At 38.8% G+C, this 72,089-nt stretch overlaps 1 protein-coding gene across 2 annotated transcripts; it reads left to right on the top strand.

Moving 5' to 3' along the window:
* The first annotated feature begins 11,804 nt into the window (after positions 1–11,804).
* On the top strand, positions 11,805–42,708 carry GYPC (glycophorin C (Gerbich blood group)). Of its 2 annotated transcripts, none has more exons than XM_042827331.1 (3): positions 11,805–11,981; positions 35,052–35,102; positions 37,506–42,708. In XM_042827331.1, the coding sequence occupies exons 1-3, from the start codon at positions 11,948–11,950 to the stop codon at positions 37,700–37,702; spliced, it is 282 nt and encodes a 93-aa protein (XP_042683265.1). In that variant the 5' UTR covers positions 11,805–11,947; the 3' UTR covers positions 37,703–42,708. The 2 variants fall into 2 exon arrangements, with proteins under 2 accessions (XP_042683265.1, XP_042683263.1); XM_042827329.1 differs by having other exon boundaries at positions 35,052–35,150.
* Positions 42,709–72,089: the final 29,381 nt, after the last annotated feature.

Raw genomic sequence — 72,089 nt, 5'->3', positions numbered from 1 at the left:
ATCTTACTATTGTATCAGCAGACCTCACAGACACATGAATTTTTGCCATATTTAAAAACAGCGTTACACCAAATATTTTTGGTGATTGAGGTATTGTTACTTGTTTGCTTTTGTCTACAGATATATCTGCACATACAAGAATGACATTTTCTAATTGCTTGGCATAGAACTAATACTCAACAGTTTTAAAACCATGAAAAATATTTATCATAGGAAAAGGAGGAATCCATAACATTTAAGAAGGCAAATTATGATGCAAGAATTTGCCAAGACACTTTTTATTAGTACACTTAAATAAGGAAGGCCATAACTGTAGATCAAGAACAATTACAGGATCCTCTACATGAAGGAAGAATAAAATATCTGCGCTGACCTTGACAAAGCAATATTTCTCTTGTGATGGCATCCACCACCAGCTGCCTTGTGAGGTAATACGAAGATTCATCATTGATGAATCATTCATTGGTTTGGAAGTCACCTCTCTACCAAAGCATTGACAATAGGAGTTCATCCATATTCATCTCCATCTTTCTCATTGTCTCCCAAGAAGTTATTTCCCTGCTAGCAAGATGCATAAATACACCTGAGACATTTGAAGTCTAATGGCAAATCTGTACTGGCACAGCATTAGAAAGAAAAATTTTCCAAGAGAGCATCAATTGATCCTAGAGCCTGCAACCCCATTCTAGGACACACAGTGCTACTTTGCCACAAGCTCCTTTCAGAACCTTCAGTAGATTTGTAGATTATATAATCTGAACTGAGTTAACATAGTAACAGGCTCTCTCAGCTTTCAAAGCAGATGCCTCATAAGCATCACCCAGACATTAGAAAACCTGATCCTGAAAGACTGATAGGAACTTCACATAAGATAAAAGGAGATAAAATGTATCTATTGAGATAAACGTTTCTGGGAATGTTAGCTTGAACTGACAACAATTACCAAGATAGACCAGAGAGTATCAGCTACAAAAGGAAGGAGCAAAAACTTATGTTTTACACTGCTTGACAGAGCGGAGAGACTGTATTTCTCACTGTGAAAAGCTATTTGAGACAAGGAGTTGGCCCAGCCCATGAGCATCCATAATATTTGGCTCCCAGGAATCTAGAAAAGCTGGCTTGATTACATTATTAAACATTGCCTTTGTAATTCAGGTACTCAAACTTTGCTCAAAAGAAGCCTCATGTGTGATCTCTTGCATGTGGTTTAGAAAATGCCTACTCTGTGTGTGACATGCAAAGATAGTTTACTTAGTAGATATACATCCAGAAGCAACATGGCTATGTAAGAACAGAACTTTGCCAGGGATGCTTTTCTTTCTAGCAGAGAACAGCACACCCACCCTGCTTCCTGACACTGTGAACAGCAGAGTACATTCAGAGGTAGCTTGGTTTACTTTACTGCATCCCCACTGTGGACAGAATAGTCATCATCTTCATTTTTCCTTTGTTTGATTCTAAAACAATGGAGAATACACCCCCCACGCTCCTTTTGCTTCCTTACTTCATTGTGCAACATTATCTAATTTCCTATTGTTATTAGAACTACTACTATCACCTTTTATCTTTTACTTAACCACATGATTAACTCCTACTTCTCACTGTCACACACCTAACCATCCTAGACTTGTTTATCATATATTTTGTTAGCTTTTACCATTAATGCCACATCCTTTCCAAAGCATTTGAAGAAAGTAACACCAAGGCAGTTTCTGTTCATAGAATATATTTGTCACATCAAGGAAAAAGAGGCTACATCACAAGGAACATGTCATGTTGTACAGAGGACACAAAACTCTTTAGAAACTGTAAGTGCAGGTGTGAGAGAGCTGTGGCATCACACTAATGTTTGCAGCAGGTTATCAGAGAAAGTCTGTAGTGAATGACTCTACAGCAAAAAACTTTGATGACTTGGGTTCATGCTGAGAAAAGTAGTTGTATTGAAGTCATGGAATAAAGTAGAAAACAATTTATCTTCCCACTTAGTTACTCTCTCTGAGCAAAGAGCTCTGGGTCAGGATCTCTTATTTCCAGCTGAGCCCTATCATTTTACATCAGCAAAGAATCTGGCCTTCTCTTTTAAGAGAGTGAAACATGAATCATGTTGCATACACTTAATGAGAAATCTGGAGTTACCATGCTCTTTTAAGTTCACAGGACCAAGCACAAATGCAACAGACTTATTCTTTTATGGTGGGATAACAGAAAATTGGCTGCATCTTAGTAATGTAGGCCCAGAAGTAACAAAGTAAAAGGACTAATCATCCAAACTAACAATGAGTATTGTACAAATACAGGAAATAAAAATCTCTATAGGCAAAGAGAAAAGAGTTAATACTCTGCTTGATATTATAATCTATCTTTCTCTTCTGGTAGAAGGTTTACCAGACCTGATATATCAGCTGCTGTCTCTGATACACATCCACTGCCTCCCTATGTGCTTCATGTGTATGCTTGCATATCACTCTGCAGTCAGCCAGCAGCTTTTAAAATATCACACTGATAGCTCACATGATGACATGCCTCATCCTGTGCTCATGAAACTTAATTTCTAGGTCTCAAGTCTACATACATACACGCAACAGCAGAATCAAAGAGGCAGTTTACAGTGACTACTGGACTAGCAACTGTTTCTTGGGCCATTTTATAACAGCAAACTCTGGAGTGAGCTAATACAGATGGTTTCATCAGCATGTAGCCTCTAGGAACAGAAGAGATATCACAATCATGTAATCAGATACTGTGTGCTTTACAGGCCACAAATTTTCATCAGCTGATTCAGAGATTAATATGTTCGAGGCCACTCAAATCACAGGATGATACCAGCTAATAACTTGCTTTTTTTTTTTTCCCCAGCAAGGTATCTGGAATATTTAAATGGAAAAAAGTACTTATTCTCAATCCTTTGTTCCAAACCTTACTTTAAAACTGTGGGGTTTTTTTCCCCTCATTTGCATTGTTATGAAGTAGATCCTCAACTGTTAGCTCTCAAAAAACTTTATTCCACTAGATTCAAAGCCCACTATATTACACTCACAGAGATATACTTGCAAGCAATAATATTACCTCTTGACTTTCTTTTTGCTAAGCCAAGCAGATGCATTTCTGCAGCAAGGTCTTAGTCACATATGAATCATAAACCTACTGCACTTCAATATATACCTATTCCTTGCTATCAAAAAGGAAAGGAAGAGCTCTGCCACTGAACTTCTTGAATCTGCAGTTGGAATTCACCCAGTTCACAAAACCCTTTGAGGCCATCCTTCAAGTCAAACAAGACTCACAGCTACAAGTAGGAACTGTGGAAAGTAGAGGCCCATGCTCATTACATACAGTAACACATGTAACATACAGTTTGTTTCACTCTGTGTGAAGCTTTGCTGCTGCACTAGGGAGAACCAACACCACAAATGCTAAATTTTTGTTGTTTTGTACTGTGAGGTATGTTACAGTACTGTGAGCAGACTGTTACCTTTGAAGTTATCATGTTATATATGATCGTCCCATTCAGTTTCCCATCAAGAACTAAACAGTGTCAGAGGATCAAGCTTCTCATACTCTTCATTGCAGCAAAAAACAAACAAACAAACAAACAAAAAAAAAAAACAAAAAAAAAAACTGTTTCATGGGGCATAAAGGAAACTGAGCATATAGTGCTCAGGAGGCTTTCAGAAAACATTCAAAAAAATAACAAGCTGGAAAGAGGTCAATGAAGCTTGTTTTACAAAATATTAGCAAGACAGCAGGAGTTAGTTTAGGACACTACAATTCCCAGAAGATGTGAGGTCAGCCATTGATGTCTTTTTACAAAGATCTGTAAATGATGAGATTCTCATAGTACTTTTTGAAGTTTAGTTTCAAGAAGACACCTGCTCTTCCCAGGTGCTTCAGACAATAGAAAGATTAATGCACACTTCCATGTCAGACACCATTTTGTCAGACTGCCCCACTCCTGCCATCTGTCACACAGAAACAAAACATAATGGAATATTGTCAGGAAGCTCAATTTCTGCCATATCACAGAAATCTGCCTCTGATATTGCATGATAACTTAATAGAAGGCATTACTTTTGGAAAAACCCTCATACCTACATTTCTCTAATTAATATTTGAACTGTAGGATTCTTTTCCCCCCTCCCCCCTCCCAATGATAAAAAAAAAAAAAAAAAAAAAAATCAATATTTTCAACCTTTTCTACCAGCACATTAAAACCGTACTTCTATTCTTTTAAGGAATCCAAGTAACTGTAAGCTCTCTGCCAGCAAACTATGAAATTCTGCCATATCAGCTCAGCAGCAGTATGGAGAATTGCTAGAAACAGTCCTTCCTCTACTATTAGAGCAAGCTCATGAATACTATTTATGAGTCACCCTTCCAAAACTTATAAGATACCAACTTAGTGCTGTTAAAAAGCAGACTGTAAACACACGCATATACACACAGAAATATGTGTGTTATCAATGCATACATATTGTCCATAGTTATTCAATTTGCCACTAAATTCACTAGTAAGTCAATGGCAACTCTAGGGTTATGTTGTTCTTACACATGAACAGCTAATTTATTACCAGGTGCAGCTAACTGGATACAATTGTTAACACATTCTGCATCAAGGCAGGAATAACACTAGGGTAGTTGTACCACACGACCAGTTATTTAGATGGAGATTGATGGGAAAAGATTAGCTCATCCTACACCTGGGCTAGCAGCAAAAGTAGTACCTGATAACAAATGAAATAGGAAGCTGCCTTTTTTTTTTTTTTTTTTCCAGACAAATTTTGAATTTCCCTAATTGAAATTTCTCATTTTGAATTTCTCTGGAGGACAAAACTTGTCAAACCACATTGACTTCATATACAGAAAACATCAAGTACCTATCATCACCTATTCAGTGAGATCAGATACAAGGAAAGTGCTACAATTGCCCACGCCAGCTAACCACTGCTCTCAGGGTCACATCTCCATGGCTCTTGAACACCTCCAAGGACACTGACTCCACCACCTCCCTGTGCAGCCTGCGCAGCCTGCAACCATTCTTTTGGAGAAGATATGAGCCTTTTACATCTCATTGCCCTTCTCATGACCTCAGGGCCTCAATGTCTTTCTCGTACAGAGGAGTCCAACATTCAACATAGTACTTAAAGCGTGGCCTATCCAGGGTCGAACACAGAGACAATCAAACTTTCATAGATTGCACAGAAAAATATGTGATGAGATGTAAGGAGAAATTGCACTTAATTAAGGTTCCCATTTATTTTAATTCAGTTCTAGTGTTCTTTAAAAAAAAAAGAGTTAGCTCTTCAAAGCTTCACAGCAGATTAACACTAAGATCACGTGCATATGCATGTGAAAGAAAACAAAACCGCATCGTTGCTTAAAGAAACATTAAAGTATTCAGCAGCAGCCATTGTTGAAACAGACTTTGCTTCACATCATTGTGCAGAACAACACTAACGTTCTCATTTACAGTTTACAGAAATTTTAAAAGGAACGTAACTAAGGCAATATTTTGATCTCAAGTTTCTCACGATCCAAAGACACCAAAGCAATGATTCTCACACGCACTAAGCAAATTCATTCCAATATTAATAGGGAGCCAAAGACACAATTCAAAGCGTCAATAAGATCTCTGTAGCGTGTTTCAAGCTCAAAGCACTCAACAAGTACTAGAAAAAAAACCCAGGCTCTATCTAGCCTAACACACCAGGGCGTCAAGAACTTGCCTGAACTCCGTGCAGCTCCATCCACGCTGGCTCTCAGACGAAAAAACATTCACTGCTCCTTGCTCAATAACTTGTACTTTGCTGCAAGAAGCAGGTGCAGTACATCAACGGTTTCTGGGGCAAACAGAAGGAAGGGAGGCTCCCTCTCTTCTTATTGGACACAGCTGATTGCCTCACTGGGCCAGCTGTGATTGAACGTTATGTTACCTTAATCTGGTGGTAAGTAACACATGTGCATATAGGCTTCAAAAACAGGTTTTTTTCCTTAGCATACATCACCTGGAAAATGAGGAAGAAGTGTTTCTCCATTCTAACCATAAGCTTATTCCAGGATTTTAGTCAGGATTCCAAAAAAAAAAATAGTATCTGTTGATTTGTGAATTGTTTAGAATAAAATTAAAAGTAAAACACAACAGTATCCATAGAGAAGTGAGCTGGGAGCTTGTAAACTCGTTTGTGATCATGAGGTATACCCTGCCTGTGGTAATCACTTGCAACTTTGGAAATGATTTGTGAGAGCCTATGGATTCATAAACACTGCAACTAGTGATTAGTGGGGAACACTGCCTAGAGGTGCTTGAGAGGAGCTGGATCTGCACTTTGTTCCTGAGCTACTGGTGTGATCCTACTAAACTCAATTAGAATTGTCAACTACATCTCCTAGTTATTTAATTAATCACTTAACAATGGAAGCAACTTGACTTAGTAAACATAAACATATTTATATTTCCTTAAGCAAGTTGCAGAATGAAAGAAAAAGATTATATGAGCTTGAGGTTGTGCAAAAATAAATAAAAATGAAATCATGAACTGTGAGAAAAATGAAGTTCCCCTGGGCTAAAGAACTTTGTGGAGTTATTTTTAGCAAAGTGATAGGAGCAGTGCTAAGCAACAGGGTCTCAGGGTCTTTGCATACATCCTCATGGTGCTGCAGTTTCACTTAGCGTAACTATGTTTTTATCACATGCCAGCTTTGTGCTCAGATAATGCATTGGAACGCTAAAGTCTGCGCTGCAATATCTCTGCTTTTATAATTAATCCAAGTCTGTGGAAAGCAGTCTGATAATAAAACTAAGTCAGACTTTTACAACACCAATAAGATGTTAAAGATATCTAGCAAAGCTATTAAGAAAGTGTACTTATAAAAATTCTAAGACAGCATTATTTTGTAGGATAAGTACCTTTGAATAGCTGGCAATCTTGCACAGAGACTCTGAGCTGCAGATTCACCAGTAGCAGTGAAGAGAAGAAAGAGTTTTTTGATCTTGCATTTGTAGAAGAAAAAAATCTTAATTTGGTGTCCTTTCCTCCACAGAGGACAGTACAGGCAAGCTAAAAATGAGAGCAAATACTTCAGTTATTATATTTCAGGAAGTGTCATCTGCCAATCTGACTGTGCCTGTGTTGCAATAACACAGAAAGTGGACTTAAAGCACATACACTCATCCAACACCCTTGTTAGATGTACCCCATCAGCAGTGTTGATCAAAACAATTAGAAAAATCTCAGCATTTGATGTGTCCTGCCCATGTCTGATCCATCCAGAATAGAAAGATTAAAGAAGGTGAAACCCTTGCTAAAGTTCAAGAGATTTTCGCCCATAGCTCATATTACACAAAGACAGCAAAGATGATGGACAACCAACTTCGGAGAGGATCTTGATGTACGCTTAACTAGCAGTGAGAGCATAACTTAGCACTTGGGTAATAAAACACATCAGCCTCCAGAGGTATCAAGACTCTTTAACTTTCCATTTTCCAGACATTTTGGAGATCTGCAATTTTAGAGTCCCAGAAAGAAAATATCTTATTGAAATTGTGCTACAGATAATATAGTTCCAATTACGTAAACAGGAAAGGCAGTTTGCAAACTGAAGATTTAATTAAACTCCTAGCAATAATGATTTCCACTCATTAATTCTGTGTTGTTTGAGAAAGCTTTCCATCTTGTTTGTTTTAAAATTGAGCATAATTAGCTTTATAATATTTATCTTTAGTTCTTTTGTTATGAGAAATTCAAGCACCAAAGCCTGCTTTCAGATTTCCTGAGCTCAGCAAGAGCTGATATTAGGAAGTACCTCTACCACATCCACCTAGCTTGTGTTTCTGCTGTTTGGAACGTGCACTATCAAACAGCATGTCAGCATCCTGTTGTCTGGTCTAGAGTACAAGTACAGTGATATGTGTTTCAGTGATATCAGGTATTAGATTTGAGAGGTGCAGAAATCAGTTGCTTTAAGGCAATCTGTTTGATCTTTGGATATGAAAATATTCTACACAATGACAGAGTGTTTGTGGTTCTTTGTCCATTGAGCTCTTGGCCTTACCCATTTTACCTTCATTATAAAATTAAACTAACTACTGTTAAAGGAAAGCCAAGCATCGTGCAAAAGAGAAGGCACAGAGTCTTCTTATATATCTGTTTCACTGACTGTCCTACAAAGAATGATGGCTTGTTTTGAGGATTTGTATTGTATGGATATTGGAGGTTCTCCTGAGAAAATATTTATTTACATACAAAAAAAATAAAAGGTGCAACAGCATGCGGTAACAAATAAATAGAATACTTTTCCTTCCGGAAATGAGAGGAAGATAATTTGTAGAAAATGGTGTTTCAGAGGGTTCAGAGACAAATTATTTCCTGGAGCACTTTTTGTATGAAGTGTCCCTTTGTCAGGACACGGCCTAGCACCTGCTGTGCTGTAGCTTTATCCCTCCTTAACCTGCAATAAGTCTTCATACTTTGGGATCCATCCCAACCATACACAGCCAAGTATGTTTATGACAGACTGAAGTTTGTAGCCAGCAGAGGCGAAGAGAAAGCCAACACCATCATGGCATTGTAGACAGGTGGTCACGGCACACTGCCTGCTGGTACACACTGCCATGTAATTGCAGTCATCAATACAAGCATGGGACACTTCCAGAACTCACAACAGAATAGAACTTCAGCTGCCTCTATAATCACTCCTCAAAGGTCCTGGCGGGGAATCCAAACACCTCCTCTGAGGCTTGAAGGCTGCACTGAGTGGGCAGCAAAGGATACTACTGAGAGCTTTTGAATCAGCTTCTTTGAGTCTTACCATGATTTTTGCAGTCTGAGACTACAAGCTTTGCATTATGTTTTGTCACAAAAATCCAAAAAATACAGGGATTTTTAATTTGATTTCCTAGTCAGGCATAGCTTCCTGGAAAGATACATTTTCCTTTAGCTTATTTATTCATTTTCCTTTCAGTGCAACCTAAACCTTTCCTTCCTGTTGGGAGCAACAGCTGCAGCCCATGACATGGACTTGCCAAGCCTGAACGACTGTAAAATATCATTTACCTTGGAGCAAGATAGTATCAAAGAGAACAACCACATGGGCCTGATTATGAATTCATTACATGGCTCTGCTTAAGAGAAGGAGAAGTTGCAGTTACCACCAGGTCTCTCTTCTGAGCTGCCACCTGAAAGGGCTGTTATATTTGAAAGCATTATTGAGACAAAAAGGGAATTTTTGTTTCTTTGCTTAGAAAAACGTTCTCAGCTTTCAAAGGTTGGAGATACAAAAGTGTTCACCAGAGCAGGAAACAAATACTTCCATAGGTTAATGAGGTTGTGATGGCCACAGAAGAACAGGTAATTGGCTAATTAAGGCCACACAGCTGACACACTTCTCAGCATCCCCACATTGTCCTACAAATCTGGTAGACCCTGTGTGAGTGCCATTGCCTTTGGATTAAAAAATGCTTTCAGGTATCTCTGTGCTACCTCCATGTTTTTGACTTTTAGGTGGGCTTTTCTGATAGAAGCAACCTTTAAAGTTTAGGAGGCTGTTCAGATGAGCTGAAAAGCAATGATTTATCACATATTTTTTTCCACTGCAGTCTTTCTCTCTAGGTCCATTTGATTTCTCCTGTCCCCCAAGGGCAGATGGCAGGCTGGGGGAGGCAGAGACTACTGGGTTGCTCTTTGTTTCCTGCCCTGGTCTCAAGCTCCTCCGGAAGTGTGCTGGACTGTCGTGCTCACTTCCTTTTTCAGCCTCACGTATTTCCCATTAATGATGAGTGGGAAAGGTCAAGGAGGGTCTCTTCAATGGTTTACTTGAGGGCAAGAAACAGCCTAGGGAAATGGGTCCCAGGCTTCCTGATTTCCTGAGATTTCGAGTCTATTCAATAAGCAAAAAATACTTCTTAAGAAAAGTGAAAAAATAAAGGGATTAAAGGGGATGTTACCATGTGGGCTTGGTTCTACCAGAATTTCATTATGTAAGCTTCAGCAATTCTTTCCCAGTGATTTTAGTGATAAAAGAGTAGCCTGAAAAAGAACCAAGACAGATAAAGGAAACATTGCATCGATGTGTGGGGTTAAGCAGTAGAAGATAATGACGCTCAGTTTAAGGTAGCTCAGGTGTAGTGTGTTTGAAATTTTAAGTGACCCTTCACAAAATGTCTAAGAAGTGCTTCAACCACTGTTAATAACATAATGAAGGCAGGAGTGCTTTCAGCTCAGTTACAATGGCTGAGAACTCTTTCCATCAGGAGTTCAGAAAATATTAAGGGATCTGGATGACTATGGACTTAAACATAGCCAATTTGCACAACATTTCTCATGCCCCAGGACAGAAAGGCGTAATTTTACCTGTGCACACTGTGCTTCACATACAGAAGTAACATGCCTTTCATTATTTCCATGCAGAAGCTATTCGGTGTAAATCAGTTTTGCCAGTTGAAGCCAAGGTAATAATGTCAGGAGTTTTTTCGCTGTTATCTTTCCCTCTTTGTTTTTTGCCTCGCTTTGTTGCGTCTATCACTGAATGTTCCAGAGCTCTCTACAGTGAGCTTGGAAAGTGCTGACCCAAGTCATTTACTGTATCTGCGCTCACAAACAAGCTGTTATTTGGCTTTGGCATGTAAATAAGTCACTGGTCTTTCCACCTTATAGCTGTTAAGTAAATGCTATGAACCAAGTCCACAGCAATGATTTCTTGCAGGAGGTTACTGAGATGATTTCACAGAAATATCCTACAACAATTTTACAAAACAGGATGAGTCTCAGCCTGAATTTCATGAGTCTGTTTTTTTTCCATTTCCATTCCAATGGGCACTGTGTTTTTGCTGTCACAGACAGGCAGCTAACTCATCCTGACTCACAGAGGCTAGGAAAACGAAAACTTCACCCACTCTTCATACTGTCTAGGACAGATGTGTTATAAAGGAATTGTATTTTGGTAGGACCTAGAAGTCCCAGCTCATGTTGCTCACTGTATATGCACACTTATAGTAACTGCAGTGTGCAGTAATAGAAAATGTGCATATACAGTGGATGCACCATAGCACAGAAATAGCTAGTGGTACCAATATAAACAGGGGAGCTGGTAGCCTAGTTCAAGCTGAAAACCTTGCTGCAGAGTAGGAATAATCAACCCATGCAGACCAATGAAAATATTCTATTTATAAAGAGCGCTTATAAATCCATACCTGTGGATTAAAATACAAATACCGAGACTAGAAGGAAAAAAACATCATCTTTTTTCTGCAGATGACAAGCTGAGGCAGAGATGAAGTGCTTTGTCCAAGATGCCACAAGAATCCTGTGTTAGAGCCAGAACTGGAGACACCCATGTGTCTCAGTCACATGTTATTCCTTACTCTGAATGCAGTTCAGATTCACACTCTATGCAGATGCAACCCCTCTGACCCAGTAAACTCCATTCTCAACTTTCACCCATTAAAAGGACAGGATCAGACTGTGAGTGTAAGGATGCTGCTGGGCAATAAAAATTGGAAGCTCTGATCTTGATCTCACCTACTAATGACGGGCATTTTTTGAGGGGACTCACAAGGCAGTGAGTTTTGCACTTAAGTAAGGGCTTGGGAGGTGAAACTAATAGGTGCGTCTGTATTTGCCTGAGAATGTAAAGAGCATTTTCTTTCCACTGGTTGCTGGCTTGTAAAAGCAAAAGGATGGAATACATCCAACTTGCAAAACTTGAATACAGTTACTGCTATCTGCAAATGTGTGCCCCTCCCCGCTCATGTGAGCTACACAGGCAAAAGAGAATGACACATGTGCTGTTTCCTTTTCCAGTTGTAAAGGGGTCAGGAGCCAGGAAAGGAGAGCCTGAACAAGAGCCGCATTTTCCTGGGCTCTTCCAGCTGTTCTGTTCAATCCCGCCGTCGGTTCTGAGCAGGGAAGAGAGGCTGTCAACACAAATAAGGCATTTTTCAAAGGCGTAAATTATGAGTTACCAAAACAATACGACATCTCAACCACGTGAGTACCCTTATCCCCCCTCCTTGCAGTAAGAGTGGGTTTACCAATCTGACGCTTAAGGAAAGGATTGTCAAATGTGTTTCATGTGAAAGGGAAAAAGAAAAAAAAAAAGAATGCCTGAGACTCATCCTGAAGGAGAGAAGTTGCAATGAAACTGGTTTCCTTTTTAATTCTTTGTGTGTGTGTGCGTGTGTGAAGAACTGAAACGGCTCTGCAGACTCCAGCTCCTGAATAGAACCAAGCAAACTCAGTAATGTTTCCGTCTAAATCCTGGTTTAAGAAAATTTAAATGTTTTTCCCTCCCTACTCCACCTCCAGGAATGAAAATATAGAGCATTTCGAAAGCTTCCTGATGCTTTTCTAAACTATTAATGGTGCTGCCCAACTTCTGTTTAGAGTCCCAGGCTGTCTGCGTGTAACATGAGACGCAAAGCCACAAACGGACCGTCTATATTTAAAGTCACAATGTGTTTCTGCTCTGGAAATGTAGAAACGTGGGCTTAAGGACAAGCAAGTTCGCTTCTCAGCAAGGGAGGGTACAGGAGGGCAAGTTCTCTGCTGGCATAACTCTGCATATTTTAGTGAACTTGGAAAGAGAGTTTGGCCTGAACAGTCAAGTGAACACAGATGCTTAACGGCAGCATGCCTGCATTCCTTTTGGGTTAGCATAAAAAAAGAAAGTGGAAGAGAAGGGGATGGATTCTGGTCTGATAAACTAAGGAAAGTTTTCACCGCTGAAACAGCAGGACGCAACACTGTCCTTCATGATTTTGGTATAATCTTTCCTGTTTTAATTTGAGGCAGTAATTTTGTAATATTTTTGATAAACAAACTGCCAATAGCAGAATTGTTTATCGTTCCATGGTATCAGTAATGAAGACAAAATGTACAGACAGGATTGCTGAGAGCTGCTGGAAATTCAGGCTATGCTGTCAGAGTATTTGGTCTGCATGGAGGCTAATGGCAGCGGTGCTTCCTGAGCTTTGAATGGGACAGGCTGATCCAGCAGAAACAGCACAGCGAGCAGTAGCTCTGGAATCCCAGGCAGCAATTTCTGTTTACCCTTTATTCCTTTTTGCAAGTTCCAACAAACTCTAAAGATTAGATGATAGGTTTATCTTATACGTTATTCTACATTATTCAGCAGTTTAGGAGATAATGACTTGTTTACTATTGTTTCTGTTACCGTTCGTTTTCTATTATAGACAGGAAAGCAACAGGCAGGCTAATTCAGGATTCTGAGAGATTGAGTTTACAAAAGCTTGAATAAATGAGTTCCATTGGTGCTCTCAATACATGTGCAGGAGGGTGGTAGTGACTCAGTGAGGTTCATTTTGCTCCTTGTGCAGTATCTCCAAGGGTCCAGACCCAAATTACCATGTCTAGTTACAGACTTGGCCAGCTGACAAGCCAAGGGCCAGTTCAAAACACCAAATAAGTGATTTCCAATCTAGCTAGAATAAGAATTCAGCCTGAAAAATAAAAAAAAGACTCTATTCTTTACTTCCGTCATATTTTCTGTCACTGATTCAGACAGAATGTATCTTATTTCACTTTGTGTCCCTCAGATTATTGTTTTTGGTGTTTTTTGTTTTGTTTATCTGTTTATTTTTTAATTACCTGGATCAAATGACACAGAAAGAATAAAATTAAAGATAATTCTGTAACATACTCTGGTACTGTACATACTCTGATAAAACCAGGGCATTATTTGTATAGTGGTTGAAGTTTTGGGAGTCAAGTCTGGAGACGAAGGTCTTATTTGTTAGTAAAATTCCAGTAATTTTTGTAAGTTACAAGACATCAAAAGGCTGGTGTACTACCAGGAGCAGTACAGTACGGATGGCAGATGTTTACCAGAAAGGCAGAGTATTTGGGAAAGCACATTTTCTTCAGAACTATAGTGAAAATCTTTGAAATGGGCGTGAAAATGTATAAAGAATCACCAAACCCTTTGATTAGACTGAATGAATGAATTATTACTGACTATATTAATTATTCCTAGGTACCTGCAGATGAGACTGCAGAGCAGCTACCTACTGATGTAAATTAAGCAGGGTTAAGTTACCTAATTGCTTGTGTTCTTTGCTTATCTCCTTGTGTTCACTTGCAGCTGATAAGGGATTTTTATTAATTCTATAAGTACAGTATGGTCCTACCAATCCAGGTGGGAGCAGACTTCTGTTTCAGATTTAAACCGTTCACCTCTGCAAAGACAGCAAACGTATTCTTCTTCTGAATGGAAGTGCCATACCATACAATGTCAGGGAGCCATGCCTGGCTCCAATATCCCATCGCTCACAGGGGGGGTCTCTGTATGCTCAATGGAGAGTTGGGTGAGCCAGTAGTTCAGCCTGCTGATATTAGGCAGTGTGTAAAATATTTACTCCATCATTCTTCTGTAACGGACATTTGCATGTAGCTAGAATCCAGGAATACCTAAGGAAAGAAGTCTGATAACAAAGCCAAAAATGGAGCTGGGACCTCAAATCCATTGGCTTGGATTCAGTACAATATTGTGCTCTGAATGTATGTCCATTTTCTTTCTTCTTTTTTTTTCATACCATTATTGTCATTTTTATTGACTAGCCTCACTAAAGAGATGTAAACTTCCCGACTTTGAAACACATAATTTCTAAGTATATCACCATCTAGTGACATCTTTGCTTCTTCCAAACTATGTTCAGATGCACAGGAAGTAACTGCCCGACTTATTACAAAATTGGAAGAATTCCACAAGTTGGGCAATCTCTACTCTAACTGCAGCTTTTGCCTTCTTCCTGTTGGACTGCAGTGACTCAGTTCTGAGTCAGTGAGCAACATGAGGTGAAGTATTCACATAAGCCAGCATCGCTGGGTAGAAAGTGCAGTCTGGAGAGTCAGTGAGCTATGCAAAGCCATTGCTGGGGTTCAAAGATGTCTATCCCAACAGAGAAGGTGATCAGAAAAGGCAAGACTGAATCTCAAGGGCTGTAAAGTGGTCCTTTGAATGTTCCTGGAGCAATACTTTCACATGTGGCATGTGGAAAGCTCAAATAGTCTTTTAGCCTTTAAACAGCACTGTTCACTGCTTTGGAGGCAGATCTAATTTCATCATCCTCAATCACTTGCCTGCGACAGTAACTAACAAACAAAAAATAGGGGTTACTGATTACAAAAACACTGGTCTTCATTGGTAAATCTGTGAGTACTTATAAGTGAGGAAACCTGTAGATTATAATAACCTGCCATTTTTAGCACAGAAGGCTCAAAATGTGTGCCACAAAGCATTTATGTAAATTGAATGCCTCTGTTGGTATATTTGTCATCCACTACTGTGCATATGAATTGGAAAATTTTGCTTTATACTCCAGGGTTTCTCCTCAACATCTCAATGCCTGAGATGGGGATGTGAAAGTCTGCAAATTGGAAGGCATAGAACACACCTGAAATTTCAGTAATTAATAGCAGAAGTGCTGGTGAATTGCTAAACTGGGTCAGAGGACAGATGTCCGTTGAGATAGATGCTTGCTTTTATAAAATATGGACTTTCCAGCAATTCTGAGATCTGCTTCTCGCAAAATAAAAATTAAAAATGGAGAAATTTTCCTACCAACAGTTCACACAATAGGTGTTAAAGATTCTGCTTTGGCTTTTTGTGTTTAAGCCTATTACTAACACAGAATTGTGCCGTGTCTGCATCTCATTGCTGATACTGCTGCACCTTTCTTTCGAGGTTCTTGTGGAACATACGCTGTAACCATCACTGTTCAAATGACTGAGTCCAATCAGCAGAGCCTTTTGTAAAACAGGCTTTGGGGACTGCATTCTCTAATGAAAGTCTGTTTGTGTGTCTGCTCTGCAGAGTGCCTGTCTCTATTGTTGAGGAGGGATTAGTATTCCTATAGCATAGAGAAATTCAAGCCAACAGAGAGGTCTGATTGTGCGAGGTGCTGTGCAGTCACTCTTTCCCCAAAAAGCTGGTAGACTACATAGAGATTTTACAGGTAGTAGAAAAATGACTGCTTTCCCTGGCTAGTCTTGGGTATGGAAAGTCACTGATAACAAGTAGGAGAAAGAAAAAAGAACAGATCCCAACAGATCCAGTGTGCAACAGCTCTGTGCTTCCTACTCTATAATTTTCTAGTACACTCTTGGAAAAAAGATGCAGCTTAGAAGTCATTTAGCAACTGGCAAAATTATTTTGTGGCAACCTTATCCATGACAGAGGGGTTAGAACTGGATGATCTAAAAGGTCCCTTCAAACCTAAACTATTTTAGGAATCCATAGTTCTACAAAATACAGTGCTTGCAACACGGGGGATCTTTGTTGTTTTGTTGTGATGGGTTTTTCAGTTTGATTTGTTTTATGGGGGAGGAATTTGTTGTTTTTTGTTTTTTGGTTTGGTTTTTTGTTTTTTTTTTTTGGTTTTTTTTTTTTTTTGCTTCACATTTGAGTTGTAATAAGAAATGCACGAAAAATTGGGGTCAACACAATACTGCAGTGACAAAGGTACCTGAACACCGTAGCCAAGCAGGTACTTGGGCAGCACACAGACCATGCTTTAAACTTATTTCTGAAAGACTTCAGTTCCTAAGTCAAATGAATTTGACAGTTACCCCAGTAATGAGTTCCTGAGAAATCCACCTGCTGCAGAGCATTCTGTAAAACTGCTCTGTGAAAGAATAGGAGTGGCATTCATTCTGGGTCTGCCAGCAAGTTATAAGCAAATAGAGAAAAGGACTGTTTTCTCTGCATAATTTATTTCTAACGCATAACTCAACTATATCAAGCAATGATCATGCAGCATGATAACAGGCATGTACCTCGTAATTTGTGGCTGAAATCAGATCCATGCTCCTCAATTTCTCCAAGGGTCAGCATGATCTAATTCACACTAGTCTCCTCTCTAATGTTAGCAAAGAAGTCAAATGCACTGTCTTTGCTCTGCTGATCTCTCATTGCAGATGTACCTTGCACGTATAGTTTCACCAATGAGACATCTGGCTAAGCGATTTCTCTCTTAATTAATCTTCTCATCTGCAAAGAAGACCACTTTCTCATATCTGCTTCTCTTCTGACATATGTTTCACTGCAGGATTCTTCCTGATGAAGCAGAAAACTTTACTGAAAATCTCAGTGGGTTAAAATTGTTCTGCTGCATTTGTTCTTCTGCACCCTCCCTTTCTTTCTCTTTTTCCATCCTTGAAAAAAATTCAGTTATTTCATGAGGGTCTACCTCTTTCTTCTTCAGATAAGCCCTGAAACGGAGTTAAGCTTTTTATCAGTAAGTTGCAGGGGTGCTTTCGAACACACCCTGTGACAGTTTCATGTTATCGTGAGTGATAAATTCCTATTTTCCTGGGGACTGCATGTTTAAAATATTTACTTTGAGGAGGCAGTCCACATTACAAAGAGCATGTGTAAAAAGCTTATAGCTCAGCATAATCAAACATCAAGCCTTTATGTATGTGCAGGTGTTTAGATTTGGAAAGACACACTGTTTCAGCAACAGCAAACCTGCAAAATGGATTTGAATTCTTTTTATACAGACACATACATCATACACACAGCGTATGCATATAAGAAGTCTACATCTGTGTGCAGACTTACACTTACTTACGTACAGACACCCCTCTTCAGTATTTATGCACTTTTTCACTAATCAGACTTATGGGTATGGAGAGGTTTATTTCCCTAACTGCATCTCCATTCACAGACCAACACCCACAAGCTTATCTTTTCCTTTTTATATGAAAGACACCTCCAAAAGCAGCAGAAAAATGACTAGATTTCTGAAGTCTTGGCAGAGGCATAAACTCAACAATGAGGAAGAAAAGCAAGAAAGAGGTTTAGGCTATATATAAAAAGTTGGAAAATATTTTTAAAAATCCTTTTTGTATGATACAGTAAAGCATCAGTGAAGCAGCCTTATTCAAACTCTTTCTTGTAGACACCAGATTCAACTCTCTCTCTGCTGACTATTTATACAGCCTGTCAGCTCACAAAGGTGTCGACACTGAATCACTCCATATTTTGAATTTAGGCATCACAACATTTGCTTTATCTTGTACACCAGTGCAAGACTCATGTCTCCATAAGCAAAAATCTAGAGGAAATCAATTAAATTGCATTCTGTATTTCTGCGTCTATCTCAAAATATTATGAGACAAATGAATTTATACTGGAACAGACATCACAAATTTTGTTTCAGATTGACTTCATGCCTCTGTGTAATAAACAATTATTCTCTCTATAAAACAACAAAAAACCCCACCTTGCTTTTTTTGAAAAAACATCTGTTAACCTGAAAACAAGGTGCTTCTCATCTCTTAATTGGATATTTCAATCACTTAATAAAGGATGAAAAAAACAGGTGCTGATGGCCAGCTTTAATTAAACCAGATAACTGATAGGTTAAGCAAATAATTCAGAAATCACTTAACACCAGTTATTAAAGAGCTTCACGTTTGAAAAGCAGAGAGAAAATTATTTCTAGTGGATTAAGAAGAATTAGTGTGAAAATGTCATCCTTGAATTCAGAATATTTGGGGAACTTCTCAAAAATTCTCAATTAACTTCAAAATTATACTATTTTTATATTTCATTTCTATATTCTGAGATCTATGTGTATATATATTGCTGAATTCAATTTTAAAGGTTTACTTAATGCATATTAGAGCTAGAAATTTGCTAGTTTATTACAAAATCACATTTTCAGTTGAGACTATTATTTCCTGAAACTTTAAAGAAGTCCTTATATAACCAGAATTTGTAATCCAGCAGAGATTGTCCTTCTAACTGTACAACAGTTCATTCCAGTGTCATAAGCACAGTCCTTCTGATGAACAGTACAGGGAGCAGAAAATTAAGATTCTTGGTGTATCTTTATGCAAGGATGCTCACAGAGAGCAGACCAGTCTCTGCTTGTTATCTTTCTCTCACAGCTGCCTTCTCAGGTTGTCTAGTTCAGATATCCTCTTCCCCTCTTACCCCCCTCTTCCCCACCTTCATGCTGGTCTCTTTCTCAGCCTACGGGTAAGGGCTCGTATCTCAGCAAAGGAGAGACAGTCCAGTTACTAAACATAATTTCCTTGCTTCTTTCAAGGATGTTCCACAGTCCCAGCAGTGGGAAGGAAGAAAGCACAGGCAAGGAAGACATAAATCTTCATTTGTCAAGCAATGCACTGAGGCCGTGTTTCCTTCGGGAGTTGTCCCCTCTTCCACCACCATCCCTTTTCTCCATTGGTTTCTCTTTGCTCTCCCATCTCCACAACTTGCTGCGAAACTATCTTCCCGCCTCCAGATCTTTCCTGTCATAGGAATTTTCATTTAGAACCTGGGACTTATTTTTTACATTCTGGATCCCACAATTGGGAGAGTTTATTATTGTCTGTCTCCCTTCAATGTCCATAATAACATCAGCAGACTTCAATTTTGGGAGTCTCTGTTCTACAAAGATCCAGTTTTCCCTCACTGAACACAGTGGGATTTATTTCTATTTTAAGCCAGGCTGTACTATCAGTAACTAATAGCAATTAAGCCCTTGGTGGAAACAGGGGGATGTGCACAGGATTAGTCTGCAGAAAAACCTGCATAAAGCATTGAGCAGAACAGACCAGAAAACAAAACTGCCGTTCAGTGCCATGATTCTGTTCCTGCTTCCTCTTTGCTTTACAAAAAGAACTCATAGCTTTCTTGTTCTTTTTCAAAATCTCTTGAAAACTTTCAATTTTTTTTTCAAAATGAAGGATGCTTTGCATTCCTGGCCGTGTTTCCTGTCATTCATACCACTCCTGCAGTAGTCATGGAGAAGAGTGGAGTGAATGTCTTCTGCTAACATCAGCATGCCAACACCAGCAAGTCCAGATACAACAGCACAAAGTCAGGGAGAAAAAGGATGATCTGTAGGTTGCTCCTTTGCAGATTTTGATCTCCTAATGGAAAGGGATCAATTCAAATGAAACCTTGTTGATTATCTTTGATGTTTTTCCCATTCCCAGTGAAAGGTGACTTCTCCTCCATGGCTAGAACTCAAGCAGTGGTTAGCTTTAGGGCTGTAGATTATAGATTATAGATCTTAAACAAATCCAATTCCAAATGGCAGTCGTGCATGGTGGCTTCATGTGGTGAGATGGGAAAGATGAGCTTGCAAAGACTTCATAAAGTTGCTGGTTTGATCATAGCCTGACATAGCCAAATTTTTCCTCTATTTCCAGCTCTCTAGTCAATGTCTCCTTCCTAATCGTATCACTAGCAGTTCTTACCATCTTTTCCCTCACATTCTTCCCATTCTTTCTTGATAAAATACAACCTTTTTATTTTGCGTTGTTTAGCTGTAAATAATAATTCATCTCTTATTCTATCTACTTTGTAAACAAAAATCACCAAAGAATTGCTTGCCACATCAGTGCCCAACAAGGGATGCTGAACACATCCATCTTCCATGGGAAGATATGATTAATCTTCATGGACGGGTCTTCCCTCATTATGTTGCTCATTCTGGAAGAGATGGAGGCCTCCTGAAACATGAAGATAAAACGCAAAAAAAAACCCTTAGAAATGACATCAACTAGTGAAGCTTATCAAGTTGGAAGGACTTTAGGGTTTTCTCCTTGAAAATAAATTTCCCCTAAATATATTCATTTATATTCTATGAGATAGTCTTTAGACAGTGGAGATCAAACCAAACTGGAATTCCAGCAGAGTTCTTAAGTGCATTACATGTAGCGTGTTTCAAAGCCTTCTGCCTGAACATTTAAGCACCATAGAAGAAGAGAAGTAGCAGGTGGTAATACATGATTGCTCTAATCCTTATACTTTTCAACTTGTCAAAGCTAACTTTCCAGCACAATATATGACAAAGTGCAAAAATAAGGGATGCTGTATGCACATGCATACACACATGGAAGAGCATAAAATCCAGGGTCACCAACCAGCTCTAGATTTTCTTTCAGACACATTTCTGATCTTGTAAATCATTCACAGAAATAAGGACATAGATTTATGCAGAACCTGGAAAATCTGTGCTTGGAGAGAGTGCTGCTTCTGAGGCTGGTGTAATTCTCTGCAGCCTTACTTTTTGGCAAGTAAGTTTCACCCAGGTAAAAGATACAAAATTAGTGACATAGTTTGGCAGGTGATATTGGTGAGTAGGTGGACGATTGGACTAGATGATCTTAGAGGCCTTTTCCAACCTTAATGATTCTGTGATCCTACAAAAATGCCATCCATTACAGCTAGTGAACGTGCTTCAAATGCAGTTCCATCTACTATCATCACAAATTTCAATGAAGGCAAAATGATTTATCAGTGGTAAGTCAGAGTTCCTGTGGGAAGCAGAAGTATAGGCATGTAGTAGTGGGGAACAAATAAAGATAAACAGATCCTGTATGATTCCACCAAAGAATATTTCCTGTTGATCTAAGTTCTTTGCACATGTAGATGTTTGTGGCTCCTAAGTTCATTCTTCCTCTAGGACCCTTTTTACCAAAGAGGAGTAAACTAACCCTCCCACTTTTGGCAGGCAGGAATGCAACCAGGGAGATAAATGCTTTTGCATTTTTCTGAACTTTGCTTTTGCTCCTTAGTAAAAGATTTCCCCTTCTGGAAGCCATTAAAATTCGTGAATCTCAGACAAAAACTTTTCTTCCTCCTCCCACATTCTGTGCAAGATGCTTAATGTCTGCATCCTGGGGACATAACCATGAGCTGGAAGCAGAGCACAAGCCAAGCCCTTCTCTTGCATTACCACTGCTCTTTGCCTTTGCTTGGGATGAACGAATCCTTTCATCTTATCTGCATTTGAGTCGTGTCAGAAGGTTCATGGAGCAACAATGGGGCGACAGAGATGTTGAAACAGTTTTAAAAGTGTCATTTCCTAATAAGTCAGGCTCGGCTTTAAGTGCTGACAGAAAAAGCAGGAGCAGAACAGGTACAACAGTTTGACACAATTTTACGATGAAATGCAGCATAAAATAGTGGACTTTACCCCCTTCACGACTTGCACTTCCTTTAAGGAAAAAGTCATGTCTTTGCTCCCAGCTGTTCTGAGTCCTCCCCAGGCAGGAAGAATATCCTGTGTCCTGTGTTCTCCAGGGGCCAGCAGCAAAGCAGAGGGAGGAGCATGGCTTCCACCTCCCTGCTCCCTCTGTTCTGTTCTTAAGTGATGTGATCCTCAAGCACTGGGAAGATCTCCCTCCCTTCCAAACATGATGCAGCTCACATAGGACCCCAGCAGCTGGCGGAAGTGGCCAGAGAGGGAAATACAAGCTATTCCCTTTGGAGGCCTCAGAGCCTATTTTTGTCAGGTATGAAATTGCAGTCACTGGGGGAGGGGAAGTAAATGTCCTGTGATTAAAGATTATGTCTATCATTTCTTCCCGAGAGATGGGTGTATTTTCCTCACTGGATGAGAAATTGGAAAATCGAATAAGTGTTGTTTTCTACCCAAACGATTTCCTTCAAGATAACAACTGAGAAGAAGCTCTCAGACCCTAAGGGATGTAACCTCCTGTTCATGCACACAGCAAGATTCAGGGCTTGTGAGAGGCTGAAGGAAGTCTGCCATGGAGATATGGATACATGCTGATGTCCAGCTTAGTAAATAATTGTGCTTGCTGCTGTGTGCCATTTTGAAGTAGCAGCTTGTTATCTATGGGCAAAAGCATCTCTTATCCCTAAAAGGATATGTACATCTTCTCCCTCACACTATACATAACTCTGGGTGGAGGGGAGATGTAGAAAGAAATGCAAAATCAGTGCAAAGATACGGCACGAAACTGTGGCTGAGGGTCATAATCTCTTCAGATTCTCAGGGCACACTTCTCTGTCTTTCCTGCTCCCCATCCTTGTTGGGATATTTCTTATCTACCTTCCAGCTAATAGGACTTGGAAAATTTTTCACATCCCTTCATTGACATCACATGATGAAGCAACATTGTGGTTTTACCAGACCTGCCTGTGTTTCCCATGGCTCTCTCCAGCTGGTTATCTTAAACACCAGTATTAAGAAAAGGAGAACTTCTTTCCCAAGGACACTATCACCTCTGTTAAAGCATCCAGGAAAAGTGGTTGCCAAGATCAGTTTGATCCTGATGGCACTGAGCTTTCTCACTTAATCAGACCTTAAATGCTTTTACAGCTCTGGACATGAAAGTGTTGTGAGAAGCACAGAGCTGATGGGCCATTTTCCCTGTTAGTCATCTGATGGAAAGTAAAGGACAGCCATCTAGCAGGTCTGAAACACAGCAAATTCTTGAACCTGAATTAGTATTTCAGTGTTTATAGAGGTGTGCTGGGTTACAAAAGCCTTTGCACTTACCAGAGTTTCTGCTATGAAACACTTGAACTTCTTGCTCAAAGCTTGGCAGAATTGAGCCTCACCTCCCCCTCTTCCCTCTCTTTGAATGAGCTCTTTTACCTTGTAATTGAAGGAATTCAATCCTGGGAGATCAGCGCTGCTGAACGCATGGCTTGTATCAGGGAACGAGGCATCACCCACCCTGCCCAAATACCAACGACCAGGAGGTTAACTTGGTGGATGCAGAAAGAGTCATTCAGGTCTGAGGATCAAAAGGAGAGGAAAGAATCAAAATTGAAAGGCATTGTGAAACTTGGGACTGTTTTATTTACCTCTTTAAGAATTCTGTTCCATCTATACAGAGGAAACAATACAAAAGGGATGTGGGCTCTTCTCTTTGATTTGTAATGGATACACACTTCTGACTGAGCCTTGCTCTGAATTACAGCACAGCTCCCGCCAAACATAAACTGCAGCTAACACATATCTCAGGGCGGAACTTGGCTCTTAAACAGAGTTTAATGGGAGTCTGTTCTGGCTGAACTCTACTGATGACTTCATATTTTCCAGGGCTGCGCTGGTGCTGTTGGCTCATTCTTTTTTGTTGTTGATGTTTTTTCTCTCTCTTTATAATAATAGGTGTTTCAGTGGAATAAATTGACCTTCTGATACTATTCCAAAGAACATTTCTTTGGAGATGATTATAAGTAGTTTGGGGATGTTATAAAAAGGACATTGATAAATTTTCAAGCACTTTCATGATTGCTGAGAGGGCAAAGATTTTCAGCCTCTAGCATCAACTGGTGAAAAAATCTGGGAACTGGAAAAACAGAAAGGATGAGCAGATGCATCTGGTGATCTTAATGCTGGAACACCAGTTCTATCATGTTTCTAATATTTTTAACATGGATTTTTTTTAAAGATTTCACCACTGGCCAATTTTGCAGTTGAAATTTGTGGGAGATCTGCCACTAACTTCAAAGGGACCAAAAGCAGCATCACAGAGCATGCTTTTACAAATTGTACCTTGCATGTGTGCAGCTCAGTATTTCACTTCGTGTGTTGGAATGATGCCCTGCTTTGCTTCATGTGTAAATGAGACAGGAAGGATTGCTGTTGGTGTTAGCTGCTGATTCAGCTATGGCAGAGCAACATCCCTCCAGACAGGCAGGCAGGCAGGGGGGAGCAGAGTCACAGAGTCCCTGTTTGTACAGTTGAAAGAGGGCCCTTACTTCTATACGTTCTTACACAGAAAATACCATGCCCTCAACATTTGCCAAGCCACTGTATTTCAAAGGAGTCACTTGTCCATGAAAAACTGGAGTTTTCTGTTAAGAGCAATCTAATGAGGAATTACCCAGCTTTTTCCAGCTCTTTTTCACCTTGTGCTTCTCTTTTAGGGGAACCTGTTCGAGTACAGATTAATAACGTACTTCACTTGCTTGAAAGTGCATTCCTGCCTTCCTCTCTGTCTACACAAAACCCATTCCTCTTCACAGAATAACTGACAGTCAGACCACACACTGACTTTGAATCAGTTTGCCAATAAGTAAATACCCCCTGCCTCTTTCTTTTCAGTGGGCCAGTTTTCTGCTGAATCAGCTTGAATGGAAAAGAGTTAGCAGCAAGAATGCACTTTTCAGCTGCAATATAGCAACCATCTCAAATCACAGCAATTCACCCTCAGCTTTCCTGCATGTACATTCCATATATTTAGGAAAGGATCAGTCCAAGGGCTTTGCAGTAAGCCAAAAATATGGTGATTAGAGAAGTGCCTTTGCAAGCATTTGTTGCTATTGAAAAGTACTAGACCATATTTCTTTGCTTAATGACACACATTAATCCTCCATTGAAATTGCCAGGGCTGTCCAAGTTGCATTTGGCTTTAAAGATTTAAAATATAGTCCAAACTATAAAAATGTAATATTCTGACCAAACAAGAAGCTGAAAAAAAAATCTCAGCACTGTGTCTTTGGCTTTTCCTTTTCCACTAGAGACATTGCCTATATTCTTTGAATCTGCTGAAAAAAAATGGCAATTTTAATTGATGACCATTATATGAACATCATCCAAGTACTTCCACCCACTGCCACTTCTGTTTTCAGTCTAGTTTCCTAATGAAATGAGTCTTATGAGTTCCTGCTGTCTATCTGTCTGCTTAATCATCTGCTCATCCATCTGTCACTTTTCATCAAGAACTTTTGTATCCACTAAGCAGTTTCAACCAGATTCGAAAGAGAAGCAGAAGCCTCAGAGATTATTATGGCCCTCCAAGTTGTATGAAAGGCAACGTTTGTCTAGAAAGAGACAATCAAGAGATAAGTAACACAAAAATGACTCCTTACTAGAAGATGAACCTAAATAGGATTCTTTTCTATTTAGGAGTGTATTAATATCCAATTTAAGCAAAACAAGTTTGCTTCAGAAAATATGTATGCAAGATAGTAGGCCTAATGCAGAGACATATATAATGCAGAAACATATATCAAGAGTCTATTGGAGAGAGATCTGGCATTGATGACTAGCACATGTCAAAAGCTTTATGAAAAAGCTCTGATTACCTTTAAGAAAGGCTAAGCCGTTGGTGCAGGTTTTGCAAAGGAATGGCTGAACAATCCTAAAAGTAATAGTTGGGATTTATTTTCCCTAATTATAGACTCCAGAAACCCAGGCCTCTTATTTAAGCCAGTCTTCTATGTTAGCTTCCTAGTTGATGGGAAGAGAAATTCCCATTCCTCCCCCCAGGGTTCATCACACCTCTGCAAGAGCTGAATCGATTTTCCTGCAAGGGGTGTCCTCTGTGCAGCATCTGTGAAGACAGCACAGATCACCTAGACTCCCTTTCAGGGATCAAACATCTCACCAAGCCAATTATTACCTTTCCACCTAGATGCTACTGACTGTTTACTGTTCATTAAGAGAGAGGAACGTTATTAATGAATTTCTAATGAATCTCACAACAGTGTAGATTCGTCAATGAAAAATATTCCGTATATGGCTCCAGTTCAGGCTTTTTATGCTCAGCTGTTAAAGTCTTCAATATGCTGTTTGTCAAATCATGCTAGACAACTGTCCAAAAACAATAGATAAGCAAGAATTTCTTTTTCTATTTTTTTTCCCAACAATTATTGCACAATCTGTCCAGAATTGCTCAAATGACTGATAGATATTAAAGAAGTTTTACTAAAATTGCTCAACTCAATTCAGACAGCTTGGACTGATATATATAAATGCTTTTCAGATAATGAAACAGGCCTTCTCTCTTTAAATGCAGCAGATATGCAAAAGAAATCTGCATATTCATTGCAGAATCCTTGGAAAATGGAAGTGTTTTTGCCGTGAGCTATTATTTGCCTTGCAAGTTTCTTAGGTGTTTCAATATGTCTTATTTTCTTTGTTTAATATGTTCAATATTTAAAGCATTAGAAAACTTGTTTCCACTGCAGATATCTCCATTAATAATACTAACCTCATCAGTGTTCCATGAAAGATCTCTGTGTCCCTAAAGAGCAAATGCTAAACATCCTGACGTTTCTACTTGCAGTGCTTTGCAAACAGCGCCTCAGGCTAGCACTGGTATAGGAATTGGATGTAGCTGAATACAATTCATACCAAATAAGCAAGGGGATGCAGTACAGACTGCTCTTGTTTCTTGTTTCTTGTATCACCTATAGAACCACTTTGCAACAAACTATTGGTGGTGAGAATGAGACATAGAGGAAGAAACCTGCCCCTGTTGGAAAAATTACTATACTTTTCCAAGGAAGGTAGCTGGACTCTAGATTCTTCAAATTGTCAGGATAATATCTTTGTACATAACTGCAGACTTTCACCAGGTATCAGATGATTTCTAGGTCGCATGACCTGTAATTTAAGCACAAGGTCAAGTCTTTTCATCTCAAAACTAGAAATAGACATTTAGCAGCCTTAATAAAGTAATGACCACATTTCTTTCTTTTCATGTCTGTGTTTCTTAGAACAAGCTTTTTGCTAGCAGCAGAACCAGGGAAACACTCTTACTTTTGGATTTACGTCCCTGACTGCTAAATCCCACCACTGCATACAGTGGCTCACTTCCACAGCATCTCAGATTGGGAATGGAAAGTACATTGCTGCAGCTCCTGTTTACCTACATGCATGACCACTGGAAGGCATGTAGTGACTGGTCAACCAGCTGCTGCTAAACAGAGCTTAGAATTGCTGAGTCCTCACTGCCTTTCCTTCACTGCTGGTCTAACCTGATCTTCTTTTTCTCTCCAGCCTACCGTTTTCACAGAAATTGAGGTAAAGTGTTTGTCTTTGCCTGCTCTTCCTTCAAAAGCTGAAGAATGGAGCCAAGATTTCCAAAGGTTGTAAGGACAGATATACAGACACAAAGGAAGAACAGATATATTCCTAGACAAAGGCAGGGCAAAATGATGCCAAATATATTTGAAGGAAATATTTAGGAAAAAAACAGTTCTTCTTGTCTTAGTTGAGGGGACTAATTTTGGCTAATGTTTGTCTTCAATCATACCGCACCCAGAAAAATTGTGTGTTTCAGATGTAATTTAAATCTTACACAGTTGTTAAGGTTATAAAATCAAGCTCAGTAATGTGAAGAAATATGGAAATTACCTTATACTCTGCTGACACCATCAAATGTCCTGAGAATCAAGACAGGCTGGTAGACCTGTTAGGTACACATTAAAAAACATCTTGGTAAATAATTACACACAGTTTAGCGGTCGAACTCTCTTAATACATCATGTAACCATCTACACAAATGAAGGAACTATCAATACATCTCCTAAAAGACATCTTAGCCTCTGACTTCCCACTGAAAGATTCAAATTTTTGTGCTTACCTTTCTAACATACAAAGTTTAGGTCAGTGCAATGTGCTTTTTCATGGACTGTTTCTCAACTGTTACAAGTAAAGTATCTGTTACATGTTGTGAGATGAATTTTCACTATATCCATCCTCAGTTACTTTGATTACCTGACAATGGTTAATCAATTGATTCCTTTCCATTCAGTGCATTATTTTGATCTCAGTGAATGAGCAAATGGCTGTTTTGTTTCCATTTTGATTCAGCAAAAATGACTAGAGCTTGAAGATTTTGAAGGAATCGAGACTTTGAAGGAAAGTCAGTCTGGCTATTTGGTGTTTATTTCAAAAGTTTCCTCAAAAACAAATGCTCTGTTCTAATGAGGAATGGGGAGATGGAAGAACACATACTGGAAGACTGTCTGAACATGGACCATAGCTTCTGGATTGATTTTTACCCCATTTATCACTCCTTCTTTAATGAAGCAATAACAGATCAATTTATCTTCCCCAGCAAGATGTGCATTTCGAGTGTGAGCCAACTTTCTTGTGGAGGAGAAATCTGCCCTTTCTAAAGGGGAAAAAGCCATTTAACTGCTCATACTGGATGCACTGTGCTTAATTGACATTAGAATATGTAGTTGATATTCAGCCACTTTAAGTGAAGGAGCTAAATTACTTTTATGTCAGTCTCTAGTAAGTGCGAGCAAAACTATGTCTATGTACACATATATGTGGGTCAAACTTAAAGGGGTTTTATTAGTTCCTTCTGGAAATGAACAGACATGTTTGACTTGGTTTAAAAAAATCTGTGCTTTGTTTAGATTATGCATCCCTTTAAGCAAATTTCTTAATTTTCAGCCAAAATTTTTATTTCAAAATGTCGACTATCTGTTCAGTTCTAAGAAAATCCTTATGTTTTGCAATTAAAATAATTTCTCATATTTTATGATCACTTTCGCCTTTCTCCTTCTTATCATTAAGGGCTTCATAACAATACTTTTTTGACAAAATCTCCATCTCTGACTTTCCCAAAATGCCAAGTGAAGCTCAGTTTAACAAAAGAAGAAGAAACTATGTCGATGATGCCATTGCCAAAATCAAAAGTGAACTGCTGAAATTATGTGGCAATACTAATCTAATTAAACTAATTTAATAATGCCCTTTATTCCTCACTGAATTACACAGTTTGGAAACTTTTGAACAAGCCTTGATTTTAATTGAATAAGACTGGATTTTTCCTTCTCAGAATTAATGACAAAGTATTTAGCTAGGATAGCAAAGGGATTGAGCATGGTGCATTTTTATACTGTAGATATTTCTATCTGCTTTATTTAACTCAAACGTGGCACACAGGCCATTTACTTACCCAAAAGATCATGCGGCTGTTGTACCTCACCATTATTATCATTACAATAATTTAGAACATAAATGGCAGCCAAATTATTCTGTCTCTTGTCCAGATTGACAGATGAGTATCTGTTCCTTAATTCTGAAAGAACAGCCTTGATGTGTTTCATTATCTAATGGGAGATGGTGATGGCCTTTTCAGCAGAATGTGTTAAATTGACGGGTTCAGACTGATGACCCTTTGGAATAAGAGATGCCAGCTCTGGCTGGGCATTACACACTTAGCGCAAATATTAAAATAGGTAATTACTTTTTTTTTTTTTTTGCTCTAGGAAAAACTCAGTGTGATGCATCTGATATTGGAACACAGGCTAGGGAGCAACTTAAGCAATTAAGTTTTCAGAAGTTTGTTCTCATTTTACATGTGCAGCCATAGAGAACTAGTTCTAACTATAGTTTGTAAATTAAATCAGTATGTTAAGGTTAATAGATTAATGATTTTCTCAAGAATGCAATGTGTTGGCAAAGCACAAATATAAGCCAAAGGGCAAGTCAGACATACAATGTTTTCATAAACAAGGGGAGACATTAAGACTTCATAAGATTTTCAGTACTATGGCAAAAGATATACTAAGAACTGCCTTTACAGTCAAAAGGAGTGGTCACTGCAGAAGAGCACACAAGGAACAGAAAGAGTCCTTGAGGGAATAAAAGTTAAAATATTTTTTAATATAAGGAATATTAAAAGAGAAAAAAAAATGGAAAAATGATTAAGGATTGAACAGTTGTTAGACACCTATAGACACCTAGTGGTGTCTATAGATTCAGAAGCTTAAAGTATGTTACTGAATCCAAACAAGCAGCATACTATCCTCTTCAGCAGTAGCAGTGATGAATGGTTTGAAACCCCATTCAAATTCCTTAGATAAAAATGTGATCACCCTTTAAAATTAAGACCTTTTTAAATAAGGCAAGATTTGTATGATATCTTGTATTATGCCAATTGACATACACACACACAAAAAAAAACAAAACCAAAAAAGATACAGTATAGTAGACTCTTTGTAGCTACTGCTGAGTAAAGTGTGTTTTATCAGTCTCAAGTTACAGTTAAAATTCTTTCAAATCAAATCTATAACGTGTGAAAGATCAATCAATAAAGAGGTAAAATCTTTCTCTCAACTCCTTTTATATGTGGGCTGAATCATGAACTGGATCTTATTCACTTTGAACATATCTCCTGTTTATCAAAAGTCCACAGATAGCTTGTATGAATATTTAAGACAAAACCATTAAACATTAAGTAGCTGAATTCCCAAGGTACATTTCAGCCTACAGATTGCTTACTCATTGCTTGCTCTGTAGTCAGTATCTGGGGTGGCTCTGCAAAGAATATGGAGACTAAACTAAAGCTGGGTTGTTCCTCACCTGTAAGGTGAGCAGCAGTGTTTTTCATACAGAGGTAATGTGAGCCTATTAAAGAGGAGAGTGTGTTTCCTAGTTTGCATGCCTAAGAAAGCCCTATTAAGAGAAGGGCTGCATAACAAGCTCAGCTCATCATTCCAGTGGATTAAATGACTTTCAAGTGTTTCTTGTGCAACAAACATGCACATCAAGAGAGAACGCAGGTTGCCCAAGGAAGCACTTAGAGACCAACTTAAGTGTAACTTAGCAGCCAAGACTTCTGAGATAATAACCACAAGCAGGCAGCAACAGAGCATCATATTAAGGGTTGGCTTAGGTTTCTATGAATCAGAAGCATAAGCTTGTGGGCAGGAAAATCCTGAAAGGCAGGAGCAGCAGCAGTGCTGCTTCAGTAGTTTCAAGTGGCTTTGTAAATTATATTGCAAAAGCAGCTTATCACACGTAGATATCTGTCTACTTATTCAGCTTGACTCATCCACTCCAAAACAGCAGTGTAACTGGACCACAGCTATAAGGGATTCATTACAATCTAAGTTGCAAGGCTGTAAGCTCAGGCTTTTCTTTATATATTTGATACTGTAGAGCAGTAAACACTTGTCCTACTTTGAAGCTTTATCATAGGAAATAACAGACACTGAGAAGTTTGAGTTAAGGTATATGTTATCCCATCAGGTTGTCCTTTAGATTACACAGCAGAATCAGAATCACAGAATATCCTGAGTTGGAAGGGGCCCACAAGGATCATCAAGTCCAACTGATGTAAAGAAACTGTCACAACTGCCAGGAGCAGCGTATAACAAAATAAGAAGAGTGCTGAACTTCAAACTTTTTCACTGCTGGACTTGTCTTATTCAAACAAGTGCTCCTCAGCAAAAATCAAACGAGAGCAGTTTGAAATAAAAGAAAAATCAAAATTAACAAAAGTCAAGTTTTATTTCAAAATCATGCCTAGAGTAGAAGGTTTAACAAATTTACTGGAATTCACTGGAAAAAAACTATCACTGGTTACATTAACATGAAAGCTAGTTGTACCGGGTTTTCACTTTTGAGGTCTTAAGCCAGAGATCTACTTGCAGTATTTCAGACTCAGAAAATTTCCTGGGGTTTTCAGAGGCTGCTGCCTTCTCGGCATGATTTGATTGATGAGAATGAGGCAGGTAGCAATTGTTGTTCTACTGCAAAATCTTATCTGTAAACTTAGGGACAGAACTGGAATTTGATGAATTTCAGGTCATGGCACAAAAGCATTTTTCCCCTTCATTCTAGCTTTTAGAAACTTGCTTTTCCAACACTAGGCTATTTGATTTCTATGTTCTATTCTTGATTCAGGCAACCCATTCTGATGGCCAGGGTTTTTAAAAACTTTTGATTTTTGCGTGTCATGGTAACCAATGGCACTAAATAACAACACTGTGTAAACACATTTGAGACCAGATTGCAGCTATGGACGAGGGCCAGTATAACAGTGAGAGGAAGTTTTGCAAGGACAGTTTAGCAGTAGATAACAAAATATGTCCTTGAAACAAAGGAAAATAACCAAAACAGGTGCAAAAGCAGTTAATGAAATATAGACCTTTGAGTGCTCTGTGTGTTAACAGCAGAATGAAGAAGGAATAAGGTGATCTGGATGGTTTCACCTCCACTCTGGGAAAATGACGTTGTTTTCTTTAGTCATTTTTTGTAAAAGATGATACCATTAGAATCTTGAATGACACTGATACCTTCCCCCCACCTCGAAATATTATTATATTGCCATAGAATCACTTAAGACTTTCAAGATCATCAAGTCCAACCTCAACTTATCTGTACTACCCTAACAACCCACCACCAAATCACATTTGCTATGTACCACATTCCTATTTCCTAGTTGGAAATACCAATAATATCATGTCACCCAGTGCAACATCTACTCTTTTCCTGAACACTTCCAGGGATGGTGACTCCACCACCTTCTTGAGCAGCCTGACCCTGTGTTTCGACAAAGTGAAATCTTAAGGGCTGTGAAACAGGTACTAAGGATAACCGTCTCCCTTTCCTCATCCTTGCTTCATAATTGATTTAGGGAGCAGACCTTGGAAAATTCTGATCACTGATGGCTGCAATTTCCTGGCACTCCAGAAGTTGCAGCAAAACCCAGTCAAGGACGGGTAAAACGTAAATGCACCAAAGAAAAGTAAGACTTTTACATACTTGCAGTAAAATGAGAGCCATGCTGAATGAAGCTTTATCACACTGCTAGTGATTTGCTGAGTGGCAGAACAGTGTCTGATAAACTGCTAACTACACAATAGCTCAAAATGGGACCAACGTACTTCTGAAAACTTAGCACAGTATTGAAATGAAAACTTTTCTGCAAAGTGATGATTCTGTAATCCATTATCAAAAAGTACTTCTGTGCTAAGTGCTAGAGATAAGACACCTGCTTGTTATCTGGGCCTGAGAGACACATGGGAAGAACGGAAAAGAGCTGACAGTTACTCACTTACCTTCTTATAATTAAAGGGATAATGATTTGATCCAGAATTAATTGTTGGAAGCAAGCTGTGTAGCTTGGAAAGTATTTCAGAATTCACACCTTTAAGAATTTTATTGTTGTAGAGGAGCTTGCTTCTTTGGCATGCAGTATATATTTGTTGTATTAAGAACTACTCCACAGTTTGACCTTGAAGCAATTAATCCCTTCTGAGGCACATGGGTTTTCAACGGATGTACGCATAATTAGAGTTTTTAAATTACACAAGGCGTGCCCAGTCCTTCCATCAGGATACAGCCAGAAGAAAATGTGGGAAGAACTTCTGTGGGAGAGAAAAGGTCTTCTCCTTTCCAGATAAAGCACTTCACATGACTGTGAAGAATTTATAGAATCCCATCAATTTGATATGAAACTGGGCACGAGTAAGAAGAAAGCTTCTGTGAGATTTTTCCTTGCAACGTCTGTCACAGATCTAGCAAAAAAGCCAGAGTCAGCCACAGTGCCACTGTTGAATTTATGAGAGGATTTGGTATTAGAATTTTTGTTTTCAAGAGAACTTTTCTATCTGTTGTATATATTAATAAGGAAGAAAGAAAAAAAAAATAAAAAAAACAACTCACCTAAAGCTACCTGCCTTGTTAGGAAACTGACAGCACTTAGAAATGCATAAACAGTACAATAATACACAAAGAGTGTCCTGTCATAAAACTAGTATGGACAAACACCAAGAGTTTATGACCTTCCCAGACACACACATAATTCAGGAGTAAATGGGTTGATACCAGTGATGCAAGGATCCGAAAACAAGACTGTATGTTGATCAGCTACAGAGATGCTGGTTAGGAAATGCTTATCTATGTGAATTTACTTTCACTGAAGGTTTGTATCAGATAAGGAGAGCCAAATTCTCACTGCTTTTTAGAATTTGCTTTTCCACTCCCCTTTAAAACACTTTGCCTATTCGTTAGCTGTTTTGAATGTTTCTAATAAGCATTATAGTTCAGATTAGAATCTTTCACCTTACAGCTTCTCCATTCAATCTCCCACCCCTTAAAACGATGTGGTCAAATACTTCTCTCTAGGTTTCAATTTGCAAAAATATGTTTGTTTGTTTGTTTAAGAATTTATAATCCAGTAAAGAAAGTAATTTGATTTATCAGAACCAAACTCAGACTTACTCCAAATGAGGACTGTGTTTAAAGCCATACATATAACATGACGTATTGTAAGATTAAAAGTAAATGCTAAAATTAAAAGCAGGATATTGCAGGCAAATAAGTAGTAATTAAAATCAAAAGAACTAATTTGATTTACAAAATCCAGACCACAGACTGAAGAGCCATACAGAGAAAAGTAAATAGGTGCTAACTTTTTTTCCTCCACAAAAAAACCTGCCTTTCTGAGAGTAATCACAGTACCTGATGCCCTTAATTTAATCATTCACTGGAGGATGTTACAGGTAAGTGCTCATAATACACAGTATGTGTTTCCCTGAGGACCACAATAGTTTGCATAATGTGCTAGTTATTTTTTATCCAGTGTTATGGTGACAGAAAACAGACAATTCTAATGAGATGTTTTATAAATGTATTTTGCTAACAAGGGATCTTATTTAAGTTCTGAGTTTCGGAGGTTAAAATAATACAGCTCTGCTAGAACAGTCACTGCTGCTACGTGTGATCCAAGTCCTTTTTCTTTAATTAACTTTTGTATCTTCTCATCTATTTATAGATGGGGATGTTGAGAATTCCTCAGCTGGAGCAGATGTGGCTGTGATTGGAGGTAGGAAGCAGGCTGTACTTAGCAGAACCATTAGAATTAAAACAGCAGGTTGGTTGCTTTCCTGCATTTTGCAAAACTCCTACTTTGCTGACAAGACAACAGGAGTGGCACAATTAGAGTTAATTAGGCCAGTGGGAAATCTACTCCCACAGGGGCTATTGGCAAAGATAATGAGATAAGATAATGAGCATGAACCATTGAGCTGTACCACCTCCATCTATTCCTTCTTTTAGGACAAAATATCCAAGCACCCAGTAGCAAAGTCAACCTCTGATATTTCTCATCATTCCATGGACCAAGACTTTCACACAACACAAAATTGGAATGCTGCCTTTGATTTGAGCAGGCTGTCACCAGCTGACCTTTTATTCTTACAGAACATGCCACAGAGCCCATCCTAGTGTTCCATTAAAAAACCCTCATGCATTTAAACTAAATACAGTTGTCAGAAGAAACGAGCAAAGCTATGTTCACAGAGAGAACCCTGTCTTTTTACTTTTATTGTGTTTGTTCATTTCATGCTAATGCGCTAATTTAAGTTATTCACAAGGGGGTATACCAATCATTAGTGCAAATTGGTGAGGCTCTGCTATATTTCCCTCAGGTCCCATCTCGCGTACCTTTAATTTCAGCTTTCTATGAACAAGTAGCAGGTAAATTGATTTGTACTTAGTCCCTCAGGCTTATTAATATTGTGCTATATCTAAAGCCTATTAAAACCTCTTGTGTCAAGGGATACCAGCCCGAAAAATTGATGAAATCCCCACCATAACTGAAATATCACTGTAAACCTAAAGTTCCCAGTATGAGCAATTTAATTTCTGCCAGCAATAACTTTGCTTTCCAGAATCAAGCACCATAAAACCTGTGGGATGATGTTGCAGGCATGTTTTTTAAGACAGAGTTATTATTTCTATTCACCTTGCTAATATTCTGTCCAGACCCCCATCTTCATGTCAGTACAGTATCTGAACTTAGTTTACAGATGCTCCTAAATGTAGAGCTTTGGAGACAATCTCTTTACTCATATCTTGAATACAGGGAACAAAAGAGAGACACTCTCTACACAGCTGTCATTGTCACTGTGGAATTGTTCTTATTTCCAGAGAACAATTCATCTGATCAAACGCAGACTTCTATTTCTAGAAGAACAGGAATCATCCCCTCCATATCACTGACTGCAGAAGCAGTCGGATGGGACTAACTCAAATGGAACCTTCTCTACCATAGATGCCTACAATAAGTCAGATGAGTTCCTATCCACTGCATTCTCACAGCAGCTGCAAAATCCACATATGGGATTTTCCTAGGAATACCCTCTTCTGGTGCTTTTCATTTTCCTTAAATGCTTGGTTTACTCCTTTAATCCCCTTGGTCCTGGAGTCACATGAATATAGAAACAGCTCAGTATCATGCACTTGTACAGAATAGCAGCTATAGAGCTTAGAAGAACATCCAAGTTATACACAAGTGCAAAAGGAAGAAAAAAACAAAAAATCAAAATTAAATAAATCAGCTTCATACTATCTTATTTATTGTCAAGATTCTTAAAAAACTGATTTTATCTGACAGGAGGGTATACAACTTGTAATTTTTTAGCTATGAACTTGTCAGTGGTGCCTTTTTTGTTCTGGACTTCCGCCTTTCACAGGGAAAAAGGGAAAAAAGGAAAAGACTCTGCAAAGTAAGGACAAAAAGCAAAGCCAGGATATAGGGTGTTCACTGCACAGCCATTCCTGGAGCCTCGAATTACCTTCCTTACCTAGGAATGCTTTCATTCATAATTCAGTCCCTTGTGAGTTTGGGGTTACCTGTGGAAATTTTTGTCCAGTCAGCATAGGGACAATAATTAGTCTTAGTCTAGGAAATGTAGAAGTTCTACCCACAATCCCTCCTAGGTGTCACTTTCATGTTTACTGCAATAAGATTTTCCTAATTAGAGCACAACATGACGTGACGACTCCCAAACAGAAAGCAGTACTGCAGGCACATTGCTCCTGCTACTTGTTGAATGTCTCCAAAGAAATGTTCAGTGCCCTTTACTCCTCCTGAAATTGAGTACACTCACTGGGGTAGGACCAGGCTGCCTGCATATTCCCCCAGATACATACTACCACTGGGATGGCAGTGAATTTTTGAATGTATTTCCAACGAATTCAACAAAATCAAGCTATTGATTTGAAAGAAAGCTATCAAGAATTCGACCTGCATTTCTGCAGTATGTATATCCCATCTGAGTTCTTCAATTTGTTCCTTTCAGAACCTTTTCTAACCTCAGCCATTACAATTTGTGAATATCTTACATTACGCAGATTTTTTTTCTGATCAAGTAACTCAAGCTGTGATGCCTGCCTGTAATATGCTGCTTGTATTTTATTTCTGACAATAGTACTTTTCCTCTAGGTGTGATAGCTGCGGTGGTATTTGTCCTCATTTGCCTGCTGGTTGTGATGGTCCGGTACATGTACAGGCATAAGGGCACCTACCACACCAATGAGGCCAAAGGAACTGAGTTTGCTGAAAGCGCTGATGCTGCTTTGAAAAATGACCCTGCTCTCCAGGAAGCTGTGGATGAGAGTAAAAAAGAATATTTCATATGAAAGGCAAGAATTTCCATGGAGACTTCCCCACGGGAATCAATCAGATATACTACAACAAAAGTGCCAAGAGATGGATAATATTAGGATGCAGGCAAGCATCCTGATTGAAAAGTATCTCTTTATTTTGTCGCTGAGTTGTTTCTTTTTCTCTACCCATGAAGAGCTAAATGCCAGATACTTGCCCGTTGATTTTATAAGCAACACAGCTGGTCACAATTGAAATCAATATCAGATAAGAAGAAACAAAATCTCAGTATGAGTGATACACCCAAACCAGATAACGATAGCAAATGTCAAGTCTTGACATTTGGTGAAAACAGCAGATGCCAATGGAAAACATCCTCTCAGAGTTAATGATGCATTCTATGCTGATATTATGCAGAACTACCTGAAGTTGAATTTCAAATGGTCACAGAACAAACATTAAACTAGTAGCTGGAACAAAAATAGCTTTGTAGCCCAGATATTTCCCCCATCCCCATAAATGTGCAATTTTATTGCAACAGGGGAGTTTGCTTTGTTTGTTTGGGGAGTTTGATTGAGACCTTTTTTTCTTCTTCTTCTTCTTTTTAGTTTTTAGGATTTTATAAACATAAAAGTCCAAGACAATTCAAAGGAATAAAACTGTTGGGAAACATGGAAAATGAAAGAATGAAGAATTTATTTCTAACTTGCTCTTCATGGCAGTTTGAGAACTGCAAAATGTTGGAATTTATAGTGTAGAATATAATAGCCAGTAAACTTGCAAATATGATTTCAATTAGCCGGTAGGCTCCCTGCATGCATGCATAATTAGATACGTATTAAAAGGTAAAGTATCTTGGTTTGAGCAGGCCTTTTAAAACAACTGAGCTCAGCCAGATTTTTTTGAGTAAGATATTTTTGCCTGGGTATTTATTTATTTATTTTGCATTGGAACATTCTCTTGAATGCTTGCCAGCAAGATTTTGCATTTTTGCAGGAAAAGAAATTCAGTTCTGGTGCATATAGTGATAAATCTTTTACAGATGAAACCACAAGACTGCCAATAGAAGGAAGCTTGTTCAGCTGCATGCCATTGGCAAGTACTGATGTCTCCCTCTGCATGGCCTCTGTACATCCTTTGCATTCTCCTCAGTAAGAGAATTACACTGACTATCAATGCTTTAATATAAATAAATATATAGAATGATCGTGGTGGATCACATGACAAGACCTTATGCCTCACCTAAGAATCAGTGATGATGAGTTTCTTTAACCCAGTAAGCTGGCTTCTTAATTAAAGCCCAAGAGTAGCTCCAGAAATAGAGTAATTGTTCTCTGCACCTGCTCATTCCCAGCTCCACTGGTGCCCTGAACTACTGAAAATACAGAGGGATAAATATGTGATAACATGTATTTTCTATCTCTTATGTATATATATATACACACATATGTAGAGCAATGTATACATCAAGTCATGTACAACTGCTTTCAAGACACTGTTACTGATCACTTGTGCTCACTTCTTGGCACCAAAGCACAAAATTCTCCAGGACTCCAGCATACATTACCAATGTTGACCACAAAAGCGCAAACAGATCTGACAAGAAAAGACTGTGAGGACTCAAGTGGAGAACTGGGATATTTTTGTCTTTTCAATCACAATCTCATTCTTTTCTCAGAAGCTGAAGGAGATGGACTTTGAACTGCTCTTCAAATCCTAATACCTTAGATCTCAAGTACCTGTGTGTCTGCATTTTAACCAAAGAATATAAAAATCCTGCCACATTTACTAAATGCATCAGGCATTTTTTTCAGAACATACTGTTCCAAAGCCAAATTGTATTCTGTGGCTCAGGTATAAAGTATACGTAATACAGAACTAGCAGAGAACAAATATTTTGATATTATGCACCTGACTATTTTTTTTCTAGATTCCTTGCTATTTTCATCTTTTTACTGATTTTGAAAAAGGAATCTGTTTTTATTTTTTCTGGGCCAAGCGTTGCATACATTAACTAATCTTAGCTGTAAAACTGAGTTTGTAAAACTGAAGACCCTCTAGTTCAATGAGAATGTAAATATTACCGCTGAGGAGATGCTAAATGGGGTGACAAGCTCTGCTGCTTTTGTCATATAAGGCATGGAAACACCAAAATCCTCTCTTCAAGCATTAGAAGGACCTATAGAAGAGCGCCAACCTTTCATCACTTTCTGTCCCTATTAGCTACAAACGACCAGGTGATATAGGTTTGGACGTTGAAGAAAATTCACTATAGAGCAAGGTATGGGGATCAATGGAAAATAAATTCCTTCCTTCCCCACTCATGAAATTCTGCTTTTGCAACTTGAACACACTGATTCTAATTAGTCAATGGTGACATACCTGATACGAGATGGGGAAACATGAATTAGTGTCTCCTTTTGGGGGAAGTTAAGTTTATAAATTATGAAATGGATTAAGTCAGACTAAGTGTCTGCATTTGAACCACGGGGTCAGATTCTGTGGTGAAATGACATGAATTCAGAAGATTTAAGCCAATTCTTACAAGTTCAGTCAACATCAGACATTTTGTCATTTCTTCCCCTACTGAATACAACTACTAGTCTTTGACTATATGCCTTTTTTAGTAGCTTAATTAAATCTCTTTATCCCATTTTCTCTATTCATCTGGGCTAACAAACAGTACAGCAACAGCTTCCTAGCAGTAATGAGCCACAATGAATGTTTGCAGAGCAATGAATTTGGCAAGAGCTTCAGTTTCAGTTAGTTTATTTTTTAACACAGTCCTTTTGGGCTCCAGGACTTTGTGTATTTAGAAATGACTCGAGCATGCTGAACACAGAGATGCTTCTTGGAAATTTTCTGCTTATTTCTTTTTTGAGGACAAATTTTGCTTTGTAATGAAGAAACCCATGACTTCTGAATGACTGGCAGAACTCTAATGGCCTCATCCTGCTATTTTTTTTTTCTCCACTCGAACAGTAACTCTACTGTCTTGAGTCATTCAATTTAGTTGTAAAAAGATGGCATTACAAACTTCCTACTGCTTTAAGAACTAATAATTAGCAAAAAATCCTCCTGCAAGCAACATGCTGTGCTAAAGTAAACACTGTGCACAACACTGAACTGTCTTGGTTGGCAGCCATAGCTTTTCATCAGCAATGATCAATCAGTTCTAACAATTTGCTTCCTGAACAGGAAAAAGAAGGAAATACTTTATTTTCCCCTCATGTGCTTTTATCCCATGCTTCTCTACTGCTGCAGGCCCCGCTGACCTGTGACTCTCGGGCACTCCATTTCCCCAGCTATGCCTGCTCTTCCCATCTGCAATGCCTTGGCCTCCCAGTTAGATCTCCCTTGCCTTCCCCATGGCATCTCTATGGCAAAGGATAGACTAAACATTTATTCATTGTTATCAGTGAGTATGCTCTGTCCCTCTCTGCCAGCTAAGAACTAATTTTCACAAAAGTCTGACACTACCCACTCTATGTCAAGCCTCAATCTGTCCTGAGTGATTTACAAAGTGATCACATTTGCTTGCTAGTTTGTTAAACATATTACTGATAAACTTCTGGCATCCATTAAGGAAAGGATCTGGATGAAGGTCCCTCAAGCAGCCTGGTTTTGTCCCGATGCCTTAATTCCTCTTGAAAGGTTGGGGAATCCCCCTGTATTTTGGTCACTACCTTCCTCCTAGGGGCCAAAGTGCCATTGCACATGAATGCAATCCTGCAAGGGATTTAAACAGACACTAGTCACACTAATTGTATATATTTCTTTCTTTTTAGAGCAAAAGGACCAAATCACTTTGGGAGACTCTTAGTACCATAGGATCCCTTTAGTACTCTCAATGTGGATTTTTCTTTTAAATCAAACTTTGGAATCGTTGAGAGAATTTCACAAAGGGAATATTAAAAGGAATGCTCCCCTTCAGTGGGGAACACAAAGTGCTGCAACACTTACAGTAGAAGAACAGGTAGGATAGTACTGTTAGCCAAAACCATGTAAGGATGTCTCGCACAGAGCACAGAAAAAGCTGATACAAGATGTAAATTAGTAAAAAAAGATACAGAGTGAGAAGAGGTAATTAGATGAGAGAATTTTTTCATCAAACAAAATAGATGGTGCTATTTGGAGAAATCAAAGTGTTTTTGCAGAAGGCAACTGATGACAATGAATTTCTTAGATTTATACAAGACGTTTGAATTCCTTGCATGTGCTAGTTCAATAAAAAAATGCTGGTAAATACACACCAAAAAAGCACCCTTACTAAGTCCATTAAGAGCTGTTTATTCCCTTTTCTAAAATCTCTCAGTAATTCACATAAGAAAGCTTTTGTGTTTGGAAAACGTAAAAGCTTCACAGCAGCAGTTCATAAAGGAGAGAACACTAAAGAACCTCTGAACAAGCAATGAAAACACATCCAGGGTTTGGAAACACAGCCAGCTGTAAAGGAAGCTAGTGATAGCAAAGAAAAACATATATCCAACTGTATAACAAAGAAATGAAATGTCTGTAGAAGTAGTGGTCTTTGCCTAGTCCAAGGTGGCAAAATTAGCAGTGACTGAAAATAAAGAATCCTTATTCTATGTGATAGTTCCCTGTGTGACTGGGATAAACTCCTACCAAATTCAGTGGGACAAGAATTTCACTGACTATAATCTATTCTTCTTGCAAGAAAATTGTATTCCCATGTCAAGAAAGAAACACTCTAAAGCAAGGTAGAAATCCATATAAGAGTCAATCCTTCAGCATAATTTCATATTTTTTTCACATCCTTTTTCTGTTGTTTTGATCTGTACGTATGGTTGAAAGTGTCTGGTATGTTGTATTAAAGTATCTGAATTGCAGCATTGCTATGACAAGAGAGAACACAGCATTCAAAGCTTACTGCTGATTGTATGTTAAAGCTGACTATAGTGTTTGTATTTTTCAAAGCTATTAATACAACGCTGGTGTAAATTACTTTGAATTGGAAAAAAAACTTAAATATAAAGGAACAAATAACTTTATAATTAAAGTTGTAATTTTCAGCATTTAAGAGACTGTTCTATTTTTATTATCTTTGAAAATATCCTGAACTTTCAGAATCACCAATTATGCTGTTTTCTTTGGGATGCAGGTCAAAAAGGATAAGTAGGTTAGAATTGTTCTGAAAGCACTGAAAGATAGACTAGTAGAGTTTGTTTGTGAAAAAGCAAGAGGCTCTTTTAATAGATAGACGAAGGAGTCAAATTTGGAGTATGAAATCAAACAATAACTCTCTGTGAAAGAGCATTACCCTATGGATGTCAGCATGCAGCTGAACACTGGTCTATTATCTAAGATAGCGTTTGTAAAAACTCCAGGCAGGCTCATAAACACCTAACGGATATTTACTGATGGATGGCCTGCCTTCCATCCAACTGCTACCATGTGTGAATATTTCTGCTTTTCTTCATTCTTTCCATACAGTTTCAGTTTTATCTTAGTATATCCCCAGTGAAAAAAAACAATCAGATGCAATGCCTTGTACAATGTGTATTGTAATTTTTCTTTTGCCACTTCTTCTTTCAAAGACCATTATTGGTAATGGGAAAAAAGAAAAAAAAATAAAGGGGGGGGAGGGGGAAGAAAACTTACTCTTGTACAATATGTGATTTGGTCAAAATGATGCCTGAAAATGGTCACGTTGTGAAAGGAACCAAAAGGTCAGGGTAAATTTTAATATCCATAAGCAGAGAAGCTGACGTAAAAACAAATCTTTGAGCCTTTCACATACCTCAGGACTTAAATGTGCAGGGCTGTTCGGGGGCTAGCAGTAGCCAAATGCTTCGTTAGTATTGTTCTTGCTGGGATGATAAGTAGAGGGATAGAATAAGTAGAGGAATACTGAATAACAACAACTGTATATTCCATGACTAGCCAGCAGATTATGGAATTTTGACCTTGACTTCAAAATACATCTAACTGTGGGATTTGGTGCCATTGGAGTTGCTTCAGCAATCAAAATGTGTGAACTAGTAATGTTAACAGTGGCACTGAATGGTATGTAATGCCATGGAGATCGGCCACTGGCTGTTTGCCAAGAAAGTGTTTTGGGACAAAATTCATCCTTTAAGGCTTATCAGTAGCTGACAAGCTTAAAGAAGAAACAAAGTACAAAGTAAAGGAAAAAAATATTAAAAAAAAGAAACGACAAGAGTGCTCAGTAGTTTGTGGCTCCACATAGCAGCATCTTACATGCATGATTCGCTTAACATCTTGTGTATCATCTGTGCTGAACTTAGAGTCTTACTACTGGATATTCTGATTAGAGTGAGGAAGAAAAGGGTCATTACAGCAATCAACTTGTTTCCCAGAAAGGACTTTGATTAACAATTTCAGCTTTAAATATATATATACCTATATCAATATCTTATCTATCTATATATAAACATATTAACATCCAACCTTTCTACAGTTAGTCTTTTTAGGAGTGCATGCAGAGAGGTTTTCTAATTTTTGAGGTTTGGCTAGTGACCAAGAAGAGTTGAGTGGTCACCCAGCTTCTAGCATCTTTGAAAGCAAGTATCTAATCTCCCAGAAGGATCAACTAGCAGATTCAATTGAAAGCTCTTCTTACTGTGATATATGGATATGCTCATAAAATGCAACTCAACACCACATTCACAGAGACTGAGAACAATCATCTTTATCCATTCTAACACCTAATGGAGTGATCAATAGCATTTTAATAAAGCCTGCTATAAGTCATATTTAACTCAAATAAGATTTTGTATTGTATTTCAATTAAATTACACTTTCTTCCATTCCTTACTGTCAAATTCTGCTTTCCTTTCCATTCATAAAATTTTGTTTCACAAAAGCATGTGTGACCCTGAGAACTCCCTATACTTTTTCCAATATTCCTGTAATGTTATGCATAAATAGAGCCTCGTGTTCAAAAATTCTTCCATAATACTGAAATATCTCCATTCCCTTCAGCTCAACAGCAGCACAGCTTACCTGCCAGAACAGAAGTGGAGAGATTATTACATCTCTCAGTTTACTGGTAAGGGGATAAAGACCACTGTTCCATGAAGGGAGCCCAGGACTCTCTAAGTCTTTCTTCTTGCATGACATGAGTGATGCTTCTGGCACTGGGATGTAAGAAAGCAGAATGAAAAATGAAAGGCACAGCAAAGAATCAGGAACAAGATGATTCCCCTGAACAGCGAGGTGCTGAACACATGCCAAAAGTTAAGCCGCAGGAATCAGTCACAGAGACTCCTGCCCAGCCCCCAAAGAATTATTTTTCTTAGTCTTCTCATTCAATATCTTACCTCCCTCCTTTCCCCTGAAAAACATCTGGCAGCTGTTTTTAAGTTTAACCGGATCTCTCATCTCTGCTGTTCCAATGACTGCAGTGAAAAATGAATTACAGGCCCAAACAGCAGAGCAAATAGTTCAGGTTCAGATTACTTTAAACCTCATCTGACCTACCAAGTCAGCACAATCACCGTCCCACCCAGACATACACAAGTTTTGAAAACCTGTCCAGATTTCTCATTTTGCCCCAGTCCCATAAGTCCTTTTTTTTGTCCTCCCATCCTTAAGATCAGGAACATTCTTATTACATCCTGGATGACCTTTACAGAGATCTGCTTTTGATAAGTGTGCAGGGATTGTTGTATTTTTGGCATCCAGTACCAAAAACAGTTTTGCCAAGCCCAAAAAAACAGTGATGTTTCAGTAAGGAAGATAATGGCACAGTCCCGAAGTGAAGGTCACATTCTCAAAGAAAGTCAGCCTGCCTTCCTACCCAAAGTAGAGAGACAGTGAAGATGTAGAAGAAATCTTTACCAGAGTACCGTTATATAAGTTTTATATAAAACAAATTCTTGGCCAAAGTTGAATTGTTTTTGGAAAAAAGAAAGTAAAATCTTCTAACTCCCTGTAATTATCTCCTCTCTGTAATCAAGGGTAAATAAATTCTCAGTCTGAGGAAAAATAATTTCTAATTAAACAGGTGAATAAGAGGTCATTATTCACAAGATCTATTTATCTTCCTACAGTTCTGTGCCGTATATAGTAAATTTTGCACGAAGTACTATTTTTGTTCCATCTTCCTTTTGCAGCAGCATTTGTGGAATGTGTTTGTGTCATTTTATCTAATAATCATTTTTCTTGTGCAGTATCTTCCCAGGTCTTGCCCTCTTCTTTTTACATGCAGTGGGTTAAGGCGGAGCTGGGAAAATACATATAATCACTCATTTCTTTCCTCTGCCTTCTTTGAGTCCAGGCAGGAGTTCACACCTTCCAAGGGCTCTGTTTCATTTTATTGCTATTATTATGGAAAATTAAACCTCTGAGAAAGTGCCACACAGTTTCCTAAAATTATGTATTTAATATATATTTATAGATATCTGTAGTCACTATTGACAGCACCTGAAAGAGAATACCTTTGTTTTTTATTTACTACCTATACGGGGACATTTTTCAGCATTGCTCCCCTACACTATTGCTGGGAAGGTCATTTTAAGACGGTATTTCTAAACTGCTCTTAAGCTCTCTAACAGTATTTTTCCAGAAAGTATCTTCTATCAGGGCAAGGCTGCATAGGAATGCATTAAAGTCATGGCATATTCTGTGGCTACTAAAGATTACAAGGAATTTCATTTCATGTAAGTTGGTAATCAAAGCTGACTTGGGATCTCCTCTTTGATTTCCACACTAAGGTCAGTGCAAGAACACCAGAAAACGCTTTGGATTCTACAAGTAAGCCAAAAGCCATATGTACCACAGAGAAAGCTTGATTATTCCTAACAGAAACACTTTGTAATCTATCATCTTCAAATATTAAGATTTATACAGTTATACATGTTGGTAACTTAAAGCTGTTGGGTACTAGAAAGCTAGAAGTTTGATCACTAGAACTAAAAGCAGAAGTTTCTTCAGGTTTAGTTAAGCCAGTGAAAGTTTCCGGCTGACACCGGTGCCTCTCTCAGATGCTGTATGTCAGGAACACAGTCAGCATATAGGTATAAACATGCAGTGGGACAGCATATAATAAAAACACAAGTGTCTTTCAGCAGGCCACTATGCACCACAGTGCAGTATTTATGCAGTGAGTATCCGTTTCCCATAACCTATAGCAAAAATAAATTTTAGTCCTCTCTGCCCTGACAAGAAGCTGACATGAATGTTTTCTCCCGCTACAGCATTTCAGAAGAGGTTCCCTTCAACAGTACAGTTTTAACAGGTGAAGGAGCACCACAAGCCCTCTGAGTTAAGGAAAAGAAAAACAATCAGTTCCCAAGAAGAGCAGAAACGTTCACCTGTTCCAATCCACTTGCTTAGCAAAGCCCTGCAAACTAGGAATTATGAACTCCTGAGAAATATAAAGAATATTTAAAATAGCCATTTGCAACATATTAAAAATAGTTAAATCTTAGCTTATTTTTTCTAAGATTTTTATAGACCACAAAGGGGCAAGTTCACCTAATAAAAGTATTTCTCATGTGAAAAATCCCCTCAGTTAAAAACAGGTGATGTGCATTGTCAGTACTGAAAAGCTCAGGAGATGAAACTCCTTGCCAAGAGGAAAAAAAATATTTAAGGTATCAGCTGGTAAACACTTGAACCAACAAGATCTACTGACTTTAAAGAAAATTGGGGTTGTTGAGATTTTAAATGTTCTGCTAATTAAGACACTTGAATGGGGGATAAGAACTGGCAGCCAGCCCCAGTGTTTGACATGAGTTTTCCAGGATAATTTGGCCAGACTGGCATTCCCAGACAAAAAAGCCATCAAGATTTACAAGGAGCTGGGAAAGCAGGAGTGAGGAACTCCATTTGTCATTATGAGGAAGACTACTGAGTGCCCTAGTTTGAAGTGAGACTCAATTAAAGTACTCATTTTTCTTCTTTTTCTCTTTATTTTCCCTCTTGTTTCTCAAGAGCAACATAGCTTAGCTGATGAAATTCCTGATAGGAGTAAAATAAAATGATCCTTCCAAAGATATATAGCCTGCTGCTCCAGAACTGTTGGCATGCAGAACATTACACTCACTTGTCTCATCAGTCTAAAACTATGAAGAAGCTCTTTTGAGGGCACCTGGTCAATAACCTTTTCCAATGAAACAACAGATAATAACAAAGGGAGTAAAGAGACAAGGACCTAGTCTGGTCAGTTGTACTAATTGATATGGAAAGAGATGGAACATAGGAATGTTGATTCAAGTAAGGTTGTCTAAGTGAGGATTTCTGGATTGGTATGATAATAAGTAAAGAAGAGAGAACAGTAAGCAAAATGCTGAGACACAGCTGCATTCCCCAGCCTGGTCAGAGACCTTGGGCCCCTTGGAAATGGGCTGGGTCCCAGTGGTCAGATGAGAAGCAGCCCTGAGATGGAGCAGCTGGAGCTTGCTTGTCACCTCCCTTAGCAGTCAGTGGGTGCTTTGGCAGTGCTCCGAGCAACATAACCTGTCTGCACAATATCTCATTAAAACAACCTTGCAAACCACAGCATTTCATGTTAAAGCTAGCAGAACAAGATATGAGTGCAAATCATATTTCTTAAAGTCTTTTGTTAAGCCCATATGTAGAATATTAAGCTTTGCACTGATATGCCTCTTAACCCCAAGGGGAACAAGATCAAGGAATGATTTGTATACTTAGGTATGTCCTAGTTTTGGATGTATCCTTTTGACAGGAATACCAGCAAATGTTCCACTTTGCTTCACAGAATAGGAGAGCTATCTAGAGTCTGACCACCCATACTTGCACTGTTTGCTGTGGCTGTGTTTCAGAGCAGCTGCTCCCTCCCACCACTACCACCAGCAGCTCCGCTACTTCACATCTCTCAGATCTACATGCAACCTCAGTAATCTCCGCAACATCTGCTTGAAGCTTGCTAGGGCCATTCGCTACAGTCAAAATAATTCCATGAGGGTCTTATCACCTCTGACTGAACCAGGGAAAATGGACTTTGAAATTACTTTAGAAATGGCTGAAAGGCTACAGATGCTGAGCATAACTTGCAAAAGCAGCTGGATCACATGCTGTGAGACCGGGACACCCTGTGGGCTAGAAATGCTATGTTGGTGGGCAAACACATAAACACACAGACTGGGGAAGGCAGATGAGTTCTCTCTTCCTATTCTGGGAGCTATGTAAAATACAACAAGACTTACAGAATCATTTGGGTTGGAAGTAACCCTTACTGTCATCTATTTCATCTCCCCTACAATGAACAGATACCTACAGCTCCATCAAGTTCTCAGAGCCCCTCCAGCCTGACCTTGAGTCTCTCCAGGAACGGGGCATCCACCAGCTCTCTCTGGGCAAACTGTGCCAGTGCTTCACCAACCTTACTGTAAAAAACTTCTTCCTCATATCCACTGTAATTCTCCTGTTTTTTGTTTGAAAGCTTTTCTCCTTGTCTCATCAAAACAGACCTTGCCAAAGAGTCTGTCCCCTTCTTTATTACAGCTTCCCATTCTCGTGATTCAAGAGCTGCCTGGCCCCAAAGACTGGTTGAATTAACCTGGTACCTATTTCTGGTTGTTCAAACCCATTTAACACATAGTGTGAGAAAAATCTCCTCCGACAGATGAGTTCAGACAGAAGCAGGAATTGATGGTGGTCACTCACTATAACTGTATAGCTCTGCATCTCACAAATATTTTATCACTACACAGTACAGAGATCCTCTCCTTGGAATTCTCTGTGTTTGTGTACTGACAGGCAAAGCCCGAGCAGAATTGCCCAGCAACTGTTTTGTTGGTGCTGGATCCAGCAGCCTACAGGCAGCTGGTACCAATTAATACAGATCTCCCGACAGCATCATCACTGCTTTGACTTAAAAGAGAACTGTGTAATGCAGATTGGTCAAGAATCTGATACAAAAATACGCAAAATTTGAGATCTGAATAAATAGTTCAGAATCCAAGACTTAAGACTGGTATACTTTTCATTAAGTTGCTGGCAAAAATTCATACAGCAATAGGTAAATTGGAAAATTAAAATGACCTGAAAAACAGCAAACAAGCAACAGAGGGATCTGATCCTTTTAAATGATGTTGGCAGAGTCTTAATTCTGCAGAACTGATGGCTTTTGTTTTATCTCCCCAGCACAGTTAATCTGACAATGTGCTACTGTAATTATGAGCCAAGGCAAACTTGCATACATTGAAGGGGGAGTATTTTTTTTTAAACAGGAAAAAAAAAAAAAGATCTGTTATTGAGCATTAATGACTTCATTAAACAAATTTCTCACAACTTTAGGAAGGGGGTTGATATGACGGGAAAGAATTATTTTCTTCAAACATCTGGGACCAGAGCACAGCTGGCTCACTATTGGAGCTTGGCACTCAGTTTGCTATGAGACATACTTGAGTACATAAGAGAGGCTCTTATAAAGCTGAATCATTTGGGCAATTAACACTCAAAGCAATTTTCACACAAGCCCTTGATATATGAAATTTGAGTTTTACATAAGTTACGGGCAAGATTCTGTATGCAGACAGCTCCAGCATTGCTGTAGCACTTCAAGGTTTATGAAGGGGAAACGCTTTCCATGATGGAAGGTACTTTAAATAAGTTTTTCAGCTCATTTAATAAGGAAGACTTACTAACAATGTTTTGAAGTTACTGGCCTTTCCACAGTGAGTTAACTCACAGGAATATTCAATCTGAGGGAAAAAAAAAAAAAAAAAAAAAAAAAATTCAAGTTCTATATTTTAATGTCTTAAAGGACTGAAAAAAACTAAACCCAACTTCTGATTTTCACCTTTTGTACAAGATCTAGGTGCAACCTGGAGAGCCTGTCTTAAGAGTTAAGATATTAGGACATTAGTAAGAATAAGAGAATAGCATATTAAGATATTAGGATATTAAATTTATGCTCAGAAGAAATGGTCAAGCTCTGGCATAGGCTGCCCAGGGAGATGGTGGAGTCACTGTCCCTGCAGTCACTCAAGAACTGTGGAGATGTGGTGCTGAGGGACATGGTTTAGTGGGCATGGACAGATGGTTTGACTTGATGATCTTATTAGTCTTTCCAACTTAAAGGATTCCTTGAAAATACACAGTTTTGCTCTCATTTTCTGCAGTCAGCAGCATTTTAAGTAAAGGCAATAAATCAGAACAGAAAGAATATGGATTTCATACATGTAATTACTTTCAGTGACTACTGAAATGTCATTGATTAAAAAAACCTAAACTATGAAAGAGCCAACGATATTAAAACTGCTTATTAATGTTAAAAAGTCCACACACAATGTAGTTCACTGACTCAGAATTCCCAGAGACCTGGGAATTGATTGCTGGATCTATAATGATTAGAATGGCTAATCCTGTTCATTTGGCAGCCATAAATTACATCAGGCAAGTAAAGATGTTAAGACATATAGCTAGTCACAGACAAGAAGGACAGGAATGGAAAATAGAGTTTATTCTACTATCATCCATAATGCAAGTACTTTTCAGAGTAATTACATCACTCTAAAAACTAAAGCATAACAGGAAGAAGTAGTTTCTTCTCCCACCTGCCTGTGAATTGAGAGTAAAAGCTCACTGTTCACAAAAGTAGTTTTATTGATTTTTTTAATGTTAGGTTTATTTTTCCCCATTTTTAATTAAGTGCACGACTGAGTGAAATAGAAAACAGAATACACTGAGTTTTACTGCTCTTTTGGTTCTGCAAGGAACTGATTTCAGATACTCTTTGAAGGGGACTACTGTGATTTAAAGCAATACAATGAAGTTTATTTAGAAAACCAAGTTACATAGAGCATACACTGTCCACCACTATGCTATTAGACAATCAGCTGCTTTAGTAAGGCCACTCAATTTCCACAGAGATAACCGAGAACAAAATCAGTTGATTAAAGTTTCTGAAGTCAGAGATGAACCTATCCATAGAAGCAGCCTTCCTATCAGTCCCACAGTAAGAAATAAATGGTCAGATCCTTCAGACTTAAAATTGAACAGAGATGCCTTTGAGAGGTAGACCTATGCATTTGAGGTATCTCAGAAAGCCTGTATTTACTTCCCATCAAGGTCAATAACAAAGTATTTATTTATTGCTACTAAGCCTGACAATAGCACTTCACCATTAAATGCCTCAAACTCATATCAGCCTGAACCCACTACCAAAGCTATTTTAGACTTCAGCGACCAGGAACATTCTATCAATGACTTCAGCTTCCCAGCATACATTGCTTCTTGACACTGAGTCAGTCTCTACAACCCAGGCTTCATTCTCAAAAACGTTGCTGTTATCCAGGAAGTATGAATCCCACCAGTTACCTATGCTTTGCAATCTAATACAGCAGCTCAGGGTAGTTAACTTTCTGTACTGCCTTCCACTAAAAAGCTAACCCTCTCCTATTCAGTAAATAACCACAGCTGGGGAGCACCTTTATATTTTATTTTTTCAGTTGGTCCAATTTGGCTAGAGAGGTGCAAAAGAGACTGTTTTTCACTTGAGTTTCAGAATAATTTTGTACCAAAGATAAAACACAGAGAAGTCTGAAGGAGGAAAAACTGCAGTGAAAAATGCAATTATGTTCAGTGAAGTGAACCTAAAAATAACTTCTCAGAGAACAAGATATTCTGAATTAGGGTAGTGGATCTATATTTCTGTATGGTGCTATATGGCTTTTCTATGTAAGGCTGATGTTTCTGGAAGAGCAGGGTGCTTAGAGAAGGTGTAATTTCCTCCTCCCTCTTCCTGTGTCTTCACATACCTCATCCAGTATGGATACTTCTCAGGGAGATCTCATAGAAGAGAATCATACAATCATTAAGATTGGAAGATCATCTAGCCCAACTCTGCCTCATCCATCTCCTCAATGTGTTGTGCCAGCTGTGCTCATTAAGATATGAGCTACACCCAGCGCAGCTCACACACTCTGGCCTTCACAGGAAGGAACACAGCACCTCATCACCATACTTTCCTGTTACCATCCCATCTTACCTGCAGCCAGATCCTATTTTTTTTTTTTTTTTTTGTAATTAGAACAGCTGCTTACCACCAGTCAATACTGAGTCTGATTTCCTATGTAGCGAGATTCTCCTTCAGCTTACTTTGTCTCCAGTTAGTTGAGGGCAACAAATCTCTTCCTCATAATAACATCCCACTAAAATCTAGAAGAAATTAGCTGACTCCATTATTGTAGATAATGCGTACAAGTCTGTAAGAAGGTAAATGCTACCTAAGAAAGGTCTACTGGGTTAGAGCTCCAGTTCTTACCAGCAGAAACAAAGGAAGAGTACAAGAACAGAGAATTACGTTGAAATTTCTCTGGAACACAGATTCATAGAATCACTTCAGTTGGAAATAATCCTTAAAAGTCATCTGGTCCAACTCCTCAGCATGAATAGGGACATTTACAACTCTATCAGGTACTAAGAGCCTGGTCCAGCCTGACCTTGAGTACCCGCAAGAACAGAGCATCTGGCATTGCCTCTCTGTTTCGGTGCCTCAACATCCTTACTGTAAAAACACTTCTTCCTTATATCCAATCTATATTTCCCCATTCAGTTCGAAGCCATTTTACCTTGTCCTGTCACAACACAACTTGCTAAAGAGTCTGTTTCCTTTCTTTTTATAGCCCCTCTTTAGACACTGAAAGGCTGCTCTCAGATCTCCTCAGAAAACACTGCGAGGCTTTTTCTTCCATTACCTTATAAGGTAATGTTTTGAAATCACATAATTCTTCTTGTGTCTGAGACATGCTAAAGCAAGGAGTTCTACAGCTTCACAGTGAACTTAATAAAGTAGGTTCTTTGTTCTAAATTTATCCCTGACGGTTTCCCAGCAGTCTGCTAGCTTTTGAATCAGAACAGATGATAAACATTAATTTCCATTTAATTTCTCAGAAGTCTTCATACTGCTTGGAAGCCCATTGCACCATCTGAGTTGTTTGAGAGTGCTCCAGTGATGTGCCCTGTCCTGTAGGAGGGAAGCTGCAGCAGCACTTTCAAATAATATGAGAGCAAGTTAGCTGGAAAGTAACATTCTTTAGATTTTTCTTATTGTTTTCAGTTTCTGTTAAATCACTCTTAAGAGCTTGACGCTTTTGCTCTGCATAATACAGTCAGCAAGACACTGTCTTTGTGGCAGCAGCTTTGTTTGATAAGAAACCGGACTTCTATGCAAGAGACAGGATTTTAATCTTCTTGTTATTATAGACCACTAGAGGGTTTTTAGAACTGGCCTCATGTGTAACCTTGATATTAAAAAAAAAATAGATATTTGGCTTTCACTTTGTGAAAAGCTATTCTACTCTTCAGATAATGAATTGTTGTGTCAGAGCTCATTGGACAGAACTAGGATAATTTGCCAGGCAAAGACCTGATGGATACCTAACTGACTTGAGCCCAAAGTTTTTTGTATCTTAGGTGAACTTGTTTATGGAATCCAGACAAATTGGTGGCAAAAACCTTTGCTAACACAAAGCAGCTGCAAGCTGGAGAAAGGATAAATTCTAGTCATGGAGGTGGTATATTTCACACTAGCTGACAGCACTGGAACATTGACAGAATGTTTCACCTACATGTCACTCTCCAGTTTCTTTTCAAAATCATAATGCTATTCTTTACCAAGGTTAAATAGGACTTGCCTCATCTTTCTGTGAAATATGAAACAGACCTACATTAGAATTTACGGTACTACAAGCCTGGATAGTGGAGTTCCTATTCCACCTTCCTATGACATATCTATAGGTGAGCTAAAGGTAAATACAAAATTGTTCCTCAGAGAAGAATATGATAAATAATGGTCAATAAGAGCAATTACAGATTTTGCTTTGAAAGTTTTGCCCATCTGAAGTGCATCTTAGCCAAAGGAAACACAGAATTACTGAACTAAATTATATACCAAGTGAGGAACAGAATCCTACTAACCAATGAGTAATATTTATAGTTCATAACAAAGGAAAAACTCAATGTACTTTGAAAGGGTGATAAAATAGGTGAACAAACTCATTCCTTGGATGAGGAAAGCACTGAGGAGAAGATGAGCAATAACTTTAGTTTCCTGTCTGGCAATACTTACCTGATGCTGGCACGTTTCCTCCATACTGGAATGGCATGTCCAGTTCTGATGTTGACATTTTAAAGAGGATGTTGGAAAAACTACAGGGTGTGCAGAGAAGAGACACAAACACAGCTCAAGGGATGGAGAAAAATATTTACAGAGAGACAATTTGATCTTATCTCAAAGAAGACTTGAGACAGCCATGATTAGACTATTAGTAGCCTTCCCAAGGGGGAAAATATGATACACAAAATGGCCCTTTAATCTTGCAGAGAAAACTTAACAGCCAATTTACAGATATTCATTTAAAAATATTTAATATGAATTTGCTCAATTTCAGTATGATTAATCACTGACATACACTGAAACAGAGCATAACAAGTTTTTGTTCGTTGTATCTGTACTAATATTAAAAGAAGCCAAGGCTTTCATCAGCAAAACTAGAATCTTTCTTATTTACCTTAATACAGGCTTAAAGAATCAGGCTTACACTTCTATGGCTTCAGGTCAAGACTAGCTATGTTTCCTGCAGTGACATGTAAACCAAAGGACAGCACAAGCTCTTGGACTCCACCCAAGAGTAACGGTGTGAGACTGAGACTGAATGTTGATTAACACTATAGACTTTTTCATCTGAGGGTCATATTTTAGCTATCAGATGTACAAATCCACACAACCTACCTGGTTTGCAAAACGTATCTTGAATACTCATACTTGCCCAAAGCAAACTTGCTTGCAAAAATCATTTACCTGCATAGAGGGCAAGTACTGCAAGAGGTAATAAAACCAGCATTACAACTGTGCCTCATGCATGAATGAAGCTGGTAGATACTGCCTCCTGGAAATAACAGTGCAGGAGTCGTATCAGCTGCTCAGGTACTGTTTAACCTGCAGGCACTGTTGTTTGTATTGCTTTACATGAAAATGCGTTAGTGTTATCGTTGACTCCAGCAGATATAGCACTGCTAATTATCCCATCATGTAGTCACTTTGCAGTGATATAAATAGCCCAGTTTGTGTCACTCTGCATTATCCAGGAGGGAAACTCCCAAGCCTGGATAGGGCATAGAAGTTGTCTAAAAAGAAAAGCAGGTCACTCAAGACAGATGCTGCACGTTTTTCCCCATACACTTCTGGTGCTGCTGTTTGCTTGAATCAAATCACAGAGAAGGAAAATGGGAATGCGTAATAAAATGATGAAAGAGATGAATTAATGAAATCCTGCTGCTGAGAATTCACCCAAACCAGACATCCCAAGGTTAATGTGGATGGTATTTCCTCCAGTGTCTCCTAGATTCTATACTTCACACTTCCCTCCTCCAGCTAACTCTGCTACTTACATCTCTTTTACTTCCTGCAATGTTTCATGTTTCCTTTTTGCCACAAAAGTGACTTATTCTAGAATCTTGACTTTTTTAATGATTGATGATGCTCACCCTTGAGATCCACCTCACAACTGTGAAGCACTGCTGTACTTTAGTTGAGCCATTTCAAGCAAGAGGTACAGAAGAATATGTTTTGGACACTGAGGAAATGATGATGGGCAGCTGTGGGGCAGCTGCAAAAGCCTGCACAGCATCTGTGGACCAAGACTCTTTATCAGGACCTGCTGTGATAGGACAAGGGGAAAAGCTTTCAAACTAAAAGACAGGAGATTTAGATTGGATATAAGGTTGCCTTTTTTTTTTTTTTTTTTTTTTTTTTTTAATAAAATTAGGGTGGTGAGGCACTGGCACAGGTTACCCAGATAGCTGGAGGATGCCCCATGTCTGGAGAGACTCAAGGTCAGGCTGGAGGGGCTCCGAGCATCTGATGCAGCTGTAGGTGTCCCTGCTCATTGAAAGGGAGTTGGACCAGATGGCCTTCAAGGCTACTACCAACTAAAATGATTCAGTGAATACAATTTCTACAGCCTTGAACATCAAGTGCTTCTCCCATAGATTTGTGCTGCAGTCACAAAAATTTTGTGTCATAAATACTTTAAGGTGAAGAATTGATTTGCAAGTTCCAAAGCAACCGTAGGATATTATTTTCTGAGCAAACATCTCTAAAATGAATGTTGTAAATTTCATGCATTCCTTGAGATGACACTCAGCCACCTGCATGTCTCATGGCAGAAGCAAAGTTTCAAACAACTTGCATATAGTTGTCCAGGGAATTTTTCACGCACATCTCAGGCACTATTTGCTATGCAAATTGAATAGTAGCATACCCAAAAGAAGTTACTTGTCTATTTGCAAATCAAACGACGTAAGTTAATATGCAGCATAAAACAGGGCCCCCACAGCTAAGTACATAGACTTACAATTTATAAATCAGCAACCCCTCTCTATTACTGCTTCATAACTCCATTGCCCAATGAAATTACCCAACTCACACACTTCTAGCAAAAGTTGTTTTTCTTCTGCCAGTCCTTCTAACACCACCATTAGTAAGTATGCCACGCCTCTACAGGCCAGTTACAGAGACCATTGAAATCAGTACAAAACCACTCATTATTTTCAGCTGGTTATGGAGTAGCCAGGAAAGAAATAGCATATTACATGCATTGCTCTTCGGAGACTTTCTTCATGCCAAGTTAATCAAGGTATAATTGTGAAGAATTCAGAAGTGGCTTGATGGAAGTGAATATGAGTCCTGCAAAGTCTGGACAGCTGAAGCTGAAGCCCAAGAGCTCAGGATGCTGCTAGTAGTGCACGTATCAACATTTTTCTAAAGATAAATTCACAGCACTTGTCAGCATAACTAGTTCTGGTAGACCAGGCAGTATTTAACGCTTTTCACCTCCACAGTTTTCACTGCTAGAAACAATGCAGTGATGATCATCTCCATAGGCTTTCTGATTATTATTATTATTATTTTTAAGACAACTGGAAATCCTATTCACTGAATATTTCTCCTTTCAAAACAAATTATGTTTTCTTCAGAAAAGAATTGGAATCGATCCATTTTGATGAGGAAAGGAAAAAGTTGAAATGGTCTACTTTGATGTGCTGTGACAGAGCATCTTCCATTCCATCAACATTTTGTTTGGAGACCATTTAAAAAAAAAATAAAAATTGAAGAGTCACTGCTAATGCTTTGAAATGATAATTGTGATGTTTCTTTGCTCACCAATTCATTATCATAATTGTTGCTATCAATGCATTTCCAGATTTTGCTCCTATTGCTTGGTTTGTGCACTGAAAATATGACAAGATTATGCTTTTTGCCCCACCCCCTGCCCATTTTCACAGGCCTAGGAGAACTGTATTTTCACCCTTCACGTTAGCAGCTCATCACTGACACCTTCTGTTATTCTCTTTGTGTTCACACAAGCTGGTGTATTTTTAAATTATTTAGCCAAGCAGCTTTCCTACACATCTCCTAAACAAACGAGATCAATCTGGTTTAGAGGAATAGTGCAATTGATCCTCTTCCTGAATTAAGTGTTCACTGCTGCACCATTAACTCTGCTAAATTTGCACCACATCTCTGACACAAAGCACTTTAAGCATTTTGCAACCCCAAACTTAGTATTTGCTGGGCTAGGAATGCAGCCTGATGGGCAATACATGGCAAACGCTCAGGCACATTTCCTTTGTGAGGCATAACTCTATTAGAAACCTACATACTGGGACTTCTGTATAGCTAAGTGAACAAGAAAGGATTTCTGTGCTTCACTTGGGTGTCTCTATGGGGATTTCTGTTCTGCATGAATACAAACAGAAGGACAGAAGCTGGGGTGATTTTTGCAGCTGCACTCTTCACATAGCACAATATTCTTAGTCATCTCTGTGGGTTTTTGAATATTAGAGTGAATTATTATTCTTAGCACTGTGCATACTGAGACTAAATAGCTGAAGAATGACAGAAAAAAAGATATGATGTGTGTATCAACACAACCTGATTTTAGGTTTGCAGACCTTGGGAACAGCTGCATTTGAAACCATACCCTAGTTGAAAATGACTTCAACACCACTCCTGATACCTAACCACATGGTTTGATCAAGGACAGCAATATTCCTGCCATTTCTTATACAAAAAGTACTGGTGATCAACAGGATACTTGATACAATCAATACACAAGCTACTCTGTAGTACACACCTGCAAAGAGCTGGATTTTGGGAAGACCCAGGAGGTCCTCTTACTCCTTCTTTTTAACAGGATTTGGAAAGAAGAATAAAAGGTGCGAGCTTTCAACCACCTCCAGCCTAAATCAGTGTTTTCCCTATTGCTGCTGGGAACTCATGTTGAGACAGGTCATTGAAAGATCTGTAAATGCAAAGATGAAAGCAATCGAACCTCTTAAGGGAAAGGCAGAGAGGATAAAGCTGGAGGTAGCAGCAGGATGCCACATGGTGGGAGGGGAAATCTGGAAAGAAACCCTGATATTTGTTCTTCCTTGCCTGGCAGGGCTGGAGTTGCTCTTGCCTCCCTTAAGAAGGCTTGCTGTTTCTGTAATGGGGTTGTTATCAGTTGAAGACTAATTATCTTTCACAGAAAAACAGAGATGCTGGGAGAGGGTGAAATTTTAAAGTGAAACCTAGCAGATATATATAACAGGGCCTCTCCCCAGTCCTATCCAAATGGGCATACTGGAAGAAACCCTCCTGTTCTACCAGAGAGCTGCTGCCAACCTATCCTGTGAATAACTATGTGCTAACTCTTCTTGTTAAGCAAGTAACTCTCTTTCCTTGCAACTTCAGAATACTCAGCACAAAAAAAAAACAAAACAAAACAAAAAAAATCCCAAATGCCAATTTTTCCCCATCTCCATAAAAAGGGGAGTGAGAAAAGGAAAGGAGGGGCACAGAAATGTGGTGTTTGTGGAGAATAACAATTCTTGTTTGTTACACTCCATCTTCTCATCTAGTGCAGGTCATAGCATGATTCCAACTACAGCACTGCACTGTGGTAGCACCGTATGTAATCCTCATGATGCACATTTCTGCAGGCATAGAAGTTGCTGCTGTTGAATTTTGCAAGCTCCTTTATCCTTCATTTGCTCTGCACTAGAATTGGATAAATCCAGCTAAAACTGAAAAGTTTAGCAATTTGGCACTGTTAGCCACTTATAACTACAATATGTGAGCACAAGTCAGTACTGGGAACATTGAAAATTGTGCCACTATTTCTTTGAACTACTCTCTCAGCTGCAATTAATAAGGCCTGTGAGTCTGGCAGGCAAAATCTGCCAAACACAGGGAGAATATACCCTTAGATCTTTGATCTATAATATTCATTAGTACCCTGCATGTTCCCAAGAAATTGTTCCTTTGGTTTTCATCTGGTTTTGTTTAAATGTTTGAGTTCACGGGATGTTTTGATTGTCTTTCCAATATCTTTACACACAAACTCTCTGCTATAAAGCTGCCATCTGTGTCTGAAATATACACCAAGCATGCTGAGGCTTCCCTCCCTGGAGAGCTCCTGTTCACTATGAAACACTGAGTAAAATTCATATTGGTGTTTCAAAGCCAAATAATAAAAAGGGAAAAAAAAAGTTAAAGAAAAAAGAAAACACCTTTTGTAAGAGTAAGACAATCAGATTTAAACATCTTTACCAGCGTTATGTCATCCAAGCAATGTTATCACTATTTTTGTAGTTAGACCATACTACTCATCCTCAGATTATACAAATATTGGGAAGCTTGTGCTACATGTGAAATTTACACCCTCCAGTCCTAAGAAAAAACATAGGGGATGATTTGGCCTGTACAATAAAATAATGACAATAAACACTGAATAAAACTCAAAGGCACCACTCAGTGAATAATAACAATCATTTTCAGTGGCTGTAATTACTGTTCTTTCACTGTCACTGGTCTAAACCTACTCCGATACCATTGCTTCAGAGTTGAGTAGAGTAGAAGTAATTCAGATGAAAGGCACCTTCAAAAGTAGAAGGTTCAACTGCAATGTCACAAATCTAGTCTGTATTCTGAAGATACCTGAGGACTTTCTGGAAGGTGAGTCAGATCACTAGATGAGGCTCATCACCAGTTTGGGCAGCAAAGCTTTTGATCACAAATTCTGGTAGGTCCAGCAGCTGCTCAAGGGCATATAGGGCATCCTGAGCTTTCCAGAATCCTTAGCAGGACACATACACCTAAACCTAGAAGATGACCTTATCAAACTATGGGCAGAATTTTATGTTAACCTGAGCAGACAGTGTCACATGAGCAATGTGGGCAAAGGCTACATGAGCTGATTCAGCCCTCTGCTTTATCTACAAGCTGGGACACTCACGTGAGAGTCCTCTTCCCATCAGTGATTTATATTATAATAATGCTCAGAATTCCATTCAGAATCCAGCTTCCATCTTCTGTGATCTCCATTATAAGAAAATACAAATTGGCTCCATAGTGGATTTCTTTCTTACCAGAAAGCCTGCTTAGTTAGGTCTATCTCTGGTCACAGGCAGCAATAGTGTGCTAAAGGCAGTCTCTGCACCCAGAAGCTTCCAAAGGCTTTTATTAGAGTTTAATAGGCAGCAATGTTGTGAAGCAACTTGCTTCTCTCTTCTGAAATGGAAGGTTCAGCTTCTGCTAAAGAAAGTGTAAGTGCACAATGCAGCCTTCAAGAGCTACACTGGAAGGATTTTCTGATACACTTATTGGGGCCTGCTGCAAAGTGCTGCATCAAGCAACTCATTCACTACTAAAAGCAGCAATATGCTGTATCAGACCTACAGATCTCAGGCATTATGCTTGGTCAAAGTCCCTGACATACACGTTCTTTAAGAATACAGCTGCTGTTGTCATGACACAGCAGTTACTCACAGTTATCTGAGCCTCTTGCAGAATGAGAACAAATGCTCAGGCTTTGGAAGACATGCCATCATTATTTAGCTTGTAACACAGAGCAAGAAGATACAGCAGAAATGTGTCTTCTACACAGAAGACTTAGTAGGAGTTGGCAGAATAAAATCTAGGTAAGGATTCCCCCAAAGGGAGCAGATAGAGGATTTCTCAGAAGGGGTCTCTGAGAAATACCACTGAAACATGGTATTTGGTTGACTTCATCTGCCACGGCTCTGTTTCATCACACTGAACCTTGTGTGACACAGAGCAGAAAGAACACTTTTCTTCCTCTGAGCTGTATAATGACACTGAGGTAGAATTAAGGAAAGAAGCTGAGTGTCTTCAGTTTTAATGTCTTCCTATTCTAGTGGTAGGTAACCGTTTATCATAACTAAAACAGAGGAGTCCTTCCACTTTAAATGATGTTGCAGCTTTCACGTAAAGAGTTGTTTATTTCTATCGCCTCCAAGGTGCCAGGCCATAAAAAAAAAAGATTGTCTCCCTTGCTGAAAATGGCATCTGTTGCTGCGATCAAATTCTGCATACCATCCTCTTGATAAAATGGGACACAGCTGAAGATTCAAAGCTTGCTGATATAGAGGGAAAATTTTCCACTGACTTTCTCAGGGGCTGACTGAGGCCTTTGTTCAACTAACCTGTGAATGTTCAGTATTAAATGTTTCTTTTTTATAGGGTTATTATGTGTAGGTCTGATGTTAACAGGACACTGGAAAGCACTTTTACTGCTAGCCCTCCGTTTGAACTGATGGGCAGTTTGGCACATTATGGTCCATTATTTTTGACTGAGACTCTAAACTACCCTGTAAAAATGTTGTCCTTGTTGTTAGTTTGCTATCCTGAGTGTTGCCATAAACAGAGATTCTTGTCATCCAGGAGACAAGAACGGTTATTTCTGATGTCCCAATGAACCCTTGGCTCCTCCCACATTGCAGTAGAGTGCCTGAGCTGGGATCAAAGGGATCTAAATATTTGTCTGATTTGGAAATGGGGGCGTACACTCCTTTTGGAGGTACATCTCTTCCTAGGCTACTTATCCACTGAATGGCAGCAACCCACACATGGAAGGATGACCCAAAAAGAGCCCAGCTCGCACATTTTCCCTAATCTAAAATGAAGTCTGTTAAAGCTTTTAACATGCCTTATAAGCCAGTGAGCAGGAGACTCCCTCCAGGCTGATATGCACAGCCAACCCTGTTTAGTCACTGCTGCTCTAAAGAAAATGGTGGTTTTGTGCCAGCAGCAGCACCGGAGGGAGAACAACCTATGCTTCCCAACAGGTTTCCAGCAGCTTTCCAACAACCATATTACATAACATTGTGTAGCTTTATCAATCTACGCTAAACAGAGAAATAAGGAAAACTTAAGAGAACGGCACTAAACATCCCTGCTATACACAATTTTGACATCTGTCTGGGTGTGTGATAACGTGCTTTCTTGGAGTCTGCAATTGGCATCACTACAGAGAGGATCACACCCCTAGCTTCCCTCTTCCAGACGTTTATGATGGCCAGGTGCACGGCTCTTTTGTGACAAATTAGAAAAAGCATGAAGGCTTCCTCAGATAGGAGCATATCAACAATATACAGAGCTTCACTGTTTAGTCATACATTTTTTCTTTGAAATCAGAGAATTTCACAAATGCCTACTCTATACTTTTGTAAATCTCTCCTCTACAGCATTACAGTTAATAAATAATTGTACTTTTTTAACCTCCTGATTTGAGAATGGCAGGTGTTTATCCATGACACTAACAATCAGCTTCAAATAAATGCAACCCTACAATATTCCTGCAAAAATTGGCAAGAGCTGCTAAAGTTTCAGGAATAGTGAATCCTATAGTGGGGTAAAGGAGCAGAACAGATGATTAGATCACAGAATTTTTTGAGTTGGAAGGGACGCTTAGAGGTCATTTGGTCCAACTCCCTGCAATGAGCAGGAACACCTACAGCACCATCAGGTTGCTCAGAGCCCAGTTCAGCCTGACCTTGAGTGTCTCCAAGGACAGCACTTCCAGATAATTGCAAATACATCATGTCCCACCAGCACTGCTGAGCCTGTAGGATCAAGTGGTCATGTTATCATGACTTGAGTTCATTAAGTGTTTGTGAACTCTCACTGTTCTCTTAAAGAGGGGGCATTTTGAAGATACCGTATACCCTTTCTCTTACATCACCAGAAAGCAATGCCTGATGGTGGCTTTTCTTGCAGAGTTACTTGTGCTTGCCACTGCAGGCAAGTGAAAGAAGCAGGTATCTTTGGCAATTGATTTTAAACACCCAGGGATTAAAAGAAAATCAGTTAAGGTTAAAATATCTGAAAAAAAAAAAAAAAAAAAAAAAAAAAAAATCAAGGTCATACTTATTCATAATGAATCCTTCTACCATCCCTTTTAATTCAAAAGAATTCCTTAGGTTGAAAAGTCTATTATCAGTAAATGCTCCTCTTTGGAACAAAAAAAAAAAGAGAAAAAAAGGGAAAGAAAAAAGGACAAAAGGAAGAAAATACCTGTTAAGAGCTGAGTGCTAGCAAGTTTAATTGGCCAAGATTAAACATGCTTTTCCTGAAATATAACAACTATCCAAGAGAGAGAGAAAGAAATGAAATAAAAGTTTTTGCCTATGAGGTCTGCTTAACGCACTGAAATGCAGTAACTTACATCTTTCAACTCCTGTGCTACAATTCCCCGCCCCCCCTCCCCCCCCTTCAATGTGGGACACTTTTCCCAATTCTCTTCCTGCTTGATTATTGCTTTGGGTTTCTTTCCCAGCCAAGGATGAATTGGTCCCTAAATGGAAAGCTATAAATTGTTAGAGTAAACTGATATTTGGCACAAAACTTCGTAATAGAGAGGAGTGTATGAATATACAGAATGCTAAGTCCATCCCAGTGTTACTACATTGACTAGCTGCCTTTGTAACTAGCTATGAATCACGGTCAAAGTGAAGACAAACGGGAATATCTCTATGAGTTCATTTAACACTTCTAAAAGTGTCCACAAGCAGTACTTCATCATGGCAGGAACACACCTGAAGACAACACAGAGGCAACCCTTACTCCTAAACAAAGGATAGGGATCTTCCAGTTTCAGTCGAGTGGGGAAAACTTAACTGCCCATGCTCACAACAAATACGCAGCCACCATTGAGATGCAACAGATCAATCATCATGTCCAAGTTTAAAAAAAAAAAATAAAAAAAAAAACACAACAACAAAACCACCTTTGAAAATAACCAAGCTGTAACTGCTGTAGGTAAAGTAAATCAAGGCACTGCCCTGCCTGCAGAGCCCTAATATTTTCTTTTTAATAAATGCACTTGTCTTTATCCAGAAACATATCCTCTTTTATATCTTCTTCACTACTTATTTTACTATCTATAACATGAGGGATTTTGAACTTCTGAAAATCTGAAAATATACTTTCATGTTGCTTTTGAAATCTTCATTTGTTCAAGGGAATGTAGGGAAGAGAATTAATTCAACTCAGGCCCACATAATTTCTGCTTGGTGCCATGATCTCTCACGTACTAGTTAACAATGGATGGAGCACATGGCAAAGGGAACAAACTCACGAGACAATACAGTATTCCAGTCATCAGCACACACTTCCTCAACTGCAGACCTTTTCCAGCTGGATGTATTCACAACAATCCTCATAGCTCCATCTGGAAATGACTGGTGACTCCAGCTGTGCCACCGTGACTCTAGGAAGCTCCTGCAGACAAATTAAAACAGGAAGACAGTGATGGTCACTTGATTCTCCACACACTGACCCCAGCACCTGCCTCTAGCTTCTTCCCTTGCTGAGCTTCAACATTAGCTAATGTATTCTTGATTGCTGCAGCACTTAAGCAAATGAACTAAGGGAAAGTTGTTAAATTCAGAGTAAATAGTTAATTAAACACTTCATTTTTTTTTCTGATGTTTAGAAAAGGAAAAAATAAGCCAAAATGTTACACTATTCCCTAGCCATTTCCACCTCTCACACATTTTTTTTTCTATCAGCATGGCAGTGGCTCTGCTAATGACTTGCCCTTTCATAACATAGACTTAATGGCTCAATAAACACCACTGTGTGACAGATTGGTTCAGTCAGTTTCACAACCTCACCCCAACTGTTTACAAAATATTTTGTTGGCATTTTAGGGCTCTGTTTTATGGACTGCTCACAACTGTAAGGTCAAAACCTTCTACAAATTGCACCAGGAGTTGCTGTGTTTCAGAATTCATTCACCTTTAGCTTTTATAGACTTTAAATTGTAAGGTTCCCTAATTAAGTAAGAAATTTTTTGATTAAAAATTTTGTCCCAAGAATTATGTTCCAGAAGCATATAAACCCCTTGGAGGGAATTAGGCTTCTCTATGAAAGTAACTGGACTTGTAAAAATATCTATTCCTATAGGTTCTAACAAATTTGATTTTAGACTTGATTTGATTTTTTGAGGTGCTGTAGATAGCAGTGTTTCAGGGTAGTTCACAGAATCATTAAGGTTGGAAAAGACCTCTAAGATCATCTAAGTCCAACCATCCACCTACCACCAGCATTGCTCACTAACCCACATCCCTGAGTACCACATCTACACAGTTCTTGAACACCTCCAGGGATGAAGAGTCCACCACCTCCCTGAGCAGCCTGTGTCTATGCATCTACACTCTTCCTGAGAATAGTTTTTCCTTCTATCCAACATGAAATCTGCACAGTTTATGCTGTAAAGGAGCCATTCAGGAAGCAGGAAACTCAAGAGCTAGAGGACAAAGGGTCCAAGTAATAGATAGATGTTGACCAGGTTTTGAAATCACAGTTCAAAACCACATTAACATCCTCTCTCGGGAATGTGTTCTGTTAATCCCTCTTTATCTATTCTCAGTTTTCAGAGGGTGTCCAACTCAGTTGGAATATTGCTTCTGGGCAAAAACTTATGCTTTCAGTCAGAAAGCAATTTGGTTTTGCATACCTTGAAGAAAAGAGTCTGGTGAGTGATCTCGCAGAGTTTGAAACAAACAAAAAATTAAAAAAAAAAAAGAGACTAAAGCAAATTAAAGTTAGTTTTCCTGAAGATGCTCTTCAATATTTACATAATAGGTTTGTATTTCAAAAAAGAAAATTTTGCAGACCATTGAACCACAACACAGCAACTAAGTGAGTTTGCTACTAAATCATTCAAATCAAGAGTTATTTAGCTCTTAGAAGAAGTAAAACATACAGTTGCATAAGGCTCTGAAAGGACTATTAAAGTTTCTGTGCCTCATTAAAACAAAGCCCCAAAATAATCCCTTAGTAAGTACATTGAGAAACCATAAACTGTAATGAAGCTATGAATATTTATTATATATTTATTATAGCACAACTACAGCAAGTAAGAAGTGGCTTAGTCCTAATAGTCTATAATGCTACTGGGTGGATAATCTGAATATTCCAAAATTGCGAATTTACCAGAGCTAAATTAAAGAAAGCAGTTGTTCAAGGAATGCAGCTACAAAAACGAGCAGATACAAACTTCCCCACTGTGTTGGACCAAAGGGCCTGCTCTAACAGCCTTCTGCTCCCATTGGAGGTCAGCAGTGAATGGGAAGGGTCAGCAGTATTATAAGTCATTAACCATCCTCTACTAATTCAATCTCATAAGATAACAGTCCTGAACCTCTCCCCTCACCCTCCTCAGGTCCTACTATTACCCATATATTCAAACTGTGTCAGCTTGTGGCATGCTGTACACAGACTCAGCCCAGATTTAAAGAGAGCATTAATGGTGTTTCCCACTGTTGTCTTATTACTTTCCTCAATTTCCAACAGAGGTTTTTGATTCTCTGATCATAACTGGCATTTCTTTACTAAGATCTGGCTGATGTTTTTGACCTCTGCCAACCACAGGAATATTGTTTCCAGAGAAATCTACAATGACTAATTTAGAACTGATATGGCATGGATAGCAGGAGATATTTTTCCTCTTGTGCATTGCTTCACACCTAGCAACACTGAATTTCATTTACAGTTTTATTACTCAGTCTCCGTTTCATCCATCTGCAAAATTTTACCTGCACCATCAGCTTCAGAACTGTCAAATCTAAATAAGTTTGTGTTAACACAAACTTGATCACTTCACTACTCCTTCCTTTCCCCATATTATTCATGAATATTCTGAACAGCTCCAGTTCCCTGGTATCTTTCACTCTTCTGCATTGCACTGCACTTTTAGTAGTGGCTATTGTAAAGCAATCATGTTGAATAAACCACTATTTAGTCATAAAATATTCTGTCTTATCTCACAATGACATTATGCTTTGCTCAAGCACATTTGTTTTACACAGACTTACATTTAACCAAAGTAACCTTCTGAAAATCTAGGCATATTTTAGCAGCCCAAGGAATCCTTTCCAGCTGGTGCTTTGACTGCTCTAGTGAGCTATGATCTGCATGACTTTGTCCTCCACTGACATTTCAGTTTGGGACCTTTTTCTTTCCAGATTCATTCCCCGTATGAGAATGTCCCAATTTCCCCCAGAGTAAGCATCAAGATGGATTGCTCATTTAGCTTTCCTGTTAGTGTCTTCACTGGGTGCTTACGAATATTCTACAGTTTAAAGGTCACTAATAACTCTCCATATGAGTAGAACTGAGAACTATATCCACATCTTATTGCTTCCCAGGGGTGTCACACTGTCAATCTATCTGCATATTTATAACTTGACCAGGCCAACTCTTCATTCAATATAAAAGTTCAGATCTGTAAAATGCTCTTGACCTTGATGCCACAGTGACTGAAGTTTCATTTAGTCACATCAGGCTGTTTGTTTCTGCACCATGTAAGTGTTTCAGCACTTTTCTCCTTTCCCCACCTTTATCTTATAATTCTTGTTAGAAGGCCTATTCTTTCTGAAAAGAATCAAAAGGCAAAGCTTCCATCTGGCCATCTGATGCTGTCTAACCAAGACAGCATCAAGTTAGTTTCCATTATGTTGACAAAAAGAGTAACAAGGACTTTCTAGGTCTACTCTGTACCTGTGCCCACCCTACTTCTTCCACAGTTCAACATCACTGACAGCACAGATCTCTTCTGTGCTGATCCCTTTCATGATGGGACCAACATCTCCAGATGTGATGGTGCAAGGCAATGACATGCAGTTGCTTAGTCCCCATATGAACTCATTTTTTCTTTTTATGCAAAAATCATACCCTTTCTGTGAATGGGAATACAGTTCCTAAACCCATCTGGGGCAAACTGACACAATTCTCCTAATGTCAGATTCCAAAAAACACTGGTTAAAAAGGGGGCCCAATTAAAACAAGACACACTCTGCTTCTCTAGGTTTCAAGTTATTAATTCAAAGTAAACCTGCACACACAGACTGCTCTTCACTGGAGAAAATAATCTTGGAGAGCAGTATTTCAGTTTTACTTTTCCCAGATCAAATTTCCTTACCACTAGTACTTGAAATTCACCAGGATCTTTTAAAATTAATAAAGGAAAAATCTTCCAACTCCTGCTTAAGAACAATAAAGATTTAGTGGTATTTTATTTCTTGGTGTTTAAAAAGATGCATATTTCTTTCCCATTCCCTTAAGGGCTACACAAATTGTCTTGATCTAAATAATATAACCTTCTTGCTAACGTTAATTAATCCTCCATTACAGGCACACGTTTTCCCACAGAGCATTTCTCCTTCCCTCTGGCAATGCAGTCAACCAAAGAAAGAATAGAAAAATCAGCTCCTTTGTACAAACATTGTGTGAATGTGTGCACACATAGGGGCACCCCCATGAGATTATCTAGGAGAACCAGCATGGACACTGGAGATCTGCCCCTTTTATTCTCCAAAAGAAGCTGTCTGCTGCCCGCTGAGGATTCTGCAAGCCTGATTGTGATGTAAAACATTAGTTAGGATCGCTCTAGTTGGCAGAGGGGCTAAAACTGACAGCAAGTAGCTACTCATATTTAGCAGTAAAAATGATCAAATTCTTTCTGATATGCGACCAGTGCAAAAGAATTTATTTGTACTTCATTTCTTCCTATTCTCCACTCTCAACACAGTGAGCAGACTACGAATTTTTGAAAAGTAACTGCTATTCAAACATTTTGTAACACACTTTCTTTTTTTGGTGCTGACATACATTGCTGAGACTGATGATTTGTCCTAATTTACCTGCCCAGGGAGGTGGTGGAGTCACCATCCCTAGCAGTGTACACCTGGATGATCTACAAGATACGGTTTAGAGGATTGTGATAGCAATGGTAATGGAAGGATGGTTGGACTAGATGATCTTGCAGGCTGATTCTATGATTCTGAAGGAAACCTGCATTAAATCCTCCACTGCTGGGCACATACCACTGGGAAGCTTAGGGGAAAAAAATGTGTTTTTTTTGCAGTTAGCACATTACTGCATGTCATCTAAATTACACTAAATAACTATGTAGGTGTTAATATCTCACAAACAAAAAAAATATGTGGTAATAGGCAGCTTCATCCAATTCCTTTTCACCTTGTGTCAAAAGAAAGCAGAATACAGGCTACCTGTGAATTTGAGCAGAGGAACTCCAGCTAGCTCTGCTGCCAAAAGAAATATTCATGGAGCCATGGCCTTGAGTGGCATTGACACAGCAGCCTATGGCAATTCAATTGCATGCTAAGCAAGCACAAAGCTGACTTACTGCTTGGAATCAAAAAAAAAAAAAACAAACAGTTAATTGCTTTCATCTAGCTCTGTGTGCTGAACTGGCCCAACAAAGTGTCCAGAAAAAAACTGAAGTTAACAGTTGTATTGGAGTTACAGGGCTCTTCTACACTGATTTTCTTTTTTGCTGTTGCACTTTGAGCTTAGTCTGGTCCAAAGATTTTAAAGACAAACTCATCCATTTGTTCTTTAAAAAGTCTATTTCATGTCTCTGACAGTGCTGCTCTATTATAAGTGAAACCACAACACTACCATAACAGTAACCAATAATAGAAACTAATGTGTTTCCCCCTGGCATTATCTGGGCACATCATGTTGCATCAAAATAGTATTTTTATGCCAGGACATGTAAAGAAATCCAGTCATTACCATTAATTATACTATTTTAGTAAGCTATTTAATGTTACAATAAAAAAGATTGTGACAGGTCAGACTTCATATTAAATTCCATTTGAAGGGATCTGAAGAAGAAATCTCCACACCCCAAGGCCAAGACAGTTCTGCTAAAGCCAGCAGACTCCCTACCCTGACCTCATCTCTCAGAGAACACCATGGGTGCTAGGGACAGGTCTACTTGCAAGTAGCCACGTCACTCCCACTACCGTTAAACTTACCACTTCCCCAAGGTGCTTTCACAGCTGCATCCTGCACACCTACCACACTTTTTCCATCCAACATTGCTCTTCATCTCTCCCTTAAAAAAAGCTCATGCCACTATAAGGATTGAAATGGCACCCCTGTTCACTAGTCTCAGCAAAAAAATACTTCTTTAACACCAAAAGTAGCACACTATTCAGATGTTACAAACAGATTCTCATCACCTCTTTTCTAAAGAAATATAACATTCCTAAAAGAATTACATTGTAAAATACTTCATAACTTCAGCTCAACCTCCTTCCTTGCTTCATGCACATATACAAACACAGATTCCTCTATAATTTGGCTATGCCCAACGTTAAAATCTCCAAAAATTTGAAAAATGGGCAGCATGAAAATGCTGCTGTAATATCAAGAGACATTTCTCAGCCAGTACACGACTACTTTTCAAGAATGATAAAAGACTCTGGAAGGGAAAAAAAAGTCAATTTTAGAAGAGTTTATTTAAAAAAACAAACAAACAAACAAACAAACAAACTCCGTCTTACTTGCAGTTAGCTAAAAAACACATTAACCTACCTTGGAAGATGCTTCTTAATAAAAATGGAAAACAATTAGGGCATGTACAGTCAACAAAGTACAGTTGAAAAGAGTACCATAGTGAGATAACAAAGGAACAAACAGAGAAGGAATGCTCACCTGTACCTGAAGATTTAGGCTTGCAATGAAAAGCACTACAAAGAAGAGATCTCCAGAAAGAAACCCTTCCCCAGTAGTAGTCAGCCCTTAAATGGGGTCTAGGACAGGTGGAGCCAGGTTCCACCCCTTCACCTGTGCTCCCACGGCTGACCCAGTCCTTGCCTCAGGTGATCAATCAGTGGTTCAGGCCATGACTCAACAATTCCCATACAGGGTGGGACAAGAGAAGCCAAAGCACTGAATCTCTTGTCTCCTTCCATGACTTTAGCCCCACCAAAATCTGACTGGCTCACTGAGCCAAAAAGGTCTGAGCACCTAGCTGAGGTACCCTAATGAGCGCCATGAGGCGTGTGGCTCCCTGTCATACCCCTGGACTAACAGTACTGCTTTACCTCATAGTGATCAGGTGAAGTAAAATGTCATTAAGATTATGAAATATTCACATATTTTAGCACAGAAAGTAAATCATAAATAGGAATGAAAAAGACCTTGAAAAATCCTCCGTTCCATTATTTAAAACAGATAGGTAAATATAACTTCTTCTGCTCCTTCTCCCTCTATCCATCTTGTTTTTCCTTCATCTTCTCCTTTTCTCTCCTTCTTTCTAACTCTGTAAATGGTTTCTTTAACCCCCTAAAGCAGCT

This window comes from Centrocercus urophasianus, unplaced genomic scaffold, assembly GCF_019232065.1.
Source record: "Centrocercus urophasianus isolate 14NV4802_14NV808 unplaced genomic scaffold, USGS_Curo_1.0 seq_28, whole genome shotgun sequence".
Taxonomy (NCBI): domain Eukaryota; kingdom Metazoa; phylum Chordata; class Aves; order Galliformes; family Phasianidae; genus Centrocercus; species Centrocercus urophasianus.
Note: the sequence above shows the minus strand (reverse complement) of the source record. Positions and strands in the feature narration are given on the sequence as shown.

Bases quoted from the DNA above. Each gene is read 5' to 3' on its own strand.
- GYPC (XM_042827329.1), top strand. From the start codon at position 11,948: ATGAGTTACCAAAACAATACGACATCTCAACCAC. The intron at 11,982-35,051 runs GTGAGTACCCTT...ATCTATTTATAG, and splicing joins CAATACGACATCTCAACCAC to ATGGGGATGTTGAGAATTCC. The intron at 35,151-37,505 runs GTTGGTTGCTTT...CTTTTCCTCTAG, and splicing joins CATTAGAATTAAAACAGCAG to GTGTGATAGCTGCGGTGGTA.